The sequence below is a fragment of the Argiope bruennichi genome, chromosome 1, assembly GCF_947563725.1.
Source record: "Argiope bruennichi chromosome 1, qqArgBrue1.1, whole genome shotgun sequence".
NCBI classification, from domain to species: domain Eukaryota; kingdom Metazoa; phylum Arthropoda; class Arachnida; order Araneae; family Araneidae; genus Argiope; species Argiope bruennichi.
In genome coordinates this window covers 83396315-83462701 of record NC_079151.1, presented here as the reverse complement: position 1 = coordinate 83462701, position 66387 = coordinate 83396315, and the positions used below count along the sequence as shown (strand labels likewise).

Sequence of the window (66387 nt, the reverse complement as noted above, 5' to 3'; positions counted from 1 at the left end):
AAGTTACAATGTGTGTCTACATTGAATTATTAAAATCAATATTTATCATCTAAGGAAATAGGGAATTTTTACTGTAAGGGACAATAAAGTCCAAAAATAGCAACCAAATTTTGTTTCTTTTCAATAACCGTGAAAATTTTTGTAGAAAGAAATAACCTTTTATGAAGTTTTCCCTCTCCCCTTTGAATTTCTTCCATTCATATTTATCCATTTATGACTCGAGTGAGAAGTTTTGTTAAAATTTGATTTCATTATATTGATTTCAAAGCAGTTTGTACAAATTCTTTCATTTCACTTAAGGAAAACTTCACCATATTTTTATACTCACTTTTACATACATATAATGGTCATGAAATAATTTTATTAATATATGAGTTTACAGTGATTAAAAGGATCAGCGTAGGCTTATGAAATTCAAGACAAAGAGTTTTCAACAAATATGTTCAAACAAGAGTAGAGTGAGAACTGAGCTCTCATAGTTTCGATAATCAGGGAGAAATTTCGAAAAATTGAAATGATAAACCCACTTTTTCGCAATATATTGCACAAAATCTCCACGATGTTATTCGATTTTCTGAATACCAAGAAATATCGTGGAGATATCATAAAGATATTATTGCTAACTTGTTTTAATAGAATTAGCTCAATGAAAAGCTAAGGATGGCTTGGAACGGTGTTTCTAATAAGATAAGCATTGGACTAGGGCACATGTAAGAAAATGGCGAGTAAACTAATTTACAATCAGATAAGTGAGACTAAGAAACGATATAATAGTAAAAAATTTTAATTAGTTTTTTTAATGCTCCGCTTGTCTGTCTTTATATTTCACATGTGGAAAATGGTGAACAGCAATGAATAATTTTTTGATGAATGGTCATTGAATCTATTAGATATTATCATACTTAAGTTCCATTGATTCCTTTTACATGTTTCCTACATCGTTGTTCGTATATCCTACATACAAATTACAGAGGAAGCTTAGTTACAAGAACTCTGAAATTGTTCTTCGCCCTCTCAAGAGAACACTTTAAAATATACATTTGTATTCATCGATCGTTGTGGAGCAGTGGCAGAGGGATGTATATCCTGAAGTTATTCTGATTATTATCTGGTATGGGTTTATAAACTTTAATCAGAATTTTCTTGCTAATGAAATTTTAATCATAGCTAAATAGGGAAGATAGAGACATTTGTTGACATCACAGGAAAAGCTTTCGCTAGAACGCTTGTTTAAGTGAAAGCTTTGAAAGGAAATTTCAGTAAAGAATTTTTATTTGTTTCAAAAGATTATGTAGTATAATATTTTACTCACAAACAATATGTCAATTTAAATCACTCAACAAATACAGAGAATAGGAAGACATATGAAAGGCATTTTTGAAAATCTATTTCACTCAATAATATTAAATGAAACAAATGGGGTTTTCGAAACAAATATTTAATGTTGCTGAACTGATCTTTTATTACAACATTTCTTGGTGTAACATTGCCAAATATACCTCCTGTGCCATTAATCTACTTGAGCCAAACTGAAATCATTCCGCACTTCTCCGTTTTAAATTTAATGTTAATTCATTGACTTAAAGAAAGAAGCTTAATTATATATAATAAGGTGATAAACAACAAAATAAATTACATTTTCTTTGTGACTAATTGAATTTTAAATAATTTATTTATTAATAGCAAATTTACACATAATATTTTTTATTGAAAGAGAAATATTTTTCAGTTAGAAATTTCTATTAGATAACAACATTTTTAGTACATAGATGTCGATTTAGAATATTAGTCTTAGTTTTTTTCCTGTATTTTAACATTAATATTTATAAAAGTCAACTAATGAATAAGATTTGGGAGTGACTGATTTTTCATTGTCAGTTTGGAGAGTCCTTGAAAAATAAGCTCTGTTCGTCTTAAGATCCATTTTCCTTAGACAAAGTTGAAATTTTTTTCCATAAGTTGAATGACTTTTTATCAAATGTAATCTTGACAGTTTTTTATTGTAACATAAAAGCGTTACCAGAACTTGTAGTGATCCAAGATGGTCGACTTTCGGAGAGTTTTTGGAAGATGACTTTGTTATGCTTGAAAAGAAACTGAGCATTAAATACTAAAACTAAACGAATTCAATGATTATATTGCCGCATTGAAAAGAGGCAGTCGACCCTCCAGGGATTGGTCATAGCACTGATTTCATAATCAAGAGATTGTGAGCTCGGATAATGCTAGAGACGATGCGATTCACAGTTTATTCAAACATTTGATTCTTTGATTTTATGTTTTTCTTTATTTCATGTTCCAGAAGATTCTGGTCATTTCTTTAGTTTCCTAGACAAGTGTTCTGGACTTTTCTTACTATCTCCAGAAAAGTATTCTGGAACTTTCCCTGCTAATATAAAAGCAGAAGATTTGTCATTCACTGTGTTCAGAGTTCAGTTAATAAATTGGTTTAGCTCTATTTCTTGTGTGTGTCATTGAATTCTATACTATAGTATCTACGTGACAATATAACAACAGATTCATTTCATTCATCATATTGTCAAATAACTTTTGTCATGAATTTAGCATTTTTACTGAATCTATCCTTATCGCGTGTGATTTGACGATTTAATCTCTACCATGCGGTTAATAGTAAACGAAAATCGAATTTATGTTTTAGACACGTTTTTCTCAATCGATTGAAAGAAAGATTTGATGCAAATTTGCACTTGTAGTCACAATATCTCATACCTAATTTGACATATTTAAGTCATTGCGTTTTTGAAATCTCGTTAACTTGTATTCCAACAGTCGGACTGATGGACTTCTTCTGATCTTCAAATTTGGTATAAAGACAGTATATCAAATTTCAGCCGTCAAAGCGTTTTTGAGGTATTTTTGTTACAAACAGACAAACATTTCCCCAAAAAAATGTGTTCTTCGAACTGAGGAAGGTCTAAAGAGCGGAGAGAAAGAGAAAGTAATGAGAAAGTAAAAATTGAAGGGTCATATTGATTTTGTTGTATTAGTCTCATTTTATGTATAAAGTTTAACAAATTTGTTGAATTTGTACATATGACTTTAGATTCATTGGAAAAAGTTTCCCTGCATGAAACTGTTCTACATCAATTTCGTGGAGAAGAATGATTGTATTAATACTGCAGAATCCTAGCATGGGAAACAACAAAGTAATGATAAAATGAAAATAGCTTATATCCGTAGAAAAGGAAACTCTATCATTTTAATTATTATTTCAAAACTTCAAAGAGTATTCAAAAATGGCCAATAAGGATTTGTAATGAAATAGCCAACAGAAATTACTAATAAGCACATTAAACACCTTCTTTTGTACTTTTTGAATCATTCAATTCATAGAATGCACCTTTGGAACAAGCTCATTCATAATCACTAAAAAAGTTCGTCTCTTAAAAGTCCCCCTGCAAAAAAATTATTTTTCTTAAGCAGTATCTGCAAAATTTTCTTCGACCATTGTAATTTTTTTGACATCTATGAATTGTAACTCTCTAGTATTAAAGGATAACAGTCTTTGTTCTTAGTACCCAGTTTACCCATTTAATAATAATAACTGTTAAATTGGGGATTCACCACAAAATTTGTGATGTTTTAATTTTTTTGTTATTTAAATGTTATACAAATAATAAGTTATGAGTATATGAGCATAAACAATGAGTATATTATATTAACCAAACTAGAAATAGTCTATCGGCCTTAAGTTTGTAGTGCATTTAGAATAGAAATGTTTTTCATTTTATTCTCTTCTAACATACCATAAATTTAAGGCTTATTAATTATTTCTACTGTAGATAATTTCATTTATGTCTTAGATGTAACAGCATTAATGCACTCTAAAAACAATGAATTTTCCTCATAAATTTGATTAAAAATTATTTTCTTTAAATATTTAAAAAAATTTCCTTTAACTGTAATGAATTTTGTATATTTTTATGCTGTATTAGTTAATAAGAAAGTCCAACCCCAAAATTAGTTAAAATCTTCTTAATAGTTAAATTTATCAGCCTTCTAGATAATTATATTTTGGAAAAGACTGTGGTTACATGCTCAGAACATTAAAATCATGCCAATCGTCCAGAAATTTGTCAAAAATCCATTATTTTGGATGGCCACAAGATTGGCAACCATTTCAGTCTAATCAAATTTTGTTTAAATTATTATCTATCAGTACTTTTAAACATTTTTTAAAAAGAGGGACTATGGATAAGTGAAATAGATTATTTAGATGCAAACATGGCAAATAAGATAAACCTTAACATTCAGCATTCCTTGTTTTTTTGTTTTAAGAAAGTCTACTTGGCTTTGCATGATTGTTTCAGTCTAAAATGTCTTTAGTCGTGAAGATATTAATAGTTTGTACAAAACTTTACCTTGTGAGCTACGCAGATAATCATATCGACAAAGCATTATAAATATTCACACTTTATGAAGTAAATTAAGAAAAAGCCAAATTTATTGCAAATCAGTTTTAAGACCTTACTCTCTTATATACTTATTTATTGTAGATTATTGTAAGCCTTTATTCAGCAATGTCATCACATATACAAGCCAAATTTCTTAATCACAAAAAAAATTTAGTGTAGTCTATACCAAGGGGTATCTAAAGAAGGAATATATATATATATATCTTTTGTTCTAATAAGCAGAAAAGAGTATAAAAAACTATCCTGCTCCTATCAGATCGACCAGCTTCACAGAGATATTAAGATTTCGATTAACTTAACATAGCCATATCTTTCTAGCCATATCTGCCATTGCGAGATCTTGATAATTGAAAGCGATAATTCTTTATACTGATATTGCAAGTGAAATATATTTTTATATATTCATTCAGGAAAGTGACAACATGGAAAAATAGTAATTTAATGAAATAAGCACATAACTATATTAATCTATTTCATCAGTAAATAATTTCTAGAATACTTCATAGATAAATATGCTATGTTGTTGTGGAAAAAAGTCTTATATAGAAAAAAAAAATCCCTATGCAAGTATGATGTGCGAGTTTTATTTTTCCCAAAATAGCAAACTTGCACATCATACTGCGATTCTTCATTAATAATAATTCTAATGTGAAATTAGCATCAGTTTCGAAATGAGTACTTTGTTTTCTCTTCTCCACATTCCAATCTTGTAGCACAGAAATATATATACACAATTACACTTAAATTAGATCTGACTATGAGAGGTAGTTTTCTAACCTTAGAGGAGTCCTAAAAACTATTTATTAACATTGGAATAGCTAATTATATCCTAACGCTCGGAAATTAGAATCTAAAAGAAAAAAAATAAATCATTTTTGGAATCAATTATACTAATCTATATTCAAAAAAGCAAAGATAGTAATATACTTAGCAAAACAAATGTGTGCACTGCATTCATTGTAGTACATACAGAATGTATGGAATTAAAAAAAATTATTATATTAAAATCAAATATAAATAATTATATTCATACTAGTACTTAACTCCTCCAGTATGATTTAATCTTGAAAAATTGTGTGTGGTTTTCAATTTCTGTAAGTAACATTTCCTAAAAATTCATAGTCAACATTTCATCAAAACTTCAAATGTTTTGTTATTAGTACTTAATTCATGCAAAATCAGAATATTCAAATTATACATTAAATTTCGCATCTAAAGCACACATCTATTTTTTTTTTCGAAATCTTTTCATCTGGTGATGCATTTGTATTTCCAGAAATTATCATTACTTATTGTTGCCTAATACGCTTTTGTCTTCTTGGAAATATTAATATATCAGTATTAAGAAAATATATATTATGATTTCGAATAAGATTAAATCATTATGATCAAAATCTGCACTATCCATATCCATTATGTTTATTCCTTAATACGTTTTTCCCCCCCTTTAAAATTGATTACTGTTTTTATATATATATACATGTAACATTATTTTGGTTTAAGTAGAATGCAGGTTCGAAGCAGTGAAGAGACTTGTAGTTTTAATTTCGTTTTATTCTCTCTAGAGAGGCAAACATGATTATTTAGAAGGCGCAGCACGGCACTTAAACAGAAGGCAAAAAGGGATGAACAAATAATCACTAGTCTCATATAACATCGGATTTCTGGCCATGCTCCAAGGGAATACATATGTTGACCTTGAGAAGGGTAACGGAAGTATCACTTTCATTTGATACGTAGTACTGATGGTGCATTACTTTTACAGAGGAATTAATTCAACCGAAAGTGGAATTGGATCACGAAATAAGAGAATATTTTAGAATGAAGTTACGATGGGCTAAATTAAGATAAAATCTTGGAAATTAATTTGAGATAAATTAAGAGTTTAAAATATCATTACATATATATATATATATGAAGATAATCACTATTCTCAAGAATATTTTGTTAAAATGAAAAGAAAATTGATAGACTAATGAAATTTAACAAATAAATCTAATCATAAATCACATATGATAATGATCTGTAATATTCACATGCACATAACGATAAGGAATAATGATAATATTGTCAGATTCAATATACTAGAAATTTTTAACTAAATTCAATATCATCATAATCAACAGAAATTTTTGTCATTATGCAACTCATCTAGTGTATAAGGATAAAAAATCGATTATGATTTAGACAGGTCATTTTGCAACAAAGTATTAATGAATGAAATATCTAATGCAGATTAAAAATAATTACAGCCTAAATATCTAAACATGAAATCATGTTGTACATGAAAAATAAAATATAAGCAGAAAATAAATAATTTTAGACCAGAAATAAATAATGTATCTGATCTTCTTACTCAGAAAATCTTGAATCTATATTTCAAGGTTTATTTATGGGTATAGAATACATATAGAATTATCTTAACACTGCTGTTTTTTCATTTGTCATCTGTGGTGAATGAGCTTTTGGATTTTAGGTTTTATGTACCTTAATAATTCTGGTCATTATGAAAAAAGTTTATTTAAAAAAGCTTATTTGACACTTACATTAAAAATTTAGTAAAATGATAGGTTCTAAGACTATACAAAGCAAAACACATGTGACAAATTAAACTTTAAACAATTCATGAATAAAATTTAAATAATGGAATGGAATTTTAATGATTGTGCTAAGAGAGTTTTACAACTGTTTGCTTTCAGAATTTAGATTACATAAATTATTTTGCAAAGCAACTGTATTTACATCAATTTAATTTTTAATTTTTTTTTAAAGTTGTAAAACAAATGTTATTAAATTCTCTTTCATTACAAAATCAAATGCAAGATTTAAAAATACAAAATTTAACATGAATTTTATTCACATGTACAAATATTTACACAAAAGTTGTAGCATTACTATACAAATCTACTACAAGACTTCACATGATAAAGATTTTTCGTAAAAAAAAATCACCTGAAAAAAATTTTAAAAATTAATTAATAAAAAAAAATCTTTCAAAACTTAAATGAAATAAAAACAAAAACTCAACATATAAATAAACTGTTAGATAGAAAAAAATATATACATTATGTGATAACTGCAATATACAAATACCTTTAAAATTAAATTTTTTCTCAACATTTGAATTCAAGGATAAAAACATTTTTACTTTAATTTCTCAGTTGCAAAGATCCTTATTTATCTCCATTAAACACATTTATCAAAATCTAATAAAATTCATTAATAACCACAGATAAATGATCAAAATTGTCCATAAAATGAAAATTTCTACCAACTTGGTAATAAAAAGAATAAAATATGCTCTTCAATAAAAAGGCGTCCTCTCCTCCTTCTACTTATAATGAATTAATCAATGTTTTTACCTTTAATCAAACCCATATTAATCAAATGGTTTTTTTTATTCAAACATAAATAAAAGCAATTACTGTATACGAAATTAGAGAAAGTGAGCAGAAGGAGGGGGGGGGGATAAATTCACTAAATAATTTATTTACATTCTATACAATTTAAAATGTTTTATAAAAAAAAAAAGCTATAGTCTAATCATAAAGGATAACATGAGAATACATATAATTGTATAAAAATTAGAAACTTAACTGAGAGACAGTTAACATTTCTGCAGTAATTGGAATTTATTTCTTTTGTATTAAATTTTAACTTTTTTAGAATAAAATTTAAAAAAAACTATCATTTATTGATTTATAATATTTTTAATGTGTTATTCTAGTAAGGAAATGAGTTATAAAAATCAAAATGAAATTAATTTCTCTTTCCCATTTTTTTAAACTCATTATTTAGCTGTTTATATACAAACACTTAAAATCATAAAATTCCACAAATTTTATTTTTAAATTTAATAAAAAATATATCTAATAAATGTTTTTCATATTAAATAAACATTTCTGATTTATGCAACACATTAAAAATATTATGACAATTCAATTTTACTTCTATTATTTATTATTTTATTTCTTTAAAATAATTATTAATAAAATAATTTACAACTTTAAAATAAAACTTATGTCCATATAGTATCTTTAATAATATATAAAAATAGTGTAATGAAGAAGTCTCATATAAACATAAAATGTTATCTATATACAGATTTTTTTTTTTTTTTTACATTCCTACATTTTACTAATGATTGCATTGTTTCACGCAATAATCTTACTTCACTATTCTTTTCCTTCTGTGAACTTTTCCAGCATTCGAGTGAGGTGTAAAGCTTCTGCTGATTTTTTCACTGGGTCATCCTTTTTATTCTTGTAAAGATGATGATAATCAATATCTAACATACCACCAACAACTTCCTAAATAAAAAAAAATTTTTAAAAAATTAACAATAGAGAAACTATTTTCAAACTAATTCTAGACTTCAAAATGAAATGTTGATGCAAATCACTACAGAAATTACAACAAGAACAGAGAAAAGAGTTATTAAAAAAAAAAAAAAAAAAAAAAAACGGGTAATAGAAGAGAGAAGGGAGATGCTGCAGAAGCAAATATAGCAGTTTCCCATTTAAAAAAAATAAATAATGTATTTATCTCTGAAGATAAAATAAACATTTCATTTATAGGTGCTTTTTTTTTTTTTTGGCAATTGTGAAAAAATTTAACAATCCAGCAGAAAGCAAACAAACAAATAAAAAATCTGCAATCAAAATGCTCTAAAAATTGAATTGAAATTATTTGGCTAGGTCCAAATAGTTTCAATTTCTTCCAAATAATGTTATTATAATAAAGGATTCATATGAATCCTCAATTAATCCGTTATTTACCAAATTATTTTATCACCAATTTTTCAATTTTATTTTTGTATCATTAGTTAGGTTTTAGCACTAAGTAAATCCAATGAGAACAAAGGGGGAAAAAACTTTTTAAATTAATTTAATTAATAATGAGATACTTAATTTCTGCCTTTATTTGAAATTTATTGTTTGTTGGTAGAGCTCCACTCATCATGTTCTTTTAAATATCATTAAAGATAGTACTTTAGTATAGTAGTTCATATAGTATTTTTCATTTTAATTTACAGATCATCAAAAAATATATTTTTTAGATTATATTTTTACAAATATAATCATGATACATGATCTTTTTTCTTTTTTTAAAAATAAAACTAAAAAAATATTAGAAGAAAGTGAAATAAAAATATACTGAAATCAAATTTCGCAACTTTAAAAATGCAAAATTTAGAAGTGTGTAAAAGTAAAATAATAGCATTTAAAAGAAAAAAATCTGTAATTCAGTATCAAAATGAAAATATTTTCTACTAAACTTTAGCTTAAATAATATGAATTAGAAATATCTATCATCTTAAAGAAAGTCCAGCACTACAATCTTTATCTCTTAATATACAATTTTTTTCTTTCATTTTTTTTTTTTTTTTTCAATTTAAAATACATACTTTTCCAAAATGCTTAGGAAATTGCTTTTCATCTTCAATAACATGGGCAAATCCAGCATGGACAGATGGGTCAAATGATATACAAAAATAAGGTAAACTTTTTGGTACCTAAAAAAATTTAAATAAAAAAAAAAAAAACAATTAAGAATATACAGCTTGTTCATAGAACTGATAATGTATAGTTTTTCAGATTATTTACTTACAGATCGTCGCAAACCTTTTCTTGTTAAATCGATTAATTTAATGTTGTGTGTCCATTCTTCTTCAGATTCCAGAAGAGCTTTCTGTAAAAACAAAATATAAAATTTATAAATTTATTTATCTTTATAAACTGACATCTAAATATATTTAAACATATTAATAATATATTAAATATGTATCTAAATATATAAAATATATTTATCTTTAAGTTAACCGACAATAAACAAAAAAATTGTGAACGGCTTTTAATAACAATATTAAAAAAATATCTATACTTTAAAATTAAAAAACATTTTGCTATAGAATTTTATTATATATAGTAAATAAGTTGACACTAAATAAAGTAAACAAAGCATTTCAACTTTCTTTTTTAATAAACTATATAAATCATCCAATCCAGGATGATTTATATAGTTCGTCAAATACTACTAACTCATATATACTTAAATGATATTAATATTCTTAAATTATAAACTATATTTTTGCATGAATTGTTGTTGATAAATTATTTAAATGGGATAAACTGTTAATACAACCAGAAAAGAAGGAATACTGTTAAAAAATACAAATTTCTATGCAAAAATATAGTGTAAACCAAAAACATATACTTTTGATAATACAAACGTTTTATAGATAATGACATAATATATCTGTGGAGTAAGCTTAAATAGAGAAAGATTGACATAATTTGGTTTGGATTATGAACCTAAATACACTGAAAAAAAATTTATTTGCAATAAGCTATGCTTTTTAAAATTATAAACAGTTTATTAAAGAAAAACTTTTTTGTTTCATTATATATACTTTTTGTAATTTCATTATAAAAAAGACAACTGACATAGAAAAGAATAAACATTTTTACAGCTGACAAAACCATCCAGCTAATCATGTTTTTATATCATGAGAGAAATTAAATTTCCATAGATTACTCAACAGATTTAACATTAGAGTTGGTTCTTTAACATTAGAGTTGGTCTTGGTTTCGAACTTCTTTATTTTTAGCATGATTCTATGAACTTGGAACCTATGATAACATTTTAATTTATGGAGTATTCAAATTAATATTTTGGAATACTTTGAAACAATACTCCTTTTTTTTATTTTAATAGAGCACATTTTCAATTCTGAGTAAAAATTTTGAATTCTTTTGTAAGTTCCAATGACTTTTATTTTTCCATTTGAAATTTTGATGTAATAGACAGGCTGAATGATATTCATATATTAATTTGTGATCTCTGTTGTAAAATATCTTCAATAATTACTATGGATGTGATATGAGAGAACACTTTATTTGCGATTATTTACATAGCAAAGTTTTGAAAGCATATTTACATCGAGAAAGCGAAATCTGAATTAATTACATTTTGGAACGGAGTTGAGTTGCAACTGGTATGACGCTTACATAATCTCCCACCTTGCAATTTTATGGAGTACCTGAAATTGCAACAAAAGTTATAAATCGAGTCTGTTGGGAATTTTAATACGCCGTCCAGCTTTAGTGACAACATCAGGAGTTACTTTGGTTATATAATCATCATCTTCACTGGAATCTTGATCTGAAACAGCTGGAGTTGCAGGAAGTTGAGTGTTTGTGTCTTTATCCTTTTGCTGAGCAATGAATGGTAATTTTTCAGAACTTCTGATTTCCAAGGAATAAAGTCTCTGGAATGGTCTTAATTTTTCCCCTTGAGATGTTCTTACTCTGGCGACTCTTGAATGTCCATCTGCTCCAGGGAGGACTTCAGTTACAATTCCTAAGGGCCAGTGAAGGCGTTTTCCATCAGTTTCAAGGAGAATTATGTCTCCAACATTCAAAGATTCATCTCGGGTGTGATGACCTTTATGCACTAACATTGCTAAGTATTCGTTGCGAAATCTCGTTCTTAAATCATGCCGTAGTTTTTGAATAAAACGTAATCTTCTATTTAGGCTTTTACTGTCGATTTCGTCTAAATCAGTTGTATCACTACTAGGAATGCTTTGCAAGAAACAAGCAGGTGTCAATGGCCTTAGACCTTCTGAATTATCTTCAATATATGTGAGAGGCCTGGAATTTATTGTAGCTTCACAGTCACATATAAGAGATTCCAATTCTTCATAATCAATACTCTTTCGGCCCAAAATTCCCCTTAGCATTTCTTTTAGCATGCGAATCATCCGCTCCCACCATCCACCCCACCATGCAGCAGTTGGAGGGTTGAAATTCCATTTAATTTTCTTGATAGTGGAAAACGACATGATCTTCTCCCAATCTAGATTTTTCAAGGCATTACTTGAACCAATGAAGTTGGTGCCGTTATCAGTGTAGATTATATTAACTCGACCTCTCCTAGCAAAAAATCTTCTTAAAGCCATTATAAAGGCTTCCGTGGACAAGGAATTGACTAACTCAAGATGAACAGCCCTATAAATAGCACAGGTAAAAAGGACAATCCATGTCTTTTCTCCAGAACGTACAAACAATGGGCCTGCCAAATCAATCCCTGTGACTTCAAATGCTGCAGCAACTTTTATTCTATTTTTAGGAAGAGGTGCTAAAGGTGGCTCCGTAGGTTTGGCTTTAAATCTTTTGCAAGTAATACAATGAGAGCTTACTTGTTTTGCTATTTTATTGACAGAAATAATCCAGTAATTTTCCCCCAAATTGGAAATGAGAGTTCGAAGTCTGGCATGCTGCAACTCACAATGTTTCTGGTGTATCAATCGACGAATTATTTCATGGTTACCTGGCAACAATATAGGGCACTTAAAATTCTCTTCTTCATCTCCTAGTATGAGCTTAGTTCTAACTTTAAGAATGTCGGAATCGTCTTTGAAAGTTTGCATATTTTTCAATGCTTTCATCTTGCCTCCTGCAAAACTTTCCTTTTGAATTAGCTTTAGCAAACAGTTTTCAGCTGATTGGACTTCTTCATAGGTTAGTTCGGTTTCCTTACATTTTTCTTTAAGACGACAGTTTTTAATAAAACGTAGTATCCAAGTCAGCATTCTTAAAATCTTTGTATATTTCAAGAAATAAAGTAGATTGTCAGTAAAGTTAACTGATTCATGCTCCACATTACTGACTATTGTTTTCCTTTTCTCTGATTCAACTAAATTTTCATCAATAATTTGTTTTTCATTCAAAGGCCAGTATTCTTGTGACTTTGATAACCATTCTGGACCTTCCCACCACTTGCTCTTCAATAAAATCTTTGCATCACAACCTCTTGAAGGAAGGTCTGCTGGATTCATATGACCTGGCACGAAATGCCAGTTATCAGAATTGGTATATTTTCTTATTTCAGTTATCCTATTTCTTACAAATGTATTCCAAGAACTATCCCGTTTAATCCAAGTTAAGACAACAGTCGAGTCAGTCCAAAAGTATACTTCATTAAAATTTACATCAAGTCCATCTGTCACTTGGCAATATAATCGGGATAATATAAGAGCTCCCAACAGTTCTAATCGAGGAATTGTAATTTCCTTTGTTGGTGACACTCTTGACTTACTTGCCACTAATTGAACTGAAATTTTCCCGTTATATTCAGCACGTAAAAAAATACATGCAGCATAAGAGGCTTCACTGAAACAGTGAAGACTTATCTGACAATCTTTAAAGGGATTTGAAATGAGTCTTCTTGGAATTTTGCAATCTTTTAGCAGATTTATATGTTTGTACCAGGCTAAAAATTCATTACATATATCTGGTGGAAGCACATCATCCCAATTAATTTTTCTTTTCCATGTTTTTTGTAGAATGATCTTTGGAATTAGAGTAGTTGGACTTGTAAATCCTATTGGGTCGTAAATTCGTTGAGCAATAGATAATAATGTTCGTTTGGCTATATTTTCTTCTGAAATTTTTATCGCACTGTTACAAGAAAGTTCATCATTTTCAGTATCCCAGGAAAGTCCTAGTATTGGAATATATCTCTTTTGTGTTTCTTCTACAATTTCTTCAGAAGTAACTCAACCTCGTAAATCAAATTTGGCTGCAGACATTAGTTCTTTAGCTTCAGAAATAAATTTGGCTGCCTCTTCTCTAGTTTCTAAACTAGTTATGCAGTTATCTACATAAAAGGATTTTTGAAGTTGACGAGCTGTTTCCTTCCTTCCATCTGAGACATTCTCTAGATGATGAGCTATCGTCGCCTCAAGTAAAAATGGACTAGGAGAAGCACCAAATACCACTCGACAATGTCTCAGGGTGATCAATTCCTCTCTTAATAAAAAATCTTTCCACCATAAAAACTTAAAATAATCTCTATCCTTTGGCTTCAAACTGATTTGTAAGAAGGCCTTTTTAATATCTGATGTTATTCCAATAGCATTTTTGCGAAATTGCATTATCAATTTTGGTACTAATTCTAATAAATTTGGACCCTTTTCTAAGCAATTATTCAAGCAATTTCCTTTAGAGTCTTTTGCTGAGGCATCGAAAACAGGGCGAATCTTTGTAGTTGTATCTCCAGTCTTTATTACAGGATGATGAGGTAAATAATGTCCTTTATTCTTATCTTCATTTACAATTTCGATAATTCCCTCTCAAATCCATTCATTAAACACATCATCATATTCGCTTAAATGTCCTGATCGAATAAGATTTTTTTGTAGTTGACATCAAACGTTTAGTGGCTAATTCTTTGTTGCTTTCTAACTCTGGATATCCACTTTTCCATGGCAAACATACTTCATATCTCTTGTCTTCATTTCTCTTAATAGTTTTACAGAAAAATTCAACTGTTTCTTCATCGGCTACCTGCCTTGATTTAATTTCTACAGGATCTCGTATACCGATGGCATCTAGACTCCATAATTCCGTCAAATCTAAATTGGCAACATAAATAATATTCTCTAAAGATTTTGACTGTTTCGTTTGTTTACCTTGAAGTGTCCATCCGAGTTTTGTTTTTATGGCTACTAAATTTTTATCAATGTGTTCAATTGATCCCGTCAGCAATACACCAAGGTAATCTGCTCCTATTAATAAATCTATTTCAGGAGTGTCTTCCCCTGTATCACTTAATTCTATATTTTTTCTCTTCAAAATGGGAAAAATGTCAGGCTTACTTACACGAGGAATAGCACCACATATTTTCTTTTCATCTAAAACGGAAATGTTGTGCCTGAAATTTGAACACAAGCTTTGCAATGTAATGTTATACACATTATGGGACTTTTGTTTAGTTTCACTGCCCCCCAAAAGTCCATGACTTAGCATTTCTTGATCTACTGGTTCCAATCCCAGTTCATCCACAATATCCTTTTTTATGAAAGATCTTTGAGCACTGGTATCGAATAATCCTCGGATAATTGAAGATCTGTCTTTATTGATGATTTTCACCAATACCGTTAACAATAATGTAGATGAATTCCTTGGTGACAAGAGAATCTTGGCATCTAATTCAGGTGATGGATTCTGTTTTGTTTGATTTATATTTGGACACATAATACTATGATGTTTTTTCTTGCATATAATGCACTTCAAATAGGCCCTACAAATCTTCGAATTATGACCTGGTTTCAAACAAATAAAGCACGCACCTTTCTTCTTTAATATTTCTTTTTTCTCTTCCAGTGACATATCAGGAGCTTTAAAGCATTCTGTTGTATTATGAAATGACTTATTACAAAATATGCATTGCTTGTCATTTTTTTCTGCTCTTTTCTTTTCACTAGATACAATACAAGCTGCCGTAGGAATTTTATCTTTCGGTTTAATTCTTTGAAATTCTTGATCCTTCGCAAAACCGGATCGAGCAAGTTGTAATCTCTCATCACTCTCGACTTCCGATCGAAGAAATTCTAACAAGTTTCCCAAAATATTCGGCTTGACTTTATTTTCAACTCTGCTACGTGTTCGTTCCCACTCTTTTATAAGATCTTCTGGAAGAGCTGACTCTACTAATGGATACAGCATTGCTTCGTACTTTTCAGATGTCACTCCTAATGTCTCTAATGCTCTTAACTGGGTTTCTAATTTATCATAAAGAGCACGTAAAGTGAAATTTTCTCCATTCTTTGCTTGCGTTAAAACAAGATTCAAAAGTTCACGAACATAAATTTGGATCAACAACTCATCTTTAGCAAAACGCGATTTCAATTGTTCAATAGCTTTAGTATCATTCGCGCCCAACGGCGGAAAACTTTCTACTAAATCTCTTGCCGATGAACCAATTTCCGTCGCTTGCAAAAGATATTGAAATTTATCATCCGAATCAATAGTATCATCATCGTGAATTTTTTTGAATTGTCCCCAGAATCCGAGCCAATTCTTTATATCGCCGTCAAAACGTTTTAATTCCAACTTGGGAAGGCGAAAAGTTCGTTTTGTTTCATTTAATACACAGGAAGTATCACTATTTTCTTCTTTCGTAGCCAAAACAAAATCGACTTTCGTTTTCAAAGCAATCCACTGATCGCGATAATTTTCCGCTATGTCAAGGTCATTAGAAAATTCTTCGTCAATATTTTCCATTTCGGACCATTTTACTCTTATTTTTTCATCTAATACAAATAACCTTTCAGCTTTATCACTTAAAATATTAAATACCGGTATCAATTCAATTTTACTTACCGGTTCCGTTTTCACAGCATTTTCAACTTCTTTCAACGATTTGGTAAATAATCGCCTGAGTTGTGTTCTCTCCCGTTTTAGATAATCCATAGTCCTGTCGCGGACGCCAATTTGTAAAATATCTTCAATAATTACTATGGATGTGATATGAGAGAACACTTTATTTGCGATTATTTACATAGCAAAGTTTCAAAAGCATATTTACATCGAGAAAGCGAAATCTGAATTAATTACATTTTGGAGCGGAGTTGAGTTGCAACTGGTATGACGCTTACATCTGTTCTTGGATTACTTCATCTCAGTTGGAAAGAAATAAATTTCGATTTTCATTTAGTATAGTTATTTGGAACTCAAAAATCAAAAATAAATTTAATTTCACTTAAAATAGTAACTCAAACATGATATTTTTAATCCATAGACTTGATTTTTTGTAACAACACATGAAATCTTCATTGATGAATCTTCCACTGTATTGTTTAATTTTATTATGTCAAGCAATTTCTTGTATAATTAAAAAGTATGTTTTGGTAAGATATGATTCAAATGATTTAGGTGGATCTTGTTAAGGTTCTTGACAAGAATTTTAACATTAAAAATATATTATCTTTTTAGATTCGAATGCATGGCAAAAAAATTCTCTAAACAAAGTTAGTCAGCTCATAAAAGTAACAAAATGTCCTATTACTACCTTGAAATAGAGTGGAGCCATGTCTCCCTCTTCTTCAGGAACAGGAATGCACTCAAGAAAAGCATGGGGATAATGTCTGAAATACATGCTAGTTTCCAGGCAAAGGAGAGTTTTATCCTTCTTTTTAAAGAAGCGCCGCAATGTATTCTTCATATCCTGTACATAAAGACCATGATAATTATTAAACTCTACTGTTAATAAAAAAAAGAATGTTTTTTTATTTCAATTCAAAGATTCAAAGCTAAATTTAGGAGGATAAGAACAACAGTTCAGAGCAAATTATTTGGATTTTCAATAAAAAGTGTTTATAAATAAAGAAAAATTAGTAAAATACAGCATTTTTCACCAATAACTTCTAGAAATATTATCTTACAAAAAAAGATAACCATCTTAAAATTTTAACACGCCACCTTAAAAAGATAACCTTTGCACCACCTTAAAAGTCACAAAAATATCTTTTTAATGTTACAACTTTAAATGCTCTGCAATGAATTAATTTTCAAAAAATATTTTTATGTGCAGTCTAAAATACAACTTCATTATTACAATAGCAATTAAACTATTTTCTCAGTTTATTCTAATATTTAAAAGTATGTTTTCCTTTATTTGTTGAAACATAATTCGTTAATGGGTTTTACATTTTTTCTTTATTTTAGCAGTCATTCTTTAAAATCTGCCAGCAGTCCTTTATAGTAGTAAATATATTTGGTAATATATTCAATAAGCTCAAAGATTGTATTTGCTAGTGTTTAATTCTATTTATTGACACAATTGATCTAATATATTACTGGATGTAAAAAAGGAATACTCTTTTCTAATTTTATTATATCTTCATTACAGACATTTATGTGGTCACTGAACAGGATGTTTGCAAAGCTGTTGAATAATTTTCTGTATATATATATATATATACAGAAAAGAGTATATATATATATATATATCACATTATACATAAGAGATTTAATTGAAACTAAATAAATTTGATATTTCAAGGGAACAAGCTGATCATTTAAGATGGCTAATTAACTTATAACTTAATTATTTCAATATTTTGTATCATTTCAAGTGGCATGAAATATGACATTTTAAATAAAATATTCCTGAAATAGTCATTAAAAATGAAAAATGAACACAGATTTAAGTTGATTTATAGTCTTTAAATCTGCAGATTAAAATTTTAGATTTATACAACTCACAGTTAAAAAAAAAAGAAAAATAATAATAATAACCCTCTGGTATATAAACATACAATTACTTAAAAAAGTATTGGGCACTTGGCATGCATAATACATAAAACTATTTATAAAAGTAGTAATTTATTAAAACAAAAACAAAATTAATCAAGAAATAATTTAAAATTTGATATACAGTAAATAAGAAAAATTTCTTACTGTTTTAGAATTACAATTTGATCTATCCTTTTACATTTAATTTAAATGCAAACAGTTGTCATAAAAGTATAGGGACACTTTTGAAATGAGAAATTTAAGAAAGATATAGCATATCAGTAAAATTTGATTTTCACTTTTTTTAGACTATAATGTTAGGCATAAATTATAAGTAGAAAAGTTGTGGATGAAACAATGGTAAGAAATAAAAATAGTTTGGTTAATATGCAAATCTGGTAATAAATTCATCTTAAAAAATTTAAAATCAATTTGCTGTATAAGAATTCGTTGAATTAAAGTAAGTCAATTGTTTTTAATATCATCCATAGATGTAAGAAAACAAATTATCTTTGTTGAAAATGAGCAAAGATCAGGATGAACCAAGGACATTTAGAGAACATAAGAAGTTGGTTGTGAGAGAAATCCACATTAATCCAAAAACTAGGACAGTAAAACTGACTCTGAAATGTGAAAGTAGTTTCAGAAAGTCTGTAAATTCTGAAATCGTTAGAAATATTTTCAGAAACGATAAATATCATGGCAGAATACCTCAAAGAAATCCTTACATCAGTGAAGCAAATCAAATAATTAGATTGATAATTGCTAAAATGAATGTAAAGTGATCAGCAGAATTTGGGGAAAGTGTCATTTTGTGGATAAAAACAAATACAGCATTTTTGGATTGTATGGCAAGCAAAAATTTTGCCACACACCATATACAGCATTGCATATCAAAAATTTATGTTTACTGTAAAATATGGAGGTGGCAACCAATTAGTCTGCCGTTGCATCATAGATCAGCTGTTGGGAAATTAGACTTTATAGATGGTACAATAAATTAATATTTATACTTTAACATTCTCAAGTAAAGTTTATAGGAAAGGCCATGCAACTTGAGAATTTCAAAATATTTTTAATTGCATGAGGATAATAACCACAAAACATACTATTTATACCTGGCTATCTTCTTACTGTAAATTTTTTTATTTATATTGATACTTTCTTTTTATATTTGTAAGTTATAGGTTCTCTACCATTGTCCTGGTGAGATTAAGACAACTGTTCAGAGTACAGACCTTCCAATGAACATGTGTGGAGTAATTTGTAGCAAAAAAATAAATAACAATACTAACAAACAGGAGTTAAGAAAATGTCTGATTGAAGAGTGGGCCAAAATCAATGGATCATTTTTCAAAAAATTGATCAAATCCATGCCAAATCAAATACAAAAGGTAAAGAAGAAGAGTGGTCTAACAAGATATTAACTATAAATTAAATTAATTATTCTTAATTTATTTGACAGTGTTCCAAAATTTTTCTGAGCAGATTTTCTGACTTGCTTTTTCTTACTTTAAATCATACTCATAATTGCATTAATATGTAAATTTTGTTAGATTTACTATGATTTGAATTTATTAAAATGTGACATAGTCTTTTTTTTTGTTTTATCTTAATATTTATATATTATGATAAAATGATCTGTGAACTTATATTATGTCTTAATATTTTTCTTGAGTGACTGTATTTTGCATTAACTTACATCATCACAGTTTTTATTGTTCATTTACTTCTTCAGAATGCATTCAGAGGACATGTTAATTTCACTAGAAATTATGCATAGTATATTTAAATCATTAAAAAATAATATACATTTTAGCATCTGTGTTAATTTTTCCATTATTATAATTTTTATCATTGAATATTTTGACCCAAAATATATGAAGAGGACAGATAGACAATATTTGAAATTATATGATACATTTTTAAATCAGAACAATCTAAACAAACATTTCAACATCATCTACAAAGGTTCTTAAAATAGCTCACTTCAACATCATTCCATTCATCCTCATCTAGTTGAAGAAATGATGAGACATGTCGTTTGGGAACAATCAAACAATGATGCTCAGTTAAAGATTGGAAACTAGGAAGACATAAATATGCCTGAAAAAAAAAATACATTAAGAAAAGTGGCTATTGAATAATGTAATGTATTTAGATATGCTAGTCAAAATTTACTATGATATGAAAATGTCTTTTCAAAAAGTGATCTTATTTTCCTTTCTAATGCATTTCAAAAAATTCCCCAGTAATATGCTTTGCAACTATACAATGAGTATTATCTAACATATAAAGCATTATATAAAGAATCTGAGCATTTTTATTTTGCACAGAAAATTTCTAACTAATATGTATAAGACTCATTTTTCTTATTTTGAATATTAAAATACATTTTAATTAGGTATGCAGCATATCTCATTTTTTAATGCATCATACCATATTGAACTCACAAAATTAAAATTCTTTTGAAATTATTTGAATAATAATATCTTCTTCTCCTTTCTCTAAAAGGTAAAATAAGATTTAAAAAAAAAGAGCAATACAAAATTTAGAAATATTTAAATTTAAAAATAAAAAAGAATATACAAATTATACTCATTATCAATTCAATTAGCTCAGTTTTTATTTTCATATAATGCTGATATTTTTTCAAGGAAAATTAATGACAAAAATTAAATTAGTTGATTGGTATGTCCTTATTTTATAAAATTTTTGTAGCATGCTTTCTTTAAAAATTAATGTATTTAAAAAAAAAAAGACTAAATAAAAAGTTCTTACATGTTCTGAAATCGAGACAATCAAATGACGTTTCATATCGGGATTATCCATACAGTACACACACTTTTTAAGAGCAAAACTCAGCTTTTGATGCTCTAGGGAAAAAAATGTTATAAAGTGTTATTATTTTGAATTTTTATTTTTCCTTTGATTTATTTCTGAGGTAATGCAAGTAAATTGGAAGTAATCTTTCTTTTTCAATATTTTATTACATTTAAAAAAGTTAATATACACTTATAATTATTATACTTAAAAAAATTTTAATACAGATTTATAATTTTTTTTTATTATTTTCCACAATTTTTTGACTATTTATTTTACTTATTTCTTCAGAGAGAAAAAAAATTCAATTTAGCAAATATTGAGCATTTTTTTTACACACTCTTTCTTATCTTTAAAATTCTCATATTAAAAGATTCTTTCCCACATATCTTATGAGGATAATAATGCAATGAATACATCAAAAAAGGACTATAAAATTAAACTAAAACTCATCTCATTATTTTCTAGCTTTTATAGTTTAATTATTTATTTTGGATTATTTCATGCAATTAATTCATTATATTAAACTAATATATAAGGCATAAATCCTGTCTAGGTCAAAACCAAATGAGAAAAGATGGTTCATAATGAAGTAATCCCTTCGAAGAAAAGAAAGATAATTGCAAGACATCAAAGTGCAAACCTAAGACTTGCAGCTGATTTATTTATATTTAGGTACTTATTACCAAGTAACAGGATCAAACCGATGATAATAAAGATTAAAGATAAAAATTAAAATTTTAAAAATATAGAAAAAGAAAATGGACGAAAAAAGAAATAGAATAGAACAGTAAAGCGTAATGGAAGAAATTACAAAAATATAAACATAAAATAGTAAAAAATGTAAAAAAAACATAATGATGTTTAAAGTTATTGATACTTCATTCAGTTCTTTAAATAATAGATTCTCAACAAATAGGATGGCAGAGTTCCTGACAAGTTAGAATTTCAGTAAAGTTTTCAATTCCATTTCAATCAGCTAGAAGGCTTTGGTTCATGTTGATTATACCAAAGCTCATACTATCTGATAATGTATGGGGTTATATCTAATGTTTTCAACAGAAAACACTTTTGTTAAAAACTCTGGCCTGGTGAACTGAATTAATTAAGATAACATAATCAAAAGTCTTCATAAGAAAAGAAAATAAGTAAGAAGACACTTAGAACAGTTAGTTAGATTAGACATGCTTCAATCGCATCATTCTTGGTTTCAAGATTAGACTTTATTGGTAATTCGTCAAAAAAAAAAAAAAAGTTCAGTGTTTTTCACTTAATATAAAACAAATAATGCTGTATGATTCAGGTTTTTTTTTTTTTTTTTTTTTTTTTTTTTTCATGATTTTAATTTTTGATCTATTACATTTCATGTTACTTTTGAATTTCAATTACTATGATTAATAATCATAACAATAAAATATTTAATACATTTTTAAATTCAAATACAAGAGAGAAAAATTAAACACAAAAAAAAATATAAGGAAACAAAGTTAGACTATGCGAAAGCAAGCATTGAATTTTTTATTGCTTTAAGATGCTTTATATTTAAGTAACTATGAGTAAATTCTTTTAATTACTGAATTTAATTTATTTCTTGCTTTTTAAATAGTAATTTATGGGACCCTTTTTGTTTTGTTTCCATAATTTATACAATGATAAATATTTATTGTATTGATTTGAAGTCAAACACTGTCAAGATAAGAATGTTGTTTCTCAAATGAAAAGTTGTAGTAAATAATTAAACATTACAAAGAAATTACATAATTCTGTAATACATTTAAAATTACAATATCAAAATTACGAGATTATTGAAGGAGAAAGATCAAAAGCAGAGAAAATTTATAATTTATATTCTTTTAAAAGTATTATGCGAATTTTGTTGACTTACGTTGAATGGCTCGACCAATATCCTTTTCCTCTTGTACACTGTGGCTCATTTTTTGTCGTGCCTTTTTGGAAATATCACTTGTTTCATCATCTTCATCTCTAGCATTTTTATCATTGCACTAAAAAAATGAATAATGTCTTAAAGATTAATTTTTAATACAACAATTATATAAAAAATCAACAGTTTACTTAACAATAAAGTCTACACTATTTGACAAATAATCAGTGGAAAAGATAAATTAAATACCCAATGTTAAAACAATTGCTGACAGATGATTTTATTTGAGAGCTTTCAAAAGTTTTCTGCTTTAATAAATAACTAACAAGCAAATGTTTAAAACAATAGCCTTATTATACAATTAAAACAGTGATCTCCACAGAATTTTCTCACACATTCTTAAATAAAGGTCGTATTCCCTCTCTCGCATAAAAATTGTAAACCTTAGGTAAGACTGCAAATTTCTTGCATGGTACCAGTGAACAATAGCTATATTGAATATAACAATAGTATATTATAATGGCATGAATCTACCATTTTTACTGAATCTATCATACAAATCTGTAGTTTGAATACCTTTCCCCCCCCCCTTCTTCTGATTGATCAAAGCCAAAACTTGAATGGAATCACAGTTAAAGTTACAAGATACATACAGAATTTCATTGATTTAAGTCATCAAATTAAGGTGGTATTGTGTTCACATGCATACAAAACTACAGACTGGCAGAATAGGTTTTAAATTCAAATTAATTTTAAAGGATCATTTAATCTTATAAGTCTTTAGTAGCATTCAGCATTTGCTGGTATGTTCAAAATTGAATAAACTATAAAAAATAATAATTTCTTAGGAAAAATCAATGATCCATTTTATTTTTATCCAGTTAAAGAGAATTTTAAAAATTATAAATAGAAAGAGGCTTTCAACATTATCACTTAAGACTTTACAAATGCATTTACCTCTGCAGCAACATCCAGAAACATTTCAATATTATCATCTGTAGTAGTTAATTTCTCTCGTTCAAACTGAAAAAAAAAAAAAAAAAAAAAAAATTGTTCAGGGAACGAATAAATTTACTTCACATATCAGAGGAAATATATCAGAAACAAAGAAAATTGTTTAGGGAACGAATAAATTTACTTCACATATCAGAGGAAATATATCATAAACAATCTTGCATTAAAAGGCAGTTGATGAAATCAAAATAATAATGTTATGACTAATCTGTGCTTTTAATATATTTTTACAATCACATAAATAAAAATTCTAAAAGGAACTTCATTTAAAGAATAACAAAGTAGTCCTGCAATCTTTTTATAATTGAACTCTGTATTATATCATTTAAAGCATAATGAAGTATTACAAAGTAGTCCTGCATTCTTCTTATAATTGAACTCTGTATCAAACTACTCTAACTGATCAATGTTACTAATATTTTACATTCTTTTTTTACTACTTATTTTCTGTAATTGAAAAGATATTTCAGCTTGGTGCCTATCAACTGGAATGCAGAAAATTTTAGATTAAAAAATATTTTGTTTGAACAAAATTTTAAAATTCATGCAAGCTGAAAAAAAGTAATGCATAAATAAAATTATTTGAAAGAAGATGAATAACTCACCATTTGTTTTAAAGAATAGCGACTGGTATCATCAAAGAATTTTTCTGATCTTTTCTGAAAAATAGGAAATCCAGCAAAATTAATTAAATTTATTCCATGATTCATTTAAACAGATTAAGAAAGTCTTTGCACAAATTTTATAATAATAATTTTATATAATTCAGAAAAATTCACATTTATAAATAAAACATATCTAATTTAACAACTAAAATGGAATTTAATAACAAATCTGCATTACTCCACAATTTTTGTTGGTGCTTCAAGGTATTCAGTCATCAAATATTACATGGAGCCTTGTTAATTTTTGATCATATGTGACACTAATTTAAAAGATATAAAAATATCACTTAATTTTTCTCTGTATTTTATAAATATTTTAAATGAAATAAAATGTTCTTATGCACTAACACTTGCTTCATAGATGTTTTTTCTTTATTAAAAATAAATAAATAAATACATCCTGTTAGTTATGTATCATGAGTTATAATACCTTGCTTCCAGAGTTGCGATCAAATCCTGCTTCTTCCCTTGAAGAGCTAATGGGTTGCTGATAACCGCTGCTGTTCATTTTAGTCAAGAGTACCTTTTCCTTTTGGCGAGTAGATGCTTCTGAGTCAGATTTCATTCCTTTTGATTTGAAACTTTCCCTAGCTTTGTCTAGCTCTTCTTTAAGTCGTGATGCTTCAGCAACATCACCAGATAAATTAGCTTTGAAATATTTTGCAGCAAGACGATTCAAATCATCTTCTGAGCAGATAACTGCTGGCTCATGAGAAGTGCTTTTTCTGGAATCACTAGATCTGTCCTCAGGGACGGATTCTTGCTCTACACAAATAAATAAAAAAAGAAAGAAATTACAATATTTCTTTTAATAATTCGATTTTAATTCATTTACAGAAGTCGCTACATTAAATGAACACTACAACAAACTTCCAAAATATATTAATTTACAGCTTATCTCAATAATGTCTAAATTAATTACAACATAAATATCAGTAAAAGTCTGTTCCATTATAAACATCCAAGATTAAAATAAAAGTGAAGCAAAATTTCATTTTACTCCCAAAATTATGTTTTTTTTAAAAAAAGAAAACAATCAAAATATCATTAAAAATCATTTAAAAGTCTTTTTAGCAGATAACATTAAAAAATGGTTTCAGTTCTAATAAAATATGAAAAATAAATATTATTTGGAATTTCTTTATATTAGCTCCAAAATAAATGAGAAAAATAAAAGAATTTGAAACAATACTTTTAACTTCAAAATCTTACAAACAGAAAAGGGACAAACATAAGTGGAAATCTAATAGGTGTATTTTAGTTTTGAAAAGGCAGAATGATATTTAGTCAAAATAAAAATAAAATAATGACATGTAAACAGTTCAGCAATGAAAATTAATCAATGTCGAATGAGAATGTTGCATATTTATGAATAAAACAGCATAAATAAAAGACACAAAAAGTAAATAATGGTGATGATAAAATTTCAATTACCCTGTTCTTCAATTTCATGTTTTGAAGGGTTTTCTTCAATAGCCTTCACCTTTTTCCAAGCAGGAACACGTGGCTTACTGCTTGGTGAACTAGTTCTTTCCCATACCATGCAATCTTCTTTCCCTGACTTAGTTGTTTTTTCTTGCTGAGATGAATGGTCTTTTTCATCAAAAGTCGATACATCATCATAGAATTTTCGTTTCTGATCAGTACTGCTACTGACAAGGTAATTTTTCTTTCTATTACGATCATAGTCTCTAGGTTTCTGAAAGCGATAAGAATGTTCAGGAGATGGAGATCGGTGGTGATCAGAAGGCTTTTGGAAATGATTGGAATGCTCTCTTTCTCTATAATCTTTATGCCGTTTGTGATGGGACTTGTACCTATCTCGAGAATGAGTTTCCATACGAGCTTCAGCTTCATCAATCATTGACACTAATTTGTCTAGAGACTGTGAAACAAGCAAACAGTGTTATATGAAGCAAACAAATATAAATATGTAAATTTTTTATATCAATGAAAAAGACTTTGCTTCAAATCCTTAAGATTCTACTTTATATAAGGTGATATTTACTGTGCATCACAAATACTGCTTAAAATATTAATACAGTATTTACAGAAAGCAGTATTATTACTGTATAAAATGTCATAATAAATACTGTCTATCAAAATAAATCCATAAAACACAAAGCAGAGAATAATTTTAAAAGATTATGATATATTAAAAATTAATTTGAATCAACTCACTATTATTAACAAAATAATAAATATTGTAATAAAAATAATAAATATAATAAATACAAATATATAATGCAATTTCCCATAATATAAGCCCAAGAGAATGGAACAAGTTAATCATCTCTTTGGAATTCAGGTTGTAGAATGAGCTGGTGAACTGTGATTGTTGAGAACAACTGTTGTTATTTAATTGTGCTCAACAATCACAGTTGTTTCACAATTGCTGTTTTCTTGTGGAGTCAAATTCTACAAGTACTGCTTTTTTTTAAATCTGTGATCTGTGTTTGTTTTTTTATAATATTCATCAAATAAAGTTTATTCTGTTATTATACAGCTTGTTTAACCCTTTTTAAGTCTTCGAGAAGTATGCTTTGAACCAAATTTATCAATCTTTGTATGAATTTATATAGGCTGGCATCAGTTTTAACATTTTTTTTTTTTTTTTTTAGAAAGACAGAGGCTTCAGTTCTTTATCTTACACAAAATGATGTGCTTTGATTTGTTACTTAATTATTAATTAACCTAATTAATTAATTAATTAAATTAAACTTATCTACTAAGCTAAATGAATCTCTTTTCTTATTCTAATTTCAAGCCTAAAAATATTTTAACATAATATGACTAGAAAAAAATGGCCCTTTAAAGGGTTAACAAGAGCTAGCAAAATTAGCTGCTTAAATGAACACCTACAGGACAATTTTTGTAATAATATTTATAATCTTTTGCATATCATAATATTTGAAAAATATGTATAAAATGGAATGCTGTAATTTCCAAAAATCCTTTTATATTTTCTTTATATTTACCTCATTTTCTTATATCTAATTAATGTTTACATGCCTCTTTTTGTTAAAAATCAAAATATATCCATATGAAATTTTATTAGAATTTTTTTGCAATGAATCGATGCACTCTAATTTTCAATAATTTTAGGTGAAAATTAATGCATTTTGCCATGGTCCGATATTATAAAAATCTGGCAAAAGAATTTTTATTTTTGTTATAAGTGAGACTTACTTATTATTTCAGCAGAACAAAATTTTCATATTAACCATATTTATGTTATATAATAAACAAAACACTGAATTTCTGTAGTATAAATTTTACTTCAAATACAATATCCTACAAAATATTAGTGGTTTATAGAAAAACAAATATCTTTTTTTTTTCTGTATGCATTTCCATGCGATGAATTTCATCTATAACTGCATGCATTTAGAATACCTTCAATGTAAAAAAAAGTTACTATTAAAGTTCAAAATAAAACACATAGAATCAAAAAATAAATTTCAGTGTACTGCAAAACTCACCCCCCATCGTTCTACTGCCACCTCTTCCATGGATCTTCCTTCTCTTTGTGCTTGTTCTTGAATGCGAATATAAGCTTTCTTTAGATAATTATATCCACCATCACCAACAGAAGAAGATGGCAACTGAAGACTTTTTACATCTGGTTCTTCATCTGGAAGTCCACTTCCATTGTTTTTCCAATGTGGATTCAACTCTCTTGCTTGCTTGATTGCCTACAAAAAAAATTGCCTCTTTAATATAAATGCAATATTTTTTCAGATTTTAAGTTTAAATAATGATTTTCACATCTTTGACTGGATCTTTTATATTCGAAGTTCCCAAAATTTGGTGAATATTGAGCAGAAAATATATAAAACAGCATTTCTTAGCTTGTGTTATATATCTATATATAAATTATATATATCTGTACAGCTATGTAAAATGGTTTCAGCAAGTATGCAGGAAAAAAATAATTGTGAATGCTGATAGACAGATTGAAAGTAAGAAAGAAGATAAAAGGTTGGAGTAACAACCGACATTTCCAATCGAAATTATTAGAGTAACAACCAACATTTCCAATCAAAATTATGTCTCATTTTGAAAAAAATCAGAATAATTAAATTTAATTAGTAATAATTTTAATTTAGAAAAATATAAAAGTTTTAAATTCACTTTAGCAATATATTTTATCGTCAGAATCAGTATCTGTTGAAAGATTTAGGAGCAGAAGTCTATATCTGAAAATAAAGATGTAAAATATGTGTGTGTGTGCATGCATGTAGCATGGCCAAAGGGTAGAGACTTTTGAATTTATTTCACCAAGGGATATGTATATGTTGAATTGGAATGTGCTGAACTAGAAGATAAGAGCAAGAGACAGAAACTCTTCGCCTTAATGATTTAACTAAGAAATTCTCATAGGGGTTTCTTTGACACATGTCAACTTCGGAAAGGGACTCTTGAGTATCTTTGAAGTTATGTCATAAATGTTAAAGACTTTTAATTCGACACTCTGAGCATTCGTGACTCGGCAATTGTTTTTATGTGCATGTTAGTAAGAATAAAATTACAAACTGAAATTTAGATCTAAAAGAAAATTTTAGAATAAAGGAGCATGGGCCAATTTAAGATAAAAATTAAGAAATTAATTAGGATTTAAATAAAAATCAGACATATCATTACATATACAAGTTTAATTATACATAATTAATGGAGTGCAGTTGGGGGTACATGGAGAGTGGAGTTAGGTTAAAAGGTATGCAAGTAATAAAAAAAAAAGTTAAGAAACACTAATATGAAAGATAAAAATGGAAAAAAGAATCTAATTATTTTGTTTCCTATCTTCAAATGAAAAGAGAAAGTTGTGCACCTCTAAAACCACTGGATGACAGTGAAAGAACAGCATTAAAAAAATTCAGGGTTATAGTAATATAATATTCCATGTCTTTTGCTTGCATAGAACTTGTTTGGACAAAACTCCATTTGATGAAGTTTTGTTCTTTATTTTTACCTGATATGATAAAATTCTGCTTCATGAAAAAATACAAAGATTTCAATAAAACTGTTTTCTTTTTTTCAATAAATAATGAGAATTGTAAGCTCTTATCAAAATCAATATTATTTTATTGCTGTGTTATGATATGGAATTAATATTATTACAAAAAATGGAATTAAATACTTAAAAAAATCTTACAAATATTATTAATTTGTCATTTGACTAATGATTTAAATCATTAGGTTAGCTTAAAATCATTTGATTTCTAAACTAAACTAAGCCCTTAACATTATCCATAAAAAACTTTTTGCAAAAAGGAATGATAAGGAGAACATCACAATATGGCATAAAGAATAAAAACATTAATCAAGAGATATAAGAATCATTGGGCTAAAATCTCAGCAAATATTTTAATAGCAAGAAATCATTTCTAAATATTAATCATAAAAAATTAAGTTTATGTTAAATTAATTTTTATTTAAAGTTTTCTAATCAATATTTATTTTGCTTAAAAATACTTCATAAGTTCTAAAAGAGAAATCATTTCAGGAAAACAAAATTACCCAAGAAATTTTGCATCAAGAAAAGTTCAAATTTATAAACTACAATGATAGACAAGAATCAATTAAAAATTTGTTTTTTTTAAAAATGTAATAACTAGAATATTTACATCACGAAGAATGATCCAATATTTATATCATTGTTGATCTAAAAAGTGAACTATATTTAATCTTTGAATTCCAAGTTATAACTCAAACAATACATCAACATCAAAAGATTGAAGGATCATAACATACACTTTGAAATGTTATACATAAACTCTGAAAGATCAATATATAAAATTAATGTGCTAATAAATGGTTAAGAAAGAATGCAATGAATAGTGATAATTAATTAATAAACCATACAAAAATATTTTAGAGTAGGAAAATGTATTATCAAAATAAATTAATCCACAGAATTATAGAACACACACACAAAAAAAAAGAAAGAAAAATGGCCACTCACCTCCTCTTTTTCTTGCTGCTTTTCCAGTGCCAATTTCTTTCTTTCACGATTGCTACTTCCAGATTTCATTTCCTCCCGACTAAGAGTGGAAACAAAAAGTTCTTCATTCATCCATTCTTGTCTCTAAATCATTTATTAAAAAGCAGTTAATTTGAAATTAAAGTTTTAATTTTGAAAAACTTCAAAACGAATATAAATATGTAATATATATCAAACCTCCTCTTTTGGCTCCCTTACGTTTGGAGGTGGAGGTGGAGGTGCTTCTACCCATTCAATTTCATCACTATCCTAGAAAATGAAAAACAATTAATATTAAAGGAGAGGAAATGACATAAAAAATAATGAATAGGAAAAAATATAAAAAATACTCATGTTGCCTTAAAAAAATAATTAATATCATATAAAATTTTAATTAAAAAATATGCATAAAATTACACCAAAGAACCGATGTTTGCACATTTCTGTATTATTATAATGCTAGAAATTCTATAAATTAAATGGTGAAAAACCACAACCAAACTTAAGATGCGATAGTGATAATATTTTTATTAGCAACACAGATAATAAAGACACATAATGAAACACCACTTTTGTTCAATCAATGGTAATAATAATTTTATTATAAGGTCATAAATGGTTTACTTCTTCTAAAGAAACTTCAAAAGTAAAATCTACAATAAAAGGCCATAATAGTATAAAATTTGTCAATCAAAAATTGCAAAATCATTGATGCACAAATATACATATAATTGCAATTTCATATTTTGGAATAGACAAAAATACTGAATAATGATTTCAAGGCATTTATTATTAAGGGATCAGGAAATTTTAATAATTCCATTACAAATAACAATTCTGGTTATTTTAATAGATTTCAGCTTAAATTTATAAGATTCCTATGTATGGCATTTTACAAAGTCATGCAATGAAAAAAATATAGCAATCCAAATAAAAAAGCATTTAGCATTACCTTTCTCTACATTTATTTTCTATATTATATCATTGATCACACTACCTATGCCAACCAATATAAAAATTATGATGTTATATAATTTCAAACATTTATTTATATTTGGAACAGTTATATAATAATACAGCTGTTGCCACTTTTTGGATTTATGGTTCAAAGTTTTAAGGAGTAATAATCACTAATATTTATAAGAAATTCAGCCAAATGCATTAACCCGTTTCCGCCCAGCGTCATATTTATAGGACAGTTCATTTTCACCATTATAAGTAAAGCTATTCAATGTTTCGCCTATTTTTTTTCTACCCCCTGAAGAGTAATGGTTTCACCCTACTTACTTAAACCAGTTTGGACCGGATGGAAGCCTTTTTCAGCCAGCTGCAGACGCGTAAACTTCGCCATTTTCATGATTTTTTCTTGTTGAATTTCATTGTAATCGTACGAAAAGGTTTTAAAGGTAAGTTTAAATATTTTTTCAGAATTTATATTTCAGATATTCTATTAACAGATATCTTATAACATTTTAAAATTATTTTTACTTTTATTAGTTTTAATTACAAATTTAAACTACTGTCCTAAAAATAGGACGCTGGGCAGATTCGTTAAATTTTCTGATATTTAGTTTATTTCATAGGTGCTCAAGATGTCGCGGAAAAAAGTTTTTAAAACTTCCTAGGAAGCTTTAGAATATCTATTTTTGGAGGAATTAGAGTCTGAAATGATTGCTTTGCCACCTGAAGTTGATGAATTAACAGATGAAGAAGGTTTTGATGACACTGAAACTCTTGACCCATCTGTAAGAGACGTTGCAGGCAGTACTGAAATTTCTGTGCCTTATGAAAACCATGATGATCATAGAGAGAAAGATTTATCAAACAAAAGTAAAAAGCAAAGTTGCTCGGAATCAGGATCAAATACACGTAAGAAAGGTAAAAAAAGAGTTAATAGCAGATTGGAAAAAAGTTCCACCAAATTATAATTTTTCTGATGAAAGTAATGCCTCAAAAATAAACTATGAAAAAGCTGTAAGCGCTTTAGAGGGTCTTTTGCCTGTAGAAGTTTTTGAAGAATTTTTGTCTCCGACATATTTGGAGCACATTTTAACAGAAACAGAAAAATACGCCAAACAATGGAAAAACAAACCAGATTTTTCTTTAACAACTGAAGAATTAAAAACATTTATCGGTTTTTTGATTTTCTCTGGATATCATACACTATCAAGTGAACGTGACTATTGGTCAGATGAAGAAGATTTAATGGTTCCTATAGTAAAACACTCAATGACTAGAAACAGATACTTAGAAATAAAATCTATGATTCATTTTGCTGATAATAATGAAGCCAAGTCCCAAACAAATGACAGAGCTTTTAAAATTCGAAAATTAATTACTGAAATGAACGCAAATTTTCAGAAATGGGGATTTTTGACAAGCATCTATCTATTGATGAAATGATGATTCGATATTACGGTCACCATTACTTCAAGCAATACATTAAAGGTAAACCCATAAGGTTTGGGCATAAGATGTGGGCATTATGTGGGAACAATGGCTACTGCTATAATTTTTATTTGTATTGCGGCAAGGAAGTAGTCGATACTGCTTCTACCGTGGTTCTTTCAAAAGAGCCCTTGGGAACTCGAGTTGTAAAAAAAATGCTTCAGCCAGTTACTGATCCCAAGAGTCATATAGTTTATTTTGATAATTTTTTTAATTCCTATAATTTGTTAGTTGACCTAAGAAAGAGTGGATTTCAAGCAACAGGAACAATAAGAAGTGACAGAATACAGCATTGTCCCCTTGAAATTGATTCTACTTTCAAAAAGACTAGCCGTGGTTCATATGATTTCTATTTTGATGTGAAAAATAAAATTACTGCGGTAAAATGGAATGATAACAAATGCGTTACACTTGCAACAAATTTTGACATAATTGAGCCACTAGCATCTGTTTCAAGGCATGAAAAAGGAAAAGCTGAAAAAAATAAAATCGAACAGCCATGTCTCATAAACAATTATAACAAAAACATGGGTGATGTAGATTCTCATGATTGGCTTTTAGAGAAACATACCATAAAAATTCGTGAAAAAAAATGGTATTGGCCAATTTTTACCCGATTTGTAGACATGGCTGTTGTAAATACCTGCGCTATTTACAACATGGTAAATGCACAGAAAAAGAGTATCAAAGAAATAAGGAAAACATATTGCAATAGCCTATCTAAAAAAAGGCAACACAGGACAAAAACAAATAGGTAGACCAAGTTATAAATTTCGTCTCGAGTGAAGGAAATAGACACTGTTAGACGTGATGGAGTTGGCCATATAATTGGTAAAAGAGAAAAACAAAGACGATATCAAATGCAAAATTATTCGGGGAAACCTCTTACATTTTGTATGAAATGTAATGTCACTCTACGTACAAAATATTTTCCGAATTACCATATCTAGTGTGAATATGTTTAAACTCAATAAAAAGTGTCAAATTTATTTGTGTTTCATTTTATTTTGCATTAAATATTAAAGTTCAATTGTTTGGGAACAGAAACATAATCAAGTAACTAAAAACAAAGGAGAATTACTAAGTGTTCAAAAACTTCCATATCCGCCCAGCGTCCTATTTATAGGACAGTAATTATCTCGGATCCTAAATTAATGGTGTGGAGTTTAATTGCATATTATATTTAATTTAAGTGTTTAGAATATAATTTTAAAAGTTTTTAACAAAATTTCAATTTTAAATTAAGTTGGGCATTAACGGGTTAATCTATACTTATGATAAAGCTCAATGTGTGTGTGTGTGTGTGTGTGTGTGTGTGTGTGTTGGCGCTCCAAGGGCCAGACCGTTTGACTTACAGCTACCAAATTTGGTACATTTATACCTTGGAGGTTGAAAATGTTCAACTGGGGTACCTTTTTTTAAAAATTATTAATTAATGCCTCAAGTTCTAATTATTAATTAAAAATTAACTTCCGCACCGCCAAATGAGTAAGGTTTCTGTTTTTTGTTTTTTTCCCCCAACAGCAATGAGGCTAGGGCTAACATTTTTCGGCCGATTATTTCAAACGATTCTGTTTATTTTCTTAATGTTTGATGTATTTAAAATTAAACATTATTAATTAATCCATCATTCAAATTCATTTTGAAGTACTTTTGAATAAAAATAAAACAGAATAAAGGAAATTAAAAATTTCTAATCTGCATAGCATTACCCCAATTGGCGTAGAAAATTCACGCATTTGCGTTACCATAATTGGTGTTGAAAATTCACATATGTGCATTGTGCTTTGATTGTTGACAACTATTTTCAACAGATTTGGACTTGATTTAAATTATTTTTAGGTTAGTTGTGTGCTTTTGTAATTAAATTTTATTTATGTTAGTTATATATATTTTTGCATATGCTTATAGTTTTAAGTACATCGTTTTTTAAGTAGTTTTTATAACCTGTTTTCGATCGATTATTTTAAGCGATTCTGCTAATTTTCTTAATGTTTGATGCATTTAAAATTAAACATTATTAACAATCGATCTGCTCATGATGAATCTGAGAAAATTTTGTTGAAAAATCCTTGAGATATTACATAAATAAAAAAAAATATTCGTTAGTGCCCATAAAGTTTAAATGCTCAGTGACTCTGTTTTCAGTCATATTATAAAAAAAGGCTTTGTTTCAGTAAAAAAATATTATTATATTAATTGCAGCTTAATCATTTCCACTTTAATTTACAGAATAAATTCTACCGGAGGCCTTCATAACATTATGAGTGAATTATATGACTATCAAAATTTGAGGTTTTAAAATATTTTGATGAAGAAGCTATTAAAATATGAATTACATAAAATGTTTAGTTATTAAAAGTTTAACGAGCATTAAGATTGGCAAACCGGCTGGTTGCCAAAGGCAGCTAGTTGTATAATAAACATATTTACAATGCAATAATTAATTTTAAATTATATAATTAATGTTATATAATTTCTCAGCAATATTTTATGATTCTTCTACAAAATGTGCATATTGGAGTTTATAGGGGTAATGTAGATATAGAAAAAAATTAATCAAAAATACAAACATTATGAAATTTCAATTAAGAAAATTATTTCTAAATCAAACTAAAAGAATTAAAAAAGGTGCAACTGTATTTAGAGAGCACTGAGGCTGCTACTACTAAGATGAATTTAACTTTAAAGCACAGATGAATTTAACCAAATTAGTAAAAATATTAAGTTAATATAAGCAAAAAGAACAAAAAAAAAAAAAAAAAAGAATTGACGAATCCGGCCGGAAGACTTTCTCAAGGGTAATCCTCAGGCAATGATTATTTTCTGTGAGGGGTCTGACCTTTGTCCAAAAATATTGATCCCTTGTGATCGGATCATCTCCTGAAATTGATATCTTAGAGATAAACTAATTTCACAGAAATAAAACAATAAAAACTTCCAAATTGAAGTGCAATTACAATAACACAACATAAACTACAAAGATCACTCACAAATCAAAAATATGATTAAAATAAAAAGGAAAGAACATACCAGTTGTAGGTAAAACTCCAGATTACTTTACAACAAAGGTACCATGCCAAACTGAAATTGAAATTATCAGTTAGAATGCCCTTAAATAATTACTTAGAATGACAAAACACTTTACGGGGAGTGATTTTGCAGATGCAGGAAGCTTCAATTATAGTTTGGCATAGTGCCTTATTTTGTAGAGTAGCCTGGAGTTTCACCTGCTACTGGTATGTTCTTTCCTTTTTGTTTTAATGATATTCTTGGTTTGTGAGTGATCTTTTGTAGTTTATGTTATGTTATTGTAATTTCACTTCAATTTGGAAGTTATAATTTATTGTTTTATTTCTATGAAACTAGTTTATCTCTAAGGCTTCAATTTCAGGGGATTTTCGGGTCACAAGGTGTCAAAATTTTTGGACGAAAATCAGAACCCTCACAGAAAAATTCCTTATTTGAATCCCTACCTGAAAATGACCTTTGAGAAAGTCTTCAGGTCGGATTCATCATTTCTTTTTGTTTTGTTATTCTTTTTGCTTATATTAAATATTTTTACTAATTTGGTACATATGGAAATGATAACTATATGAAATTGTCTTTTCTCGACTTTTTTCATTTAAAACTTCAAGGTAAATTTTGCTAAAGGTGATTAATTTCAAAACTAATGCGTGATGGTTGTCAACAATTCTAAATTTTACAAGAAAATTATTACAGATTTTAAGCATAAATAACTAATTATGTTAATAAGTACATTCAATTAGAAAAAAAATTAACATATAAAACTTTAAAGATTATTAATAACTCTCAATTTTGCCTTCTAATAATCAATTATAACTCTTCTGAATAAGAATTACATTTATTTGTATATGATAAGATACTCATGAAAATCAAAGATAACCCATTTCTTTTTCTATTTCTAATTCAGTTATAGTACAATAAAATTAATTTCAAAAATTTTTCTATGATCTTTTAAACAATTTCTCTAAATTGTAATGTAAATAATTGGGAAAGTATAATTTTTTAAAATAAGAAGCAAATAACATAATTTTTTGCATTATAGTTATAAACTGCAAGACTGAACTAAGCTGCATTAAATTTGACTATCAGTCACAAATTTCACAATTTTGCCTTTAAAAATTTTTTGACACAATCAACTAATGCATAAGTAGGATTATGCATTATTATTTAACAACATATACTTATTAAATTGAATGCATACATAGGATTTTATTTTTAAAATATAACATACTTTCATTCCTCCAAATAAATACAAATCACATTAAAATAATACAAATTGCAGAAAAACATTTTTTGAAATGGCAGTCTTGTTTAAAATTTTTACTCAAAAAGGATAAAAAAAATAAAAATAGTACAAAATTTTATTCCCTTAAACTTTTATTTCAACCTAACTTTAATTTTAATTTTAAAAAATATGAAAACTTTAATATTAAGATATTAATCAAGAAAATGGTAATTTTAAACAACTCTTTTCTTACAGTTATTGACAAATTAAAGCAACTAACTTTTCATTATTTTAATAATAATATTTACTTTTTAACTCAATGCTTTATTAGATGTTCTTTCATATCAAAAGTAAAATAATAAAAAGCATTACATCAAAATTCTGATTCTCCAAACCAGTTCTAAAATATGCAAATTTTATACACTTCAGATGAACTTCAAAGCAAATAAAGAAACTTACTGACTGATGAGAACTGGATTTTCTCTCTTTCTCTTTTTTATGTTTCTTGCTTTTCTAAAAGAAAAAAATATATATATTTTCCTTATTTATACCTGGTTACACACATAAAAAAAAATGTCTTAACAATAAAATTTTAATTTCGCTTTTACTTTGAAATTGTATAAATTTTTCACAATTGAATTTATCATATGAAAAAAATGCACATGGCATGCACAATATTAGTAGCATACAAACCTGTTCTCTAAGATTAAAAATCATCATCAGATGCAATAAGTAAGCTTTAGTAAAAAATCCCAAGCAAATAAATAAAAAAATTCTGAAATCATTGTACAATTAATTACAAAATATATCAGAAACTTAATACAAAGTAATAATTGAATAACATTTCAGTATATTCAAATACTAATTAGCTTTGATCACTAGTGGCTTCAAAAGGATCATCGCCTGAGAAAAATTTCAATAAAAGTCTTCCATATTTTAATCATTAACTTCTTATAGAGGCTTTAAATTTATTTTGTTAATTGTTCTATGTACCAACAAATCTCTGTTTCTGTCCTCGCATCTGGCACTTTATCCTAAAACTATTAACTTCAAATAACTTAATTACTTGCTTGCTAAATCAAAACATGTAAATGTATGAAAGACAATCAGCAAAATCAATCAGTATCCGAGTTCTTTAAATTAAAAATGTCACATCAAATTATGTAAAATTAAATTAAATATGTTATATAATTTTTAGAAAATTTTTATTCATTGATTAAAATAAAAAATTTAACACACTAGAATAAATAAGCAAAGCTTAAATCTTCAAGAATGATAATAAATTTTTATATATTCAATTATGCTATAGAGAAGATTGTGTAATAAAGTTTTTTTCTTAATGCTCTTTCCTTTTTCTTTTTTTTTCCCTCCCCTTTTGGAATTAAATCTAATCTATAATTATCACAAAACTTTAAAAAAATTATTAAAATTATGATTTTTAAAAAACCTACCAAAACTGCAAAAGACCACTTTCACATTTTAGCTATATACAAAATAAGATAAATTCTGGATAATATATTTATAGTAATAACTATAATATATAATATAATATGCAATATTTTTTTTAAATTTTATTAATTCAGAGAAAAATTACACCACAACTAAATTAATATATATATATATATATATATATATATATATATATATATATATATTAATTTGCATATGGTACAAAAATAATACTTGTATGATGAACATTTCCTGAATTTATCAAGGGAAAAAAAGGTAAAATTTTTCACTTTAATTCTTAATTCAGTGAAAATCTAATTAAAATTTAAACAACAGTATCAAGATTCTCATTCCCATTCTCCAAAGTATATTTGTACTAAATTTTGTAGCTTTAGGTTCAACAATCTTTCATGCTGTGTCAAAACACACACTCTTGCTCTTTTTCCTCATCTCAGAATTTAATAAAAGAAAAATATATATCAAACGATATAATATGTACAATATTAAAATGTTTCATATTTCAATGAACAAAAAATAAGAGAAAAATGTTATAGAAAAAATAAAACCTTTCTATTATTTTCTTTTTATGACCATCATTATTACATCAATAAATATCTTAATAAACAAAATTGTAGTTTAAATTATGCAATAACACTTAACATAATTTAAGATTTCAACATTAACTAATAATTCACTTCACATCCACTTAACATAAACATTCAATATTCACTTAACATAATTTAAGATTTATATTTTATAGAGTAAGTTTTCAGTATACTTAAATTAACGTTCCTACCAACTTAACATAATAAATGAAGATTTTTTTAAATATCCAAACTAGATAACATTAAACCTGAATAAGTGGAAAAGACAACAAGGAGGTTTGATTTCTTGCATTTCTAAGTAATAACAACAACAAAGAAACCATAAAAGATTAATCCCTTTTTCGGCTGTTTGTCAAATCAACTCCAGATGAATTATTTCATCCTTTGGAACAGTTCTAGGGACGGGTACTATTTGGCGATTTTGACTATCAAGAATAGAAATCGTATAATACAGCAAAAATAATATATAAAAAAATTTACTTTGTGCTTATGCTTGCTTGACGAATCGTGACTTTTTTTCTCCTTCATATTCTTTAGTGATGAATATTAGATGTTGTACCTTAATAACACAATATTACGAATATAAAGATTTTTAAAGAAGTATTAAATTAAGTTAAAATTTGCTAACGAAATCAAATTTTTACAAGTCAAAATACAAATAGTACAAATTATTCTTTTCACTTTGCTTCATTTTCATAGGATTCGGCAAACCCGCTAATCTACCAAAAAGTTGAAAAATTATTCAAACTTGAAGCATTACATCGAAAAAAAAATTAATTGTTTAGTTGAATGTAAGACTTTCCTATATAAAAAAAAAAGATTGCTTTTAATTATTTAAAATGAATTCTAGACTGCGAAGAAAATAAAAATATAGCGCAAATTGAATGATCCTCTACTTTGCTACTCAAATTTCCAGTATACTATTTTCATTTCCATTTCATTTATATTTGAATATTGAATTGGAAATGTTTTTAATCTCCCCCTCCCATTTGAAATCTTTATACTGTAACTGGATGCTATCCTTATATATGAAATTTTGAAGCTTTTAATCAATAGTGAAGAGTGAAAGGCCAAGCAGCGATGGAGTAGTACTATGTTGATGTCCAGGAAAATGATAAAATGACAGCAATTTTCTTTCTTTATTTTTTTAATGTTTTTAAATAAAAATATGATTAGAAATCGGTGGAAATAAATTCTACGGCATTAAAAACATTCTGCTTATTATTCAGATTTATTCTGCTTTCTTATAAATTCTGCATATTATTCATCTTTGATATTTGATTATTCTACATTTACATTGATTATTTACTTAATAAATGCTGTGTTATGGTTTCATATAAACTATGCCAGAAATTTTCTATTTTATTTTAATTCATTCTCGGAGCGGGTTCCAGCACATGTAAAGGTATAGCGGAACTGCAAAGCTCTAAACTTATTTTTATGTGTAGAGTTAATAATTTATTTATTCAGTTTTGTGCGCAATATTTGAATCCGTCAACTATATCCCTTTCATAATTTCCTATCATCTGTTAAGCGAATGCTATTCTTAAAGAGAAAAACCACTGAACGGATTGAATTCTTATCCAATACCGATTTGTTTCTATTGCATGTCCATAGTAACAAAAGAGAGCATCTAGGTTCAACTTTCTTGAGAAATCTTTTTTTACATTTTTTTGAAGCACTCTTTATTTCTGAATGACGACTCGATTTTTTTTTTTTTTTTTTTTTTTTTTTTTTTCATACATGCAATGGAAAAGGACCGACATTACACATTAAAAAGAATGCTATAAAATTTTTCCTAACTCCAGAAAAATTTCCTTTTTAAATTTGTAAATGAATAAGAAAATTAATGAGAATAAATAGTAATAAAAAAAACTATTTTTAAATACATTTTACTGGATAATTCTTTCCCTAGAAATTGAATACAAGAAATTTTCTAGAAAGGAATTCGAATAATTTTTAACCTTGTGATTTACAATTATTTTTCTTGTTCAGGCGCAACTCTTTTATTGTTTATAAATAAAAGAAAATTTATTGATAAAACTTATTTTTAAACTAAATTTATTTAAATTTAATACAAAAATTAGCAATTCCTTAATTAAATTTGCTTTACTAAAAACTAAACAATATCAAGTAAAAAACTAATTATTAATTTTCCTTAACTAATTATTAAATTATTTAAAATAATTTTTAAAAGGCAAAAATTTATCATTGCTCAATGTGGCATACACGGTTTCATGCATTGACCGTCACTTGTTCAATCTGAAAGGATGTCAAATGCCATTTTTTTTTTTAAATTAATCGCTTGGTTAAACAAAATAGAACAGAGATATTATTAAAAAAAAAAAAATTAGAGGGAGTGATCTCTCTAAAAATTTAAAATTATGGAGCTTTGGATAAGACTATGAATGATATGAGAGTTCAAATTTTTTACATTAGTATCCAAAACACGAGGAGTTAGTGTATAATGAGTGTAGTGCACCAATGTATAATGAGTATGTATTTTTGGTACTTTTTTCCCGATCGAATTGAAATGAAAATCTGACGCAAAGCTACAATTGTAATAACAAGATCTCATACCAAATCCTGTTAAAATTAATTGTTGCGTGTCTGAAATATCACTTTTATATGCATGAAGGTATTGACAGAGGGTCAAATTCTTAATAGGTTTAATTCAAAATTTTATGCAGTTCTTAAGTTTAGATGATAAATGTGAACCAAATTTCATTAATTCCAGTAATTGCGTTTTTGAGTTATTGCACTAATATACACGGAAACTAAAAACTGACAGATAGTCAATTCTTGGAAGATTTAGTTTAAAATTTGAAAAGAATCTATAACTTTTTGCTCTTTACCTTTCAAATTTATTATGCTCGACTGAATTCAGACATTTGACAGATAGATTTCATATGTACGAATTTGGTTAAAAATTTGATTGACATCAATAAATTTGGTATAAAGAGGGTATACCAAATTTCATTCGTTTAACTGAAAGTGTTTCTGAATTGTCGTGTTACAGACAGGCAAAATTTCGAAAAATGAGTTTTATAGACTCAGCAAGGTTTTAAACGTGAAGATTTGTCAAAAACTCAGATTCAGATTTTTTGATAATTACAAAATCTTCTCTTTACCTACTTCATATACTTTCAATTCATTCTTCATATTCATTCAAACAAAGAATTTGATTTCTTTAAACAGAAGATTGAAACTATTATGAGATACCAATTGGATTCAGTGATTATATAAATTGGAGTTAAGTTAAATATTCATATGTTTTACAAATAAAATGGAAGAGTCTTGTATATTTTATACTGTACCAATGAACAATAATTATCGGAGTATTAAAAACTGACATTTCATGCTACTGTATTTATATAAATTAATTTAAATAATTGTGTTTATTTTTATAAAATCAAATGAGAATATCATTATTATTCCATTGTACAAATTTTAAGAGGGTAGCAGTAAAAAAAATTAATAAGAAATTTTCAAAAATATTTTTATTTTTTTATATTTATAATGTAAATCGTGGGGAAGAAACAAGCCACAGAGTTTAATTTCGCTGTCGTCTCTTCTGCATAGAAAATAAAACAATAATTTTAAATCAAGTAGCGTTTAATAAAAGTTTTTGTACATAAACTTTTGATGATGGATTGTGTCTAAATAATTAGAATCGCTCTACATTTTTCAGAAACGATTGATTCTCTCTACATAATTAGAATTGCTCTAACTTTAAAATTTGAGCCATTCTAATTTTAAAGTTAGAATTATCTGCAAATTTCAGATATTATCTGTCGATGTTTTTTTTTTTTTTTTTATTCGTTTGTTTGTTTGTAGACAGAAGAATCTTTTCAATTCTGTTATATTTTAAAATTATTTTTAAAGCTACAATCTGATTGTTACAATTGATTATTACTTGAAACATGAAAAAGCTTAATTGCCTATCAGTTTTTTGGAAAAAGTTTAATTCTTACATGGAAAAAAAAAGGTGTTTAAAAGCATTTTACATTTTATATAAATTTAACTGAAACATGAATTGCTATCAACTCAAAGCATTAAAATTGCAAATAATAAGTTTTATTGTAAGACTAAAAGAAAAAAAATATTTTTATATTGAAAATAATATTAACGTAAGTGTTCAGATTAATGATTTGCTAATAAATAAAAGATTCTAATTAAATGCTTTTAAGTATTTCAATTAATTTATCAGAGCAAAATGTTTTCATTAAAAATTTCTTAATATTCATTTATTAATGAGCTTATGAAACACTTTAGCACTGTATTTTGCAAGCATGTAATCAATAGGAATGATCTCCTTGAAACTTTCTTGCATACTTACTTATAAATGTGCCTGCATATTATTGTCTATATCTCATAAGCCAATAATAGTAACGAAGGAGCCTATTTAGAGTGCGATCTTTAGTGATTAATCACTGGATTACGATAAAAGCAACAAAATGTGTACTTTGGATGGCTTTTTCTCGAAAGATGGAAATAAAAATTTAACAAAACTGTAACTGCAATAACAAAATCATATATTAAATTTTATATATTTAAATCAATTCGTTTTTGAGTTATCATGTTTATATGTTTGTGAAAGTACAAATAGACAGATGGTCGCTTCCTTGACAGATATGACTCCAAATTTAATAATTCTTTAAAACACATATTGTACTGTGTTCATTAATAAAATTACTTCTAAAAATTTTTTTTCATCAAAATTTTTCCACTTGTTGATTAAACAGATTGCCTGTTGACTTTCGGTTTACTCATAGCAGTAATGTTATTAAAGAATCCATTTGCGCAACTGTTGTTAATGATGTTTTCTCGATAATTAGGAAGTAATTCTAAATCATTTATAATTTCTTTATGTTTACAAGGACAGTGAACTGGGAAACCATTTTCAATTTCAGCTGATATCAGAATGATTTAAATGGTACTTTCAAGTACCGTAGGGATGTAAACATTTATGTTTTAATGAATTATTTTTAGGAATAAACATCATTAAATCTCTTTGCAAAATTGAGCAGATTAAAGCAGCAGAAAAAAATTCTATTATTCTTAAAACATTCACGAAATTCTTTTTTAACTTTAGGGAACTGTAAAAAAACATTCATAGGATTGCTAAAAAGTGTTAATAGTTATAGAAAACAAAGCAAAAGATATTACAAATATGACCATTGTTAAAATTTTAAAAAATAAAAAGGTAGAAACTAATAGACTATTCTGCAAACATTTTCATTAAAATGAGAAAAAGTCTTTAAATTTAGCAGTTATTATGGAAATAATAATATACCATTATAGAACCTAACATAAATATAGTTATGGAAAATAAACATAAGTTTTCTAGCAGAGTATCTTCCTCAAAAAATGTCTACACCCCAATTTTTTTAAGTAAAATGATTTATTTTAGTGTTTTTTACAAAAAAAGTCAAAATGATTTATTTTAATTTTTTTTTTACAAAAAAAGTCAAAATGATTATTATTTATTCTATAAGAAACTTTGCTCTCATATAATTTAGACGAATTTGTACTGTTTTGTGCAGCACAATAACTTTTGAAATTTTCTTTGTAATAACGAATTTTTATGTAATATTTACTTCCAAATGTAGAAATTAAAATTACATATCTTTAAAATTAAAAAAAACAATTAATCGCTTTCACCATCATTTTTTTTCAAAAATTAATTTCTTGTAAAAAATATTCAATTTTCTGAACGCCGAACAGATTCTAGTTACAGTTATAACCCTCTATCATTTGAAGATTTCAACAAAGAACAATTTAAATTGACTTTCGATTACTATTGCCAAGAAAAATCACGAATGTAAATGAATGGCTTCATTCAATTCGAAATAAATATTTCGAAAGCAGGGAAAAAATTAAACTTGTGGCAAACATTTGATACTTTGAACTTACATTTTGTAAAGAAAGAATTCCAAAAATGTATTCTATATGGTATTATAAAGCCATCTGATTGATGCTATTCGCTTCCATTTATATTGATTTTCGATTAATATTGCCAAGAAAAATCAGGAATGTAAATGAATGGCTTCATTCAATTCGAAATAAATATTTCGAAAACAGGGGGGAAAAAATTAAACTTTTGGCAAACATTTGATACTTTGAACTTACATTTTGTTAAGAAAGAAGCCCAAAAATGTATTCTATATGGTATTATAAAGCTATCTGATTGATGCAACTAGCTCTCTATGTTAACCGGTTAATTTCTGCAAATTGTTTTTGCATTTAAGAAAGAAACAAAATATTTGATGCAAAAATTACTTTCGATTGGAATTATTTCCATTTCTGATGTTATGTTTCAAGCAGAATCTCTTTTCCTTTTGATTTCCATTTATAGTTTAATGAATAGACATCTTAAAATCACAATAAATAATTCAAATAACTGGGCCTTTTGCAATCGGAAACCGACGTGTCTTAAAACATAGAGCTGTGTTTTTCCTTTTTCTATAAAATCAACGAAATGTTCTGTAATAATGACTTTGGATCTGATTTTCTCAGATTTTTCAGGATGCGATAACTTGTAAAAGGTCATTATTTAGAAGCAGTAGCAGATTTCTGACAAGGCCAAAGGTCGCTGGACAAAGAAGGGCTATATATGTAGACGGATTAAAAAGATATTATTAACTTAATTTCCAAATAAAAAAACTTATAAAATATAAATTTTATAAATTATTTAGGTAATATAAAATTTTGCCAAAAATAATTATTATCTTGTTCACTTAGTTATTACAGTATTTTTTTAACACCAATTATCTGCTTAAATAATAGTGTGAACAACCTTGGTTACCATAATGTCACGAATCATGATAGCAATTAAAATCATGTCTTTTTTACAAAATTTCTAAAATAAAAAAATACTTAAAAATCATTATAGTAATAATAAGTTAAAAATTTGATGAAATGTAAAATAAATTTATCAGTTAATCAAGAGAAGGCTTTATAGTAGGCATTGTATAGAGCCGTAAAATGTCTAAAATCTCAAATGATTAGAAAGTAGTCTTTCATAATTCAAAAATTAATTTAAATAAAAGGTTAAACACTTAGTTCTGTTCTTAAATACTTCAGTAGTGATGTAAACATATTCTATATATATATATATTAATGAAAACAATAAAATGGCAAATATCTTCGAAAGCTTTACATTGTTGACCTGAAGAAAATATTCTTTCGAGAGCATGTTTAAAGAATCTTTGAGGAAATGCAATAAAAACAAGTAAAAAAAAAAGTAACATTCATGAATTTTTTTATCAATATCAAGAATGGATCTTTCAGCCGTATTTCTAATGTGCTATGTGTGTTTTATTCTTATAATTTCGAAAAGAAAAAAAAAAGCAGTCTCTGGTAATTTGCCGGCTAATGAATAATCGTAGGACTTATTTTTATAATTTAAAATGAGCAATATTGGGGCCTTTGTTGGAAGAAAAGAAGTCTTGATTTTAGTCTTTTTCAATTGAATTCCCGAATAATTAAGGAGGTAACAATCCCAAATAACTCAGATAATCGAGATTCTATTATAAATTATTTTAACCTCTAAACTAGATTGGCAGTTAATTTTCAACTTATTTTGAAAACACAACCTCAGGTTAAGTTTTATCTGAGTTAGAATAAAGAATAATATGATGTATCCATTTCAGTTTTTAATTAATTGTTAACCGTGAATCCGTTTTGTGAGGTCTTTTGTCTACTCTAATAGGCGTGAGAGTGTCCTTCAAACCATGTAGTTGCGAATATCCTGCCCAAGTTTATTCATTGTACCTCAGATTTCAGTTGACCTTTCATTAAATGACAAAAATAATAGAAATAAATTACTAGCGTTTTCCCATCTGTGACAATGACATAGGAAAAAGGAGTGAAACTTTCACACGTGGGAGACTTCTTGCAAATTGTTGCATTTTCTGTCTGTTGTTAAAAATATTATATGAATATAAAATAATTCTTGATCAATCTTTGGCTAACTTACTTGTTTCTTCCTCCGAATCGATTTAGTAGAGAATATAATTGGAATAATGGATAAGATTCTATTTATTCTTAAAGAATAATATATACACTATTATATTAATTTATATTATATATAAATTCATTTTTAGCCTGATTATTTTGTAAATTTTTAAATCTGAAAAATGATACCTAATTCTTCTAATTAGCTTTTTGCTGAGTTTCATAAAAATGTTTTTCTGAATCTGACAGAAAAGAGAAAAAAGTAATGTTGAAGAAGAGATCTGCGAAGCCAAGTAAGAGCGCTTCCAAATATAATAGTTTTTTTAAAATTACAATTCAACTATAATCTTGATTTAGAGTTCAGAATATGTATTTTAAAAAGGAGGGAGTGAGGCTAAACAAATGGAGAGAGATAAAATACCATTAATTCTGCCTTATGCTGAAAAGAATAAAATGTTTGCAAGATGACTTAAAAGAACGACAATGGAATCTATTTTCGTTAGCTTCTATCACATCATTAATGTATCTGCGCATGTCATTAGGCATCTACATGTTGTCCTATGCTGTGCTACACGGCATGCCATTTTTACTTCAGCAAAATGTTCAATAGCTTCCAAAATTAAATTGGCCCATCATACATCAGGTGTATAAAGTGAAATTATATTACATTTTTAGAAGAATTGATTATATAATGAAGTGTCAGTTTATAGAACACTAAAGTTCTTAACAGAATGCCAGTAAAATACGAACGCTATAAAATACAAAAATTATCAGAATGTCAACAAAAACTGTCATTATATTTTTATCGAATATTAGCTTTTTATATCTTAGCTGTCATTATCTTAACATATGCTCGAAATAATTCGATGGCAATGAGATTAGATATAAGAATTATACACGTGAATTTTGTCTGACGAGGTTTGATGATAAAATTACAGAATGGTGGGAATAAATTATTAGACTTTTCAGTTAAGTTTTCCAGAAAAATATCGAAGAACCATCTTTGTGTTTAAGAATCTTGCATGTAAGTAACGAGTTCTCATTTTTGCCAATATATTAAAAGGAACGAATAAAGTGCCCCTTATAAATGTCGGTAATTCCACCGAAATTTCGAGATTGATGCTTGGGGCATGTTCTAATATGGATCGCTTTACCGGAATCCGCCTTTGTGATATAGGGTGGCTTTCATTTAAATATATACACTAATGATTTTGAAGTAATTCCTCAGACATATCTGGCATAAATTGATTTTCAAAGTTTCATCAATAGAGTATATCAGTTTTCTAAGTATTAACTAGAAGTTATGATTCAGACAAACATTTTTGTTTGTAAATTTAAAAAAACACGCACTTATATTATCTTTGATAGATTGTAAAGTACTTTATATGAATATCACATTAGTGTTCATTTCATTCTCTGAAGATGAGGAGATGTGCTATCTGATATTTTATGCCTGAATACAAAAGCAAGTATCTTACAATCCATTTAAAAATTTATCTTAAGGTCTGGAATGCAGATTATAGAATTTCACACATCCCTAGACTTCTGCTTGAGCTTTCCTTTATTTGATCACGAACTATTTTAGTTTAGTTATTAAAGTAATTTTGAAATTCAAATAATGTTATCCCATCTTTGTTAAGTCAAACACCAATACTATTACACGATACATCGATATTCAAATGAATTAATTTCCTCTATCTAAAATGGCAGAAGACTCGCATTGATTTTCTTTATTTGCCCTAAAGACTTTTTATTTGATCAGCACATCAAATCCATGCTGTATCTTCTTGATTTCAGCGGTTCTGCCATATCAATCAATTAGGTACAAATCATCCAAAGATCAGGAAGAGGAAACTTTTAAGATCAGTAACATTAGTAAACAGATGAATTTTTTCGACTGATTCTGGGATTCTTTATATAATTAAACTATTATTTTTAATTGATTGATTTTGGAAATTTGGTAGCTTTCTTGGTCGTACCTAACTACCCAAAGATAATGCGTAATTAAATATGATTCCTTCAAATAATATTGATATAGTTTTTTTATTTTCTATTAATTTAGGAACAGCAGGGGCTTCTTTTATCTTCGTCTTAGTTGAATAGTCTTTGATGTTGCTCGTCTTTAATTTTTAAAAGTTTCTTACACTGTAATGTAAGTGCTATAAAATATCTTTTGATTGTAATGGTCAAGTTCTGTAGAATTGTTTACTTTCAAATAACTTTTTCAAGTAATGGAACTAGTCTCCAGATTCCTGTTTACACTTATCGATTTTAAAATGATAATTTTAACATTTATCGTAAACTAGAAATTTAAAATCCTATTGTTAATGGATAATGTCAGATTTTTAAAAAAAACAAATTCTGGTCTTTATAAACACCTTAAACAACTCGTGAGAATGCATGAAAATAATTGGTATGATAAGAGCGAATAAAGTGGCCTTATAAGTAAAAATAAACATTCTTCATTGTATTTGGATATAGTATAACAATAACGGCAAGATTTTGAATCATTTTAATGATATATTATGAAAAGTAATTTACTTATTTAAAAAAAGAGTGAATAAGTCTAATTATGAAATAGAACAGAAATATGGAGACATTTTAGAGATTTATCTATTACATAGAACAAAGTTGATTTTTATTCGCAACAATTTTAAAATGAGTTGCTTTCACTCTTTTATCTTGATTTTAAAGATAGAATATTCTGAAAATCTTCAATTTGCACATACAAAAAATTCAAACTAAGAAAAAAATTATACTACGAAAGATTTTTTTTCTGTACTTCAAATGTCTTCTTATAACAATCAAAAATATCCATGACCTTTAAAGAAAATTGTAAGGAACGAAATAAGAGAAAACCTTTATAATCTGAACACTTCTTTAAAGTATCGTATAGAAATAAATTGCATGAACGAATGGAGCATGAAAATTCTCTCTTCGCTCTTAAATTATTTTGAATAGACGACGATTTTTAAATATGAATTGCATTATCAGCTTGAAGAAAATAATTTCGTTTCATTTCATTTAGTGAATACGGCAATAGAATATACGACAGGCTTCACAAAGTGTACTTCTTAAAGGCTTCAGTAGTTATCGTGATTAAAAGATATTAATTCCTATTACATAAATGAAGATGGATTATCTACTTCATTTAAATGATAAAATTTTTCTTTATTCATAAACTTGGATTGCGGTTTTCACTGAAATTATAAAGCAATATTTCAATTAAATCTAAAGCAATCTCATGCTTTTCATGGGTTTTACTATAAATAAATATCTAAAAAAATTTAATTTTTGTAACACCATGCTCATTAGCCAAGGAAGCTAAAATAAATCTGAATTACTATATTCTAATTTTATTACTAATTTCAAAATGTAGTTCAAATAATCGAAATAAGCAGCTATTGGTTTAATTCTATTAATTCGTTTTTTGCATTTATAAATATTCCATATGTCACTTTTGATTCAAGCGACAAAATAACTTAATGCTATTGTTAGAATAACTACAACACAAACAATCAATAAAATATAGTAATTTTATAAATGAAGCTCTACTCTGCATGAAATCTTTAAAAAAGATATCTGAGTACTACGATTCTAAAACATGATATTCATTTAAACAACAAATACAAATTGGGAATTAGAGCAGGCTTTAACAACAAAAACAAAGAAAAATTTAAATCCGAGTGACATTTTCGATTTCACGGTTCTGCATTAATGAAATTCCCTCCTAAAAATGCCATTAATGTAATTCAATTTCCTTCTTGCACAATAATTATTAATATTTTTATCGCTTCTATACCGCTGACATATATAAGTATCAAACTTTATATAAATTACTATCTTTTGCAAAACATGTTGCATATTATTAATGCTCTCTATATATGCACTTTTAGCCAATCTTCTCTTAGTAAATTTCAGAATATAAAAGATATCGATGTTTGAAAGGCATTATCGCAACAAAGGATCCTACGAATGCAGGAGTCATACTGTTTAGAGGTATAAGGCCCCTTTAGAAAGATATATGCTCCAAAGAAAGAACGGCAAGAAGTCTCAGAATATGATAATGACATTAGTAAAATGTTGTTTTTCTATGTGTGGAAGACATTTATTACAGAATTTTTGTTTAGATTTTTACATGAAATTATGAAAAGTATTTCATCTTTCCTCATAAAATAATTTACCCTCCAATCATAATTTGTGTTGTTTGTACTAAGCGTAAATTGTACTATAGTTCATTAGCTGATTTTTACCATTTTCGAAAACTTTTAGAAAATCCAAAAAGGTTAGAACATGTGAGAAGAATAAGAATAATTACAAGAGAGTCAAAAACGGTGGGTGCAAAAAGAATTGTTCTATAGTTCATTCACTTATTTTAGCTTTTACGAAAACTCTTAGAAATTCCATAAAGATTGAGAACAAGCGAGAAGAATAAGAACGATTACAAGAGAGTCAAAAACGGTGGGCGCAAAAAGAATTATTCTATAGTTCATTAGCTTTTTTTACCGTTTATTAAGACTCTTAGAAATTCCATAAAGATTGAGAACAAGCGAGAAGAATAAGAACGATTACAAGAGAGTCAAAAACGGTGGGTGCAAAAAGAATTGTTCTATAGTTCATTCACTTATTTTACCTTTTACGAAAACTCTTAGAAATTCCATAAAGATTGAGAACAACGAGAAGAATAAGAACGATTACAAGAGAGTCAAAAACGGTGGGCGCAAAAAGAATTGTTCTATAGTTCATTCACTTATTTTACCTTTTACGAAAACTCTTAGAAATTCCATAAAGATTGAGAACAAGCGAGAAGAATAAGAACGATTACAAGAGAGTCAAAAACGGTGGGTGCAAAAAGAATTTTTCTATAGTTCATTCACTTATTTTACCTTTTACGAAAACTCTTAGAAAATCCAAAAATGTTAGAACATGTGAGAAGAATAAGAATAATTACAAGAGAGTCAAAAACGGTGGGTGCAAAAAGAATTGTTCTATAGTTCATTCACTTATTTTACCTTTTAAGAAAACTCTTAGAAATTCCATAAAGATTGAGAACAACGAGAAGAATAAGAACGATTACAAGAGAGTCAAAAACGGTGGGCGCAAAAAGAATTGTTCTATAGTTCATTCACTTATTTTACCTTTTACGAAAACTCTTAGAAATTCCATAAAGATTAAGAACAAGCGAGAAGAATAAGAATAATTACAAGAGAGTCAAAAACGGTGGGTGCAAAAAGAATTGTTCTATAGTTCATTCACTTATTTTACCTTTTACGAAAACTCTTAGAAATTCCATAAAGATTGAGAACAAGCGAGAAGAATAAGAACGATTACAAGAGAGTCAAAAACGGTGGGCGCAAAAAGAATTATTCTATAGTTCATTAGCTTTTTTTACCGTTTATGAAGACTCTTAGAAATTCCATAAAGGTTGAGAAAAGAATAAGAGAGTTACTAGAAAGTCAAAAACGGTGGATACAAAAAGATTATACTATAGTTCATTAACTTATTTTACTGTTTGCGAAAACTTTTAGAAATTTCATAAAAGTTGAGAACATGTGTGAAGAATAAGCAGAGCCAAAAATAGTGGCTGCAGAAGGATCAATTGAAACAAGTACAAGAAAAAAAAGATAATTTTAATAAAAATTCTGTTTTCTGAGTTATGTTTAAATCTATTTTCATCTACTTTCACATATTTAAAAGATATTTTAATTGAATTAGATGATAATTTTAAGTCAAACTTTCACCAAATTAAATGTAAAGCCTCTCATTCTCAAATATTCACCAAATTAAGTGTAAGGTATATAGTGAACACAATTATTTGTGAAAAAATCCTGTCTCTAAAAAAAAAAAAGACTTTTTTTTTGTCAGTATTTATCTTTTTAAAGGCTTTAGATCTAAACTTCTACAAGTAAAAGCATTGTTTATATCTAATTTCTGATATCTCAACTCTCAGGACGTCAGAATTACAAAAATCGTTGCTGTTGCATAACACAGGAGGTAGATTTAATTAAGGTTTTTCTAATGGAGTTTGGGAATAATTTTGCAAAATTACCTTGATGCGCATTATCGAGACCTAACCGCCAGCCATTTATTGTCGGATTCAGCTCTGCTGATTAGCAATTCCGAATGAACCCTTTTCATCTTTTGTTTATTCATGGCGAGAGGAAGGGCTTCTATTCAGTAGAGTTTTGAAACAATTTTGCCAAACTTTTTTCTTGATCATTAAGTGCTGTATAAAACCGAGCAACAGTCACCCGAAATTTCATTCTGACATCGTTTGGATTGTAAAAAAATGTTCGGCCAGGTTCTTTCAGTATTTGCATCCTTTTGGATATTTTCTGCCATTGCTGGTAAGTATGTCTTAACATCTCATGCTGATATTTCTTTCAATCCTTTTTCGTTAACTAAATAGATCACTTTGATTTAATCGAAATCGTGATTTTAATAACTTCACTGATTTTTAACAATTAACTATGCAATTTTCAGAAAAATTTTATGTTCAAATATCAGATCTGAAAAATCATGTATAATAGAAAAAAGTGAATGAATTTTTAGATAAAATATTTTATTTATTTCACAATACCAGTCAGTCTTATTTGTACGGATAATTGCTTTATATAAATTAAACAAAAGCGTGGAAAATAGTATTTGCTTTTATTTTTCTAAATAGCATGGATTGCTAGTATACTGATCCCTCAGATTTTTTTTCACAGAAAAAAAATGAACATTTTCGCTTTGAAAGTTAAATATACTAAAAATATTCTATGAATTATAGAATTCTATCGATGTTTCATTCATTCTTTTTTGTTCCATTTTCTATTCATTTAACAGGTTCAGAAAATACAATAGTTGCATTTTAACAGAAAAAAAAATTAAAATATGCGAAATGGGTAATTTTTCTGTTTCATCCAATTTTCTTCAAGTATTGGAATAATTTTCTCTACATATTTTATTTAAAACAAATTGTTAAGTTTGCTGCAATTAATAATATTTTTTAATCTCCAAACAAATAAAGCTAAGTATTAAATTTTAAACTAGTTTTTAAATTATTATGTATTAATAAATTATAATTAGTAAACTTGCCTTATAGTTGTTATATTATTTATATTTATTAATAAATTTGTTATTTTAATTATTTTGTATTGAAGCATTTCTAAAATTTATGATGCAGAATGTTGTTTTTTTCAGTTTGGAAAAAAATTTTAAAAATGTCTAAAAACAAATAACTTCCGAAATTTCAAAAGAAGTAATTTATAAAAAAAATGAAAAAAATTAATTATCAATGTTTAGTACGACTTTTTTCTCCAATTTTATCATATACCTTTCGCAAAATAGTGTGTATTGTACTTAACTTTCTTGAGAAGAGAATTGAATGTGTTTTGGTACACCTTCATGTTGATCTATTGGGTCCAACGTGTTGATATTTTTTGGAAATCTTCGTAATCACCAAATGTTGATCTAAAACTTGACACATATCTAAATTCTTGTAATAAAACCATAAGCAAAATTTCATCCTTTTAATTTGTTATGTTTTTCAATTATCATGTTCGTAGAGAGACAAACATAAAGTCACCAACCTTTTTTTTACTTTCTATTTTTAAATATTAAGATGCATCAAAATACTGTAATCGAATTGTTAGATGATTACAAATTTTTCCTTTTCTCTACTTCTCATAAGAGAGTAATTGAAGTTGTGTGAACATGTGATTTCATGATATTGAATTAGATGAATTTAATTACTTATTTATGAAAGTCTCTGTTTGATTATGGGCTGAGTTAATAATAAAATTGTATTTTTTAGTTCAAAGTTTAATTTTGTTTCAGCGCCAATGGAGATGGAAGAGGGCGGTATGATGCCAGTGGATAATTTGACTCAGTCCTGTCTTGGAAATTTGTTACCAGAAGAGGTAAGCCCTGCTTTTAAAAATATTTCAATTTTCAAAAACAAATATTTTATTTTCCTCTAATGTTCAAACGTCATCTGATTCACGCATTTTAAGAGCATAAGGATACATCTCACTAATTAGTTGTTATTTTTGTTGTAAATGTATATTTATTTTATATGAGCTTCAAAAAGATATTACCTATATATATTTTCCTTCCCCCCCCCAAGTACAATCTTTTTTGATAATTAAGTAATTTTCACAATAGCGAACGGCATGTTCATTAATATGAAAATAGCCTACGAAAGTTATTGTAATAATTCATTTCTCTTGATGTCTTTAAGAATTTAGAAAAGTTATGAAGATTTACAGAACTAAATACAAAATTCTTAAGATTTTCTTTAATAATTTAGAATATCTAGGGACATTATTTTACCATCAATTACTTCATTCTTGTTTTTGTCATTTTTAGCAGAATGTTGAGAATATCATTAACATTTTAAACTAAGAAGTACTGGAATGTTTTAAATCTTAACTGGAATACATTTTTAAAACTTATTTTAAAGCAGATAATTGTACTGCAATACAGTGAAAATAGCACAAGTGTACCTAATATAATTCACTTCAATAAACAAATCTGAGATTAAAATAAAAGCTCTTCAAAGTAGCCGACGATCATAATTCCAATGTAGTAGATATTGAAAGAGACAAATGCCTGATTTATGACAAATGGATTAAGAATAATCGACGTCAGGCTATATTATATAAAAATAAGTATTAAATGAAATTCAATCAATGCAAAAATAAAAATATTTTCTTCTTATTGACATAAGAGAAGAAAAGATCAAAAGTAAATCTACGACGCATATTTTATATTTGAAAAAAAAAATTTGGAGGAATCCTTTTTATATAAAATGAATGATAAAAAAAATCGTGCTTTATAAGTCAAATTTAATTTTGAAACTTAAAAGGTAAAATAATTTTTTGTGCCGATTCATCATAAATATTTTAATTTTTCAGAAAAACTTGGCTTTCTTTCTTTTATTTTTGACATGGCATATATGTTTTCAGTAAGATTCAAAAAATTTAATTAGAGTAATTAATTACCTCGTAATGTAATTTAATATTTATATAATACGAATGACAAGTGCAGCTAAATACTTCAAAACGTATGCGTATACTTATAAACTAATAGTTAAAAATTTTTTGCAGGTTATTTTTTTAGAAGACTGTAACTGTAACTTTTAAATAGTAAAAACTAAAAGCGAAAAAGAGCTTATTCCTTTCAGAGTGTAATTTTACAAATATTGCCACTTCTGGTTTAAGTTATAGTATCAATAATGCTCATATGTACTATTTCCTTTTCTGTTAACATGCCTTTATACTTTCTCAAGAAGATTATCAGATTGTCAAAGAATTTTCGTTAATAAATGCTAATCATTGAAAAAATTTTAGTTAAAAGTACTATTTTGTTGAGAATATTAAAGTTTTCATTAGTTACTTGTACTATCTAACATAAAAAGGCATTGAAACGTAATTTAATAGTCGAACGAAATATTTTTTTAATAAAATAGAAATACTTTTACAGATACGTTATCAAAATTTATTTATCCGATTATTTTCTAAACTGTATATTCAGCAGAAGTTTCTTATCAATTCAGGTTTAAAATATTTGTTGCTTTTTGTTGTTGTTCTGCAGCTTAAACCTCACTACAACACTTGCATGGAAAATATGGGAGAAGTGGAGAAAGTTGAAGAAGTATGTGAAATGTTTACTTTTGCTATTTCTTTTGAGAATTCATTAAATATAAATTGTTGTGAATAAAGATGATTAATCACAAAAAGTTTTCAAAAGATGTTGTGGAGATATTGCTTAACTTGCTTAGAATATAATCTACCGTCTATTGCGAAATATCTGCTTTAAAAATATTAATTCATCAGTCGGTTATAATTTATATAAAATTAAAATAATGAATCATTTAGTTCTCATCTGGGAAATAACAATGAGTCATAACTATTTTGCTATAATAGAAACTCAACTGATGATATAATTCATATCATAAATTTAACAATGAATGAAATGCATTTCCATATTTTCAAATTCCAGATATTAATGCAATAATTGGTAGGCACACCCCATGGCAAACTTAAAGCTGTTTGATCCAAAAGAAGGACGTCATAAGTTCCCAAAGACAAATCGAACACTCAGCTTTGGCGGACAGCATTCATTTGAAACGTAACTTCAAAAAGCGATATTGCAATGTTTCAATAAGTTCTTATTGATTTGTGACAGATTGATCTATGGTTCAAACAAATTTGCATATCTTTTATTTATTTATTTATTGCTATTCAGCCTCATGTAAAGCTAAGGTTGATTTTTTTTACTTTCAGAGTTATTCAAATTGATTTAAGTTTAATTTAGTTATTTTAATATTCCAGTAAGAAGCAAAATGACATCTATTTCGGAATGAACCTACTCTTCATGAATTATAGTCGGATGGCGAGGATTTTCTCTAAAATCTCTCTTTTGACTTCCACAATATTACCCACATTTATTGCTCAATTTTTGACGTCAGATTTAACGTGAACCAAATTCACGGTTGGAATAGGATTTCTGGTGGCCCCAACCGAATCCTTTATTACCAGGTTACCAAGCACTCTATATTCGTTTTACAGCAACGTTCTCACATACTTATTTATATTAAAACAGTTTTTTTGGTATAATTATATATTTTTGAAAATATTTTGAAATATCCTGTGATATTTTTAAACTCTGTCATGGTGAAACGCTTTCCTTCTGGTGCGGCTTGATAGTTTAGAACTTCCAGTTGACCGCCTTTTCCCTTGAATATAGTTCAAGAATACATCAAGATCGTATCCTTATGTCACTTTGAAAGGAATCCAACCAAACTAAGTAATACTAAAAGTAAATTAATTGAGATATTAATTATATTGAATTAATATTTCATACTTTATTAGTAATGTATATTTGGTAAATAAAACAATTTTGGTTTAACTGATGAAACGAATAAATTTATGATATTCTATTAGAAAAACTAATTTTAATTTCTTCTTATTTATATAAGTATACTCCTCCCGAAACTAAAAGCAACTAATATCAATTTTGGACAGAGAATAGAGATGGGAATAACTGGAAATCATTTCGTATTATTGAATTTATTGTGAAATGGACTCTCAACATATTAAGAGGTTTAATGCTTTTATATATATAACATGATTTTATATTAACTTTGATAATTCTCTTTCAATAATTTTCCTGTAATAAGTAGCTAGAAGGAGAAAATGCATGTATTATATTTAATTTCTGTCAAATTGATGAAACTCAAATAATTCTAAAGGCGAAGTGGGAGTTGATGTATAATAGTAGTTTAATTCGCCAAAATTAACAAAAACATACCAACATTTTAGAAATTACTCGAAGTCCGAATTTAAACTCTCAATTCAGAATTTTTGAAGAACAAAATTTTTTTATAATACGCCTGTTTTTATGTGTAATTTAAAGTTATTTTATTAAATCTTATTATAATGAATTATTATAATGAATTTTGTTTGTGTTATTTGTTTATAAATCTGTTTTATAATTTTGTTTATAAATCTGTTTTATAATTTTGTTCATAAATCTGTTTTATAATTTTGTTTATAAAATTGTTATTATTTATAAAATTATTTTATAATAAATTTCTAAAATCAAGTATCTGAAATCTAAAGTATCTAAAATCAAGTAAAGTATCTATCAAGTATCTAAAATCTAAAATCAAGTATCTAAATCAAGTAAATTTCATAATTCAAAAAAAAAAAAGAAATGAATAATGGTTAAAGATTTTTTTTAAATCTATTTTTAGCTTACAGAAATAATAAATAATCGCCGAGAAGAAAATACTCTTCATTAAAAAAAGAAATTCGACGGAAGGCTAATAGTTTTTTTTCTTCTTTTTTTCCCTAGCTTCTTCTGTGCGTCTTGAAAGCTCATGGATTGGTAAGAATATTCTATTTAACCCTTTAAAGGGCCATTTTTTTCTAGTCATATTATGTTAAAATATTTTTAGGCTTGAAATTAGAATAAGAAAAGGGATTCATTTAGCTTATTAGATAAATTTAATTTGATTAATTAATTAAATTGGTTAATTAATAAATAGGTAACAAATCAAGACACATCATTTTGCCTGAGATAAAGAACTGAAGCATCTAAGTTTCTGACTTACTAAAAAAATTCGTCAGAACTTATGCCAACCTACATAATTTCAGACAAAGATTGATAAATTTGGTTGGAAGCATACTTCCCACTACCCTAGAAAGGGTTAATTGTAAATACAAACAACAAAGAAAAAACATGGAAATTTTGAAATATCCTGAGTAGCTTTTCGAATGTATTTGTATTTCAGAATATAGTGAAATGATGATCTAATTTAGATTGATCCATCTATTGTTTTCAGGTGCCCGAGACCGAGGAAGAATCCATACCGGCTTTCCCGATGGTGGAAGTTGCTGAGGCTGAGCCCCAAGAGGAGCCTTTCGTAATGGCTCACCAGGAATGTTTAGCAACCGAAGACGTGATCAAGGGAAAGGTAAGCTGAAAAAGGTATTTTTTCATTTTTTTATTGAAATATTTAAGTTTAGATAAATATAAGAAGTGATCTAATGAAAATAAGACTATGGCGGCGCTATTTCACGGGATAGATCGTTTATTATTTCTGTAATAAATGGCTGTGTGTGGACGATAATCCTGATATAAAGCAATGCGCCAAGAGGCCTGATATAAAGCAATGCGCCAAGACTTCTCCAAACAGGCTGCATACTCAATTATTTTCTGTAAAAGGTGAACCAGAAACGAAATGGGAGAAGAAACGGAGAAAGAATTTACTGAAGCTGAATCAATGGAGCTTTCTTATTATTACAATAGTAATATTGTAGAATTTTCTATTATCATATGAATTCATGCTGTATACAGAGTAAAGTGAACTATTTAAACATTAATTGCAAATCCAAATTAAATTAAATTAAAAGCTATTGAAATTAATTGTCATTAATTATATCGAATACCGAAAGTTTCAGAAAAATAGCAGTTAATATGTGAAAAGTTTGTGGTGCACGGGGTTTTTATAAGGGTTTCAATAAAAAAAAATATGTGAAAACACACGTGAAAGGCTATTGTCGAAATAAAATAAATATTAAATGCCAAAGTTGCTTATTTTAGAAATTAGACTTGAAAAAAATAATTTCACTGGTATGTAACGGCCACTTTTAGTCAAAAATAGGTCGATGTATTAAATAAAGTTTTGAAACTAAGAAAGAAAAAACACTACACTTTTATAATTAATGTATCTTTTGTTTCATAAAAGTAATAAAATATATCCCCTAAAATATTTTGTAGTGTATATAAAATATGTGGTAAACAAAATATTAAAAAGTAATACCTTCAATATTAACATGTTTTTTAACACATAAAAAACTTGTATTAGAATGTTGTGTAAACATTCAAAATCTTATACAAAATTCTAATATCATTCTGGGCATTTAAAATTAAAATTTTTGTGTAATTCAACAATATTATTATCATGTATCATTATCCTAAACATGCTTAAAAAATCAAAATATTTTTAATGCATTTGAAAGTTTTATACATAAAGTTTAAAAAAATATATAGAACACATTTTACATATTTCATATACATAACATAACGCCATCCTGTGCCCCCGGTGCCTATAACACTAAGTTATCTAACCAATTGGATGAGCACAAGATGGAAGGGGGAAAAAAAAAGAAAGAAAGAAGATAAAAAGAAAGAGACGACAGACCATCCAGGGTTCTCCAGAGAGAATCACATTGGTGTCAAATCCTACATGACTATATTCAATTTTTTGGTGATGTAATAACTGGATAGAGGAGAAAAGAATACTTAAACAAATGGTGACTTTGAGTTGAACTTACAGGGAAATGAGATTACTAACTGAAAAATTGATAATTTACATTGAGAATATCTGTATGACATATATTAGCATATAAGTAATCACTAAAGAGTCAGAAATCTGTGGCGTCCGTCTGAATCCTGTGGTTTTGAATTCCTTCTCGAGAACTGCACTTTTGAGGGACTTTTGAAGTTATAATTTCGGCTGATTTTGACATGTGGCATTTTGGTCTCAGCTAATGTGTAGTCTTGAATAGGTCTTGGTATTTGTGAATATGGTTTACTATGGAGTGGATCTTGCCACGTGAAAGGGTATTCGATGCAACTCTCCTGTACCATTCTTCTTCGAGACTTGTTTCTGGCTTTCTCATGTGCCATGACAGAGTCAGTAGGCATTCGGTGGCATAGTGAATTGGGGATCCTATCTCCCCACAGCTACAGTAAGGAGAGTTGGCCAGATGGAATCTGTGTAGGTATGTCGGGAATGGACCGTGTCCAGTGAAGAAAAGGACATCCGTTCTGTTCCAGTTGGCAGCGTATAGAGAAACTTTCGGTATTATATTGAATGTGGAGCGGCCTGTTTCGCCTTCTTCCCATTCCTTTTGCCATATTGTCATCATATCGGTTTGGAGGATGTTCTTCAGGTGACATCTTGGGAGCTTCATTATATTCCGATCTTGATTAGCATTAGCCGCTGTTTTGGCTAGTTTGTCAGCCGCTTCATTCCCTTCATAGCCTACATGTGCCTTGATCCATGAGATTTTAATGTGAGGGTTTGCAAGAAGAAGGGTAAATGTATCTCTTGCTAATTGGCTATTGGATTTTGGAGAACTTGAGGCTTGTATACTTGCTTTATTGTCGACGTAAATAGTAACTGGATCTGATGTAGGAAGAGAGGTTGCGTATTTGACTGCTCTGTTGAGTGCTAGTAATTCAGCTTGGAAGACCGTGTTTTCTTTCAATAAGCTGGTTGACCATTGGTGTATAGTCACTGCATCCTGCATGACACAAAATGCAGCCCCAACTCCTGCTGAGGATTTTGATCCATCTGTATAGATCCCGAATATTAAGTTTCATTTATTAATAATATTCTGTTTAGCAAAATGCAGGTTTAACTTCATTTGCAAAAATGCCTACACATGTGACGCAAATAAAATGAGACATAATACATTTTTATTAAAAACTGCTTTAACTTCCTTTTAATTATAAATATAATTTTATTTAAAAAAGCATTTAAGAATAAAGTTTTCTTTCAAAATGAATCTCTAAATTATCATGATGAGCACTTTATAGATTTTTTGAAGCAGTTAATTCTTTTCATTTTCAAAATATTGACGCATTTAAGTATTAAAAAGAAGATAAGTTCGTAAACATTTAATTAAAAATAAGTAAACTCTTTGCAATAATGCTAACTGAAATATTTATTTTTGTAGATTGATATGCTGATGTCGTGTCTCATAGAGAAATTGAAGATGGTAAGAGTTCAAAACTATAATTTCTTCTTCTTTTAATTATTTAATTTTTTTATGTGTAGAAAGAAAAATGTTTTCATTTAAAAAGAAAATTGAAGAGAAAACATTCCGTTCATTTGGCAACAAATTCATGTCATTAAAAAAGACCTGTAAAAAAGGGAAACGAAACTAAATAATTTGACCTCATAATTGTACATCATGTCTGTCTACTGCTACTGTTTAGATTCCATCTTTAAATTTAGACTCATGTAGATAAGATAAAATAATTTTATCTTATTTTTTAAAAAAATAAGATAAAATAATTTTCTATGAAAAATGTGAAAATAAATATCTATAAACAACAAACTCTTTATTTTAATTTCTTAACTCTTTAGATCTGTATTTACAGATTTTTTTTTCAACAACTGACATTGATTTATTCTTAATTATATATTAGTAACGTTAACATCTTCTCCGGTGAAATGTTTCTAAATATTAACAATGAATATACACGGGTACAGAATGTTTACAATGTGGAAATTTTATGAAAGAAGCAGAAGAATAGATAAATCTGTGGAAGTTATTTAAAAAGGCGGATTGGAAATTGAAGTTCTAGTGCTACATGTATCTTTGACATGAAACACATCAAGAGAGAACTCAACTTTTTGAAATGATTTCTGCAGTGGCATCAATAATTCATTTTTTTACTCAAAATTGTTTCTATGTTCATAAATTTCTTATGCAATGCATTGTTTGACGGACATGATGCCTCCTTTAATAATTTAGTCGTGTATACGCATCAAATTTTGTTCCAATAAACCATGTTACATACTTTGCTTTCATTAACAATAGGTATTTTTAATAACTGTCTTTCATCAGCAATGCGTTTTAAATACACAAATGGGATGTATTCGCAAGCTTTGATTTCGAATTTAATATGCACTGTAAAAATTTCATTTGTAATTTAATTGTCAGAAAATTCAAGTTCGAAATTTTGATGAATTTCCACATTCCAATTCATTCTTGTGTACGAAAAACAGAAATTCTGGAATGAGGGCTATCTGTTTATGAGTGAGCCAATTTAAAAACAGCATCAAGGTAATTGGATGAAATCTGACATATATTTTTTTACACCAAATTGTAGTTTTCTGTCAAATTTTCAATGAAATTCATTCAGAGAATGTTTGTTTGTCCAGCTATCCGAAAATATGTTAACACGATAACTATAAAACGAAGAGAGCTAGATGGATAAAATGTGGTACATCAATTTAACATGCTAAAATATAGATATGTATCAAATTTGGAACCAAATCCATAGAAGGGTTGATTTTCTGTCAGTTTGTCTGCTCACAAGCATATAAACGCCGCAATTCAAAAACGCAATGACTTAAATATATAAAACTTAGTACTTGATTTTGTGACTACTAGTTCTGTGCTGAATTTGATTTTAATCGGAAAATAGTCCAAAATATACATAATGTGTTCTGATACTTATGTAATTACCACATCCAGCGATTAATCGTCAAAGATTGTACATTAATTTATTCTTTCTTAATTTTTGTTCGCCAGTGTCGTGCAGTTAATAATATATACGTACATTTATTACAGAATATACTAGAAAGTTTCAGGGAAACCACTCGTATTAGTTTGCTTCCATTGTTATTATATAAGTATCAGAAAGAATGTTTCAATGGCTGCAACTCTTGAAAGTAAATGTCTGTAAAGGTTTGCAACCAAAGACTCACTTAAATTTTTAGTAATCTCATAAATTTTTTTATTTATTAATAATTTCATAAAAATTTTTTTTTATTAATTTCATAAAAAATTTTTTTTATTAATTTCCTAAAAAAAGATTTTTTTATTAATTTCATAAAAAAAATCTTGCAAATTTTTCTAGCAATAACATAATGTATTATGTTGCTTAGAAATAATATGTTAAACATGTAATTTCTTCATGTGTAAGCATGTTAAGCTCTTCCAATTTAGAAAACTGTTAATAATTCTTCGTAACCATTGTTTACGAAATGCAAAAATTGGAGATAAAATTTCTGTATACTTTTCAAGAGAATTTAAATGAAATATTCATTGACATTCTGATTCATACTAACTTGAACTAACTTCATACTAACCATGAAGAATGCTTTGTTTATTAGCATACAAAATGTAGTGACGTTTCCAGATTTGAAAAAGATAAAATCTATCTCTCTACATGATAAATCATAAAGAGGATACTTTTATCTGTTCTTTCTTGATGTTTAAAATTTCCCATTAACTGTATTTAATAAATTAAAATTATTTTTATGAATTGAGTGAGGGAATGCAAGTTGATGAAATGTTAACTTATTTTGACATTTGCTGATGGCAGCATTAAAATGATAAAAAGTTTCATTTTAATCAAGGTAAACGAGCGCGTTCTAAAAATTTATCTGACGCATGTAATTCAAAGCATTCTGCATGAATATAAGTAAAATATTTTCTAGAAAAGACGTGATGATTAATTAACTTTATAAAAACATCCACCACTCAACTGTTTTGTCTACAAACATCACGGGTGAATACTGAATGGCAAAACTGGTTCTGTATTGTTCATTCCGTTTTTGCACGCCAAGGACACATCTGTCATTTTAAACAACAATTTAACAGACAAGGAAATTAAAGCATAAAAGAATTTTCTGAACCTAACTATTTTCTGAGTACTTCGAAAAATTACTTGGTTAGTGGGGTGTTTCACTCGCCATTTCCTCTTAAAACCACGAATATCCTGTCTATGCATTCAATGTCGTTTCATTGGTAGGTTTCATTCGTGAGCTAAGAATATAAAAACGAGATTTTATTTTTTTTATTTAATTTAACGCATAATTTCTATGCGTGAGAAAAAACTTGATTGCGTGTAGTATTAGAAATTCAAAGCTACTTTTGAGAGATAAAAATTTAATAGAAATATTTTTTATTTTGAAAAAAATATCATTATCATATGACGAATAGAATTTTCTTTATTCATATCTTTCCATTTCGGGAAAAACCCTGAAGTCTGACTGCTGTTAGTGAAAATGCTGCATGAAATTATAATTTATTTAATACTGAGCTCAAATTATGTAACTTGAAAATGACATAACAAATTACATAATTAGTAAAATTACATAATTTAAATTTCTGATTATATATTCTAATTATATATATATTTGATATTTTTCGATATAAATGTAAACATTCTCATAGCTACTGATGTGTATTGGTTTGGCTAGTAAGTGAAAAATAGTAATATTTGCTCTCATTATTTTTCATTTACATTAAAATATGCCGAAATTCAGCATGCACTATTATTTTATATTAAGACTGTAACTTTTTAAAGCATATTATAATATAGATCAAAATAGGAGAAAGCTTAAATATTAATACAGGTAACTAAACTGTTGGACATAAAAACAACAGTACATTCTAAATAATAAAATAAAATAATATCAATGATAAAAATACATAAAAATTATAATTAAAGTTACAGTTTTTTTTCTTTTTGATATTTACTTAAA

General features: G+C 27.3%; 2 protein-coding genes across 3 annotated transcripts in view; one reads left to right on the top strand and one right to left on the bottom strand.

The window, feature by feature from the left end:
- Positions 1–7260: 7260 nt before the first annotated feature.
- On the bottom strand, positions 7261–40314 carry LOC129968146 (CWF19-like protein 2). Its single transcript, XM_056081967.1, has 17 exons — positions 40122–40314; positions 38047–38100; positions 31086–31157; positions 30870–30992; positions 28387–28599; positions 26339–26789; positions 25335–25669; positions 24845–24898; positions 24183–24248; positions 23229–23346; positions 21302–21396; positions 20510–20626; positions 17295–17450; positions 10047–10127; positions 9844–9951; positions 8608–8746; positions 7261–7388 (listed from the first exon to the last, which is right to left on the bottom strand). Exons 1-16 carry the CDS (start codon positions 40167–40169, stop codon positions 8612–8614), a joined length of 2226 nt encoding a protein of 741 aa, XP_055937942.1. The 5' UTR covers positions 40170–40314; the 3' UTR covers positions 7261–7388; positions 8608–8611.
- Positions 40315–53839: 13525 nt separating this feature from the next.
- LOC129969256 (uncharacterized) overlaps positions 53840–66387 on the top strand; it is a 14272-nt gene continuing 1724 nt past the window's right edge. Inside the window, exons 1-6 of one of the 2 annotated variants that reach the window (XM_056083725.1) lie at positions 53840–53947; positions 55422–55504; positions 57180–57239; positions 59445–59477; positions 59935–60066; positions 62840–62881. In XM_056083725.1, the coding sequence (XP_055939700.1) occupies positions 53890–53947; positions 55422–55504; positions 57180–57239; positions 59445–59477; positions 59935–60066; positions 62840–62881 (408 nt within the window). In that variant the 5' untranslated portion in view covers positions 53840–53889. The remainder of the gene's footprint in view (positions 53948–55421; positions 55505–57179; positions 57240–59444; positions 59478–59934; positions 60067–62839; positions 62882–66387) is intronic. The other variant, XM_056083732.1, reaches the window with a different exon arrangement.

Bases quoted from the DNA above. Each gene is read 5' to 3' on its own strand.
- LOC129968146 (XM_056081967.1), bottom strand. From the start codon at position 40,169: ATGAAGGAGAAAAAAAGTCACGATTCGTCAAGCAAGCATAAGCACAAA. The intron at 38,101-40,121 runs GTAAATTTTTTT...TTTTTCTTTTAG, and splicing joins CAAGCAAGCATAAGCACAAA to AAAAGCAAGAAACATAAAAA. The intron at 24,249-24,844 runs GTGAGTTATTCA...TTTTTTTTTCAG, and splicing joins GCTATTCTTTAAAACAAATG to TTTGAACGAGAGAAATTAAC.